At 37.6% G+C, this 72,089-nt stretch overlaps 2 protein-coding genes across 3 annotated transcripts in view; one reads left to right on the forward strand and one right to left on the reverse strand.

Moving 5' to 3' along the window:
- Positions 1-16,303, forward strand: part of paqr6 (progestin and adipoQ receptor family member 6) — a 17,259-nt gene extending 956 nt beyond the window's left edge. The window contains exons 2-8 of the mRNA XM_005801821.3: positions 4,186-4,451; positions 7,279-7,406; positions 7,499-7,704; positions 10,103-10,229; positions 11,355-11,451; positions 11,671-11,815; positions 13,534-16,303. Coding sequence (XP_005801878.1) covers positions 4,186-4,451; positions 7,279-7,406; positions 7,499-7,704; positions 10,103-10,229; positions 11,355-11,451; positions 11,671-11,815; positions 13,534-13,787 — 1,223 coding nt within the window. The 3' untranslated portion in view covers positions 13,788-16,303. The remainder of the gene's footprint in view (positions 1-4,185; positions 4,452-7,278; positions 7,407-7,498; positions 7,705-10,102; positions 10,230-11,354; positions 11,452-11,670; positions 11,816-13,533) is intronic.
- Positions 16,304-18,402: 2,099 nt separating this feature from the next.
- On the reverse strand, positions 18,403-53,877 carry LOC102217423 (high affinity nerve growth factor receptor). Of its 2 annotated transcripts, XM_014469803.2 has the most exons (17): positions 53,542-53,877; positions 48,996-49,070; positions 48,672-48,743; positions 45,283-45,351; positions 43,715-43,869; positions 43,361-43,503; positions 41,533-41,671; positions 37,559-37,891; positions 37,313-37,330; positions 37,173-37,231; positions 36,989-37,091; positions 35,737-35,892; positions 34,033-34,163; positions 31,811-31,983; positions 26,703-26,943; positions 26,448-26,606; positions 18,403-19,935 (listed from the first exon to the last, which is right to left on the reverse strand). In XM_014469803.2, exons 1-17 carry the CDS (start codon positions 53,736-53,738, stop codon positions 19,750-19,752), a joined length of 2,409 nt encoding a protein of 802 aa, XP_014325289.1. In that variant the 5' UTR covers positions 53,739-53,877; the 3' UTR covers positions 18,403-19,749. The 2 variants fall into 2 exon arrangements, with proteins under 2 accessions (XP_014325289.1, XP_023186680.1); XM_023330912.1 differs by having other exon boundaries at positions 26,448-26,943.
- Positions 53,878-72,089: the final 18,212 nt, after the last annotated feature.

The raw sequence follows: 72,089 nt of genomic DNA on the forward strand, positions 1-72,089 counted from the left end.
TGTGAACATATCCAACAGCATGTCAAAAAAAAGTCGCCTCACTCAGTCAGGGTTCAGCGGTTTACTCGTGTTTTATTTTTCCTCATTAGGATATCTGTTCAGATTCAGATGTGTGGCCTTTTCTATTCTATTCTATTCTATTCTATTCTATTCTATTCTATTCTATTCTATTCTTTCAATGCTGGTAGTTTTAGTGTAAAATGACTTTGTCAGGGCTATGAGCTGTTGGTGTTATAAATGGAATACTGTACTTAAGAAAATTTCTGATTTTTTTTTTTCCTCTGTTATTTTGGAGGTTTATGTGGAGAAGTTCTGAATAGTCACCATCTGACCAGGTGTAAATACGCCTCTTTTATTCTTCAGGTTGCATAAAACTCGTAATACACTGATCGTCCAAACTACACCAAAAATTCCAACTTTTTCTGGTCTGTAAAAGCATCAGCAGACACCTTATTCTCTAATAATGTTTGTGTTGAGTTTAGAGAAAAGCAGTGGAAGGGTAGTAATGTGTTGAATTCAAAACTAATGTCCATTAATAATCTGCCCATGTTTTTCTGCATTATGTCCACATAAAATGAAAACAAAATTACATATTTTTTATCTATTTGACAAATTAATCACCTTTTAATAATCATACATTTTGCTTTCCATTTTTTAAAATTCAAAGTAAGTAGAAAACTACTCATCCAGTTGTTCTGCATTAAATTGATTTACTAAACTTTGTTAAATTTAAACGTTTTTTAAAGAGATTTACTCAGATCGTATTTTTGTTCTATAGGCAGTCTTTGTTTTCTGGCTAAAAATGGAAGAAAATAAAAATGGGTTGTCTCCTCATAAAGCAATATTTAGTTAATTAAACTAACCATTCTTTGCATTTTAATATGAAACAACTATTTTTGTGTCACACAGAAGCTTTATATGACATGATTTGGTGCAAAATGTTTGAAACACATTAGCTCTGTCCTTCTTAGGACTTGTGTCTTTCTACCTGACTGCAATAATTGGCATTTATTTCTAAATAAATAAAGTAAATAAATCACCTGCTGCTAATCACCTGAGAAGACAGTTTAACCTTCTGAAATATTAGTGTGTGTGACCTTTATTTTTTGTAGTTCAAAAATTGGAAGTTTTGTTTTTGTGTTCAAAGTAAAACAGAAATGAAAGTAACTTTTGTTTTTCTTGAAAACGGCCCTCTGAGGCAGAGTTCCTATGAGAGATCGTGATCATTTTGTCTTTAGGAAACCATTTTACAAGTTTGTTTTCAGACAATACATAAATAAATAAAAAATCCAACATGGAAACTTTGTGCCCGGCTTTTGTTGCTGTTTAGAGTCCGTTTTTTTCCGTTGATTTCCTCTACTCACCTGCTGGGAAAAAGCAGGTTGGCGTGTATAACCTGACAGGTGACTGCAGCATGTGGAAACACGCTCCCGAGGGTGTTAATTTAACGGGGTGAGGTTACTGAGATCCACACGCAGTAATCGTTCTGCTCCAGACTGGACGTGTTCCAGCAGAACGGTGGAATTTTCCAAACTTCCACCCACGGATCGAGACGAGGGAGTTGTCCTGGCAGAGCCAGTGTGTGTGTGTGTGTGTGTGTGTGAGTGTGTGTGTGTGTGGTCAGCATGCTCTCTGCAGACCCATCTCTTTGCCAGAATCAGACCCATAAAGACGTTCATTGAAGGAGGTCACATGATGAGATCATGAGCAGGGGAGGCGGCGGGTCTCAGATGGAGGAGAGACGAACAAAAGAAAATGTATTGTTGTTTTACTCAAAATGTGCAACTTTGAGATGCACAGGATGGATTATCTGAGTTCATTTAACCTCTTTAGCATGAAATATCACCTGTTTTGACAGAAAACTACATTTATTTTGATGTTTTTTGCATAGAATTCAGTTTATTTTAGAGATGAGAAATTTTAAATCAAATTTTCTCGCAGACTGGTTAGAACCCCTTTTTGTGGGTTATGTGAAGGTTTGAAAAAGGTTTAAAAATTATTAGAATAATTTAGTTCTGGTTTAACTAGGGCTGGACAGTGAATCATTGACAATATACATTGTGATAGACACTTGATCAATATCAATAGGTAATGCATCTGATAGAACATTTAAGAATATTCACTGAAGTTGATTCAGAACCGCACAGCACTCTGGGAAATGTAGACAGAGGAGAAACCTTAGCTGCTCAACCTCTCACAGCTAGCTTAGCAAGGTTGGTAGCATCAACTCACTCTTTGGTTACCTAGCAACAACATGTTGAGTAACTTGTGTTTCAGGTTTCTCCATCGTTCCTCATAACCGCTTAAAAACAAACAGAAAACTGGGTAGAACAGGAAAGATCAGGCCACCAGTTTTGCAGTATTTCAGATTTTTAACACTAATAAACAATTATTTATATTGACTGATCTAAAACGTTTATATCATGAAAGGTTTTTTAGCCATCTCGCCCAGCCCTAAGTTTAACTGCATTGTTCTATTTTTTTCTCGATCAGTGGTGTCAAAGTGTTTTCTGATAGAATAAGGGTTTAGTTTTTTACTTCTAAGCCTCTAGATGTCCTAAAATTATCTTCCGATATTTAAATATAATCAAAAACAAAGACAGTTTCTTTAAACTTAGCAGTATAAATCTGTCAGACTCCTTCCTTTAATTATTACCTCAGGATCTAATGGCTTCTATGAAGAACTCAGGATTTGTGCCAGAGTGTGTGTGCATCTCTTGAAGATGTTTTGTGTTGGCGGAGTGTGTGTGTGAGTGTGTGAGTTGCCTCATTTCCATCCCGTTCAGAGTGTTGCAGCCATAGTCTGGCCTCTGAAGGCTTCAGGCCACAAAGCTCACTTTGTCCCTGTTAGTAGGCCAGATCCTGCAGCTGGGGTTCTGCAGACGGCGAGGGGCTCCGAGGTCCAGGGGACCCCAGTGAGGCGGGAACTTCACAGTTTAAGGAAATGTTTTATCCTGTCTGTCTGAGGACACACATTCTGACGGGTCAGCAGGTTTATCCAGCGTGGGTTCTGGTCAGCATCAACCAGTGTTCCCATTTAAATATTTTACTTTTGGTTTTGCTGTCGGCTTTAATTGTGAATAATTTGAAATGTCTCATAGTTTTGCTACATCAGTGTTTCTGCAGTTACAAGAAATAATAAAAAGCAGCTGATCTGATTTGGATGTAAAGTTTTATCCCAATATTTTACCACTGGCACAGTAAAAGTGACAATAAGAGCCATTTATTGCATCTTTTTTAGGTAACTGTGACTGTGACTGTGTGTCACAGCAATTATATACCCCCAAACACAAATGATGCTCTTTAATAACATTCCTATTTGTAATGCGCTTCTTTAGGACACAAGTGACAAGAAGAAGTGTGATTTATATCACTAAAACTGCGCAATTTAATTATATTTTCAGATTTATTGGTATTTATTTTTATTGAACAAACAGTGGAGAAAAGAGTAAAACTGTCAACAATAAGGACAATTTTAGAGATTTTTAAACATCATTATTTGGAATTTATCATAATGGATTCCAATTAATTCAATGGAATTTATTCATCGTTTAATTAATATTAAATGATGATGATTTTTTATTTACTATAATAAATATTACTATAATCAGAAGCTTTTTTACTGGTAGATAAAGTCCTGCATAGATTTGTACATTTTGGAGACCATTTTATTGGGCACATAGTAATAATAATAATAATAATAATTAATTTTTTAGTGTAAAAACCAATCAAAAACAGCGTGCTGCTGTTTTTTTTGATAAATCTGTTAGGGAAGCTTTGTGCAGCAGTCAGACAGTGAAGGCCGTCTGAGATCCAAGTTCATCTCCTGCTGCTGTGGTTCTGTAGACGTTTCAGGAATGCTCCTCGTAAACATGTTTCTGGACGCTCTGCGTCTGATCACCGGCGAATCCTGTTCGACAGAGCCCCTCATTCTTCCCATCGGCGTGTGGGAGGGTCTGAAGAGCAGCCACAATAAGAGATTGTTCTGCTGCAGTCAACAAACATGTCTCTCTGAAGGACTCCGTCACATGAACTTGAATGCTGGAGATAAGCTGTGCAGCTTGGAGAATAAGGAAGATTTGTTTCTGTTGGCTCCCGTTCACCACAGGGAGGATCAAAACCAACCTGACTGTGTTTGGGGAGGAAACCTGGCTTTGATTCTTACTGTGTTCATTGTGTCCTCAGTGTTTCCTGTGTGGAGGGGGATCGGGGCCAGCAGCGCCGTCGGGTGGAGCCAGGGCTGGGGCCGCTGCTTGAGATGGGAGCCCGGTAGCCAGGAGCGGAGCAGCAGAATCCCGGTGTTTGACTACCCAGTCTGGTTGGTGTTCTGCCGCCGGGGGCGTGCCAGGCTCAGGGAGGTGTGTCAGCGGGGCAGGGGAGCAATCAGACTGCCAACAGACCTGCTGAGCTTAAAACTCCCCCAACTCTTCGACATCCATCAGGTTCCCAAGGTAAGAGTCAGGAGTCTTTCTTATCCTGCACCAGAAAAAGTCTCCTGGTACCTCCTGACTGTCTGGAAATGTCATGCAACTCAAGCACAATACTGAATCAATCACATAAACCAAAGTAAGTCAAACAATGACACCACAGTTATCGCCAAAAACTCTGAAACAACTATTAATCATGTTTCTGTGGTGAACTAGGGAATCGGGCTCATATTTAAGAGGCATATTATGCAAACTTCACTTTTAAAAAAAACATTTTCTAGTTCCATTTTGTTTCTACCATTTCCAAAAACAGCACTAGCACTTAAAAAAAACACCAAGACTGTTTTTGGCAGCAAAAACCGTCTTGCTGCGGTTTTTGCCTCAGGACGGTTTGTCTGGAATATGAGCCGTTTCAAAAACCTCCAATATGTAAAGTCACAGTCAGCATCTGTGCTTCACCTAGCAACCCCAGTGAAGTCTAGCCCGTTACCTAGCAACCCCAGCGAAGTCTAGCCCGTTACCTAGCAACCCCAGTGGAACTCCTGCATGTTTGGTCAGCTGGTTTTACCACTGTACAATGGCTGCTGGCAAAGACATGCAGCCATTGCTTGTCTTTGCCAAGTGTTTTGTTGTCTTACCATCCAGAAACCACTTGCTGCATTCTTGTTTGTGCAGGAGGCTCTACTAATGTTTTTCAAAGATATATGGTTGCATAGTTGCAAATCTGTTTGCAGCCATTTTCAAATGTGAGTGTAAACGTTGGGATCAATTCAGTATTTTTTCTTTGGTCATTGGGTCCAATAAAATATTTTTGAATTTTAATTGAACTGAAGAATATTCTTATTGGTGCAAGAAGAACGACTTCCAGATTAAAAACCAGTTTCTGAAGCGCTGCTTCACATAAAGTTGTTTGTTCCCAGAACTTTTAGAGAAAACCGAGAACTGTTTGGTCCGAAGGTGGTTTTCCTCATACATTGTCACTTTAATTCTGATACGACTACGACTCAGCTGAGAACTTCTGTTGACATCGTCATCGTCGTTCAGACGGTTTTTCATCGGGGTTGGCGCTCCAGTTTCAGGTCTAGTGTCTACACTGGCCACAGCGCCGCTGCACGGACCTTATCTTTGAAACCCAAATAGAGTTTGGAGGAGTTTTTGCATTAGAGATTCCAGTAATGCAAAGCCATGAATGTCAACAAACGAGTTTCTCTTTGACATTTTAGCTGCTTTTAATCTGCAGGATAAGCTCAGCATCATTAGCAATGAGAAACTGACATTGATATAAAAAGTTATTCTCCAGGTCAAATAAATTTTCTTCACAATAAGCAGATTATCACAAAGTGTTGCTGCTGCTTCCGGAAGCAGAATTACCTTCACTGCAAACCCAGCTAAGATAGTGATGGTTTAAGATAAAAAGGAAAATAATAAGTCCTGTTTTTATTTGATAAAACTGAGTCCTTTTGTAACTGAAACATTGATAACTCATCACCACTGCTAAATATTTACAGAACTCCCATCTGTGTTTATGTTCACATCTTCTCTCTGAGTACAGTTTGATCCAGTTAGACATTTTAAACCAAACAGACGATTTCAGCACTTTGTCAGAGGATACTGTATCGCTGAGATGTTTTTATAAAGCATGCTGCATCTAATCTGCAGTGACTAGCTGGGGCATTTTACTTTTACTCTTAATAACCTGACAACAGCTCGCTTTTCTTTCTGGATATATTTCTCAACTGGAGAGTCTATAATTATGAACACTTGTGTGAAGAAAGTGGCTGAAACAATTTACCTGTTGGTATAAAACACATGTATTTTTTAGGAGAAAGTAGTTGCTGAGCAGACCTGAAAGAAAAAATTACTTATAGGTTTGAGTTTGAAAAGCTGTCTGGGTAACAGTTTTTTTTTTTTACTTATTTGTGCACAGTTCTGTCCAAAAGTTCTGACTTATCTTTCCTGTGTTGCTGGGAAGCTGATTAGTTTTTGTAATCTCCCAAAGTTGTTTTGATTGAAATTGCACCGATTAGGTTGATACAATTTGCTTTTCTTCTGCATTTGTTTGGTGGCACGCATGCACACACACCCGTCCACCCCCAAACACACACGCACACCCCTCCACCCTCACACACACACGCACACACACCCACATTCACACAAACACACACGCACACCCCTCCACCCTCACACACACACGCACACACACCCACATTCACACAAACACACACACACACGCACCCAGCCCCACACACACACGCACTTTGCCGTTGTAGAAGGACTGGACTGAAAATGAGGAGCAGCTGAAGACAAAAGAAATCCTAAAAAAATCCTTCAGAAATTAGAAATCGGTCCAGATATTGAAAAAAAGAACGGATATCAATGTGCCCAATTCATAAGGACAGATCTATTGAGTCTAATTCTATGCTTTTTGTTCTGAGCAACGTCATGCTTTATTATTTCTTTTACATTATATGTAGAATTACTAATTGCACTTTCTGAACCATTTGAAAGAAAGTTTGTTGCTGCGTATTTTCAATTTCTTTATTATTTATTTTACATTCTGTGTTAAACTCCCAACTGCAGTGACTGAACAAATTAAAGTTATTGTGTTTTTACATGTTTGACCAAGCTTGTGAAGCTATTGGTGTATTTAAGTGTGCTGTACTGGTGCCGCATGATCAAATACATTTTTAATTCAGTAAATTTATTTCTGTGTCTTTAAAAACAAAACGTTTTTCTGTATCGATAATAAACCTCAGGTGTCAGTATTGAAAGTGGATCGGTGCATCCCTGTCAGAAATCATAAAGAAGTGATGATGAAAAGTTGGATCTGAGGCGATGCGTCTGTGTTCAGGTGTTCAGGGAGGACAGCATCATCTCCGGTTATCGCCACCCTCAGAGCTCCGCCATGGACTGCGTCCTCAGCAGCTTCCAGATGAACAACGAAACCGTCAACATATGGACCCACTTCCTGCCCACATGGTGGGTGGAAACGCTTCAAACCAAGTTTATGTCCACCATCGTTTTTATTTATATTTTTCATATAGTGATGTTTATGAAACCCTTCGCTGCAGGTACTTCGTGTGGCGTTTCTTGGCTCTGTGCTCCGCCATGAACTTCCTGAACGACAGCTACACCTGGCCGCTGCTGGTCTACATGCTGCTCATCTGTGTTTACCCGTTCACCTCCAGCTGTGCTCACACCTTCAGCTCCATGTCCGCAGAGTCCCGCCACATCTGCTACTTCTTTGACTACGGAGCCCTCAGCCTCTACAGTCTGGGTAAGACGCCTGAGATGCTGCTTGATGGACAGCTAACAGAAATAACTCTCTACTGTTTTTATTTTACATCTTACACCTCTGTAATTTGAAGGTAAAATGTCATAGTTGATATATACTAATATTATTTTTTTCTGTTAAGATTTTAGACGCAAACATTAAAATGTTAGCACTTTACCACATACAGAACTGTCAGAGGATTAAGTATAGTAAAAAAACAACAACTATTAGTTTCACATTTCTAATTCAGTTCAAACATACTTTAGTTATCCCAGGGGAAAACTAAATCTAACTCATATCATAAAAACATATTTTCAAAGAGTTGTTGATGGTAATGCTGCAGGCAGAAAAACATGTTTGGTAGCAGTCAGTCTTGCATCGAATCTTAAGAGGCCTCTGACTGAAGATTGTTGCTGTACGACTCACCACTGTCATGACGTGCTAATGGCTCGGTATCTGAGTGACTTTTCACAACATACCCTGAAACCAGGAAGCACTTCTATCCACTCTTTAATTTTTTCTGTTCCTGCTTGTACAATAGTCACATACTGTAGTTTCACCCATTTCTGAAAACAAAATATAAAAATTATCATTTTATCTGCAGATTTTTAATCATAGCAAACCGTTGGATTATTTTAATCATTCATGTGACTGAGTTAAATATAAAAACTTCAACAAATCTTTGGAAGCATCTTCAAAAAGTCTCTTCAACCGATGAACCTATGTTTAATCTTCATGTAAATCAGTGATCATTCATGAAACCCACTTAAATTGATAAATAAAATCCTGGAAACTGAATTTAACGTCTCCTCGTGTTTACTGTTGAGACTAGAGGTTCTTTTTGATCAGATAAAAACTCAGAACATGATGAGCACATTATGAAAACATTCCTGATGCCGAGCTTTTCCTCACACAGGAACCCTGAAGCACTTTGAATTATTGAGAAGTCGAGCATATAAGGAATGTTTTATATGAATCTCTTCAGCTTCTTGAACCTCTTTATAGGACAAATTTCACCTTGTTTGAGCTGAACCAGGCTGGACAAGTTTAACAGATAAATATATGTTTTTGACTTGCAAATTTTCAACAGTAACATTCAAATCCTTTTCTTTCCCTTTGTGTTGGAGCTGCAGCTGCTCTGATTTACATGTCTGACTTTACTTGATAGCATTCAGCGTTCGGCTGATTTTTCTCTGCTCGGTTGAACTCATGCAGACCCAGATCCTGTTCATGCTCCCAGTAGCAGATCATATTTTCTGCCTTTAGGGGTTCAGCACTGCACCATTTGAATATATTAACATTATGCCTGGAGTCTTGTAGGTGCAGAGATTTCCTTATAGAAAAACTCTAGTGCATAAACTTTCTTTTGTTTATATAAAGTGCAGGACAGAAAAATTAACCCAAAAGATAAACATAGAAACAATATATTGTTACAAAAAACATTTTGAAGTTTTAGTCATGAAATTTAATCTGCATGGAACCAAAATAATCCTTCTCCATCTAAACTATGGCGTGCTCTAAAGTTACAGTCACAAATTAACAGCAATAATTTGGGTCATAAGAGGAACAAAATGGGGGTTCATTTTTCAAAGTTATATTTTCATCGTGTTATTCATTCATTTAAAAATGTCACAGTTTTAACTAAATGTTTAATTAGCAAACTAAAATTTTCACTTGCTAGATAGTTAGCAAGCTATTCGGTGAGCTTGCTAGCTAAATATTGTGCTCCTAAATATTAGCTAAGTAAATATTTAGCTTTGAACTAAATATGTTGCTTGCTAACAAAATATGTAGCTTGCAAACTAAATATTTAGTTATCAAGTAAAACATTTAGCTTTCTAACTGTTTTAACTGTTCAGCCAACTAAATATTAATAAGCCAAACATTTAGTTGTTGACTGCATGGTGTCTTTTATGACTTCGTATTTTTCTTATGTAAAGCACTTATTAGCAAGTTAAATATTTAGCTCCAAATTAAATAAGTTGGAGCTAAATATTTAGCATGCAGACTTAGATTGTTGGGAAATATTTAGTTTGTAACAAATATTTAGCTTGCCAATTGAATATTTAGTTTTTTTACTGAAACTGTACAAATGGCCCCCGGTGCTAATTACAATTTAAATGGTACTTTTACTCAGAATAAATAACATCAAGTTGGTATTAAATGTTTTGTACTATGGGGGGCTCTAGTGGTTTAATCAGGAACAACAATGAACAGAAATGTTTAATGTTACATCTACAACATTAAACAAACAGATGATGTGTATAAATTCAGCCAAATGCAAATATTGAAACTCAACATGTTTAGTACCAACAGCTGAATAAAAATCAGCAAAGACAAACATTAAGGTGATTCTCTGAAAACTTTGTGACTCTGTTAACATTCCTGTGTTTGTCTGCAGGTTGTGCCATCAGCTACGGTCACTATGTGATGCCAGACTGCTGGGTGAACAGTTGGCTTCATCAACATTTCATTCTCATCGCCATCGGGAACTCGCTGTTCTGCACCAGCATGTCCTGTTATTCCAGGTAACAATCTCCCAGCTCTTCTGGATTGCTGCATCTGAAATTACAGTTCAGCACCTGGAGGAATTTTGATGCTTAATTATCTGAAAGGTAATTAAAGAGGCGGGGATGTGTTTTTGTTTCTTATCTGGGGTTCACCTAGTAGATCCTCCAGGTCATCAGACTCTCTCAGAACTAAATCAGGAGATTTAGTTCACTGCAAAAACACAAACTCTTACCAGGTATTTTTTTAATCTAATTTCTAGTGCAAATATCTCAGTACAACTTAAATAAGACAAAACTAACATAGAAGTAACTTTTACTTGTTCACTTACAACAAAACATTTTAAGTGAAATAATCTCGGTGCATTTTTTAAAATCAAATTTTTAAGTTAGAAGTTAGAAACTTAAAACAAGCTCTGACATCTTGCTGAAACATTAAACGTGAGTTAACATATTTTAAGTGTAATAAAATATTTGTACTATTAAACTAGATTAAAATACTTTATTTTGTGTTTTGCAGCGTATCTGTACTCCTTAGCTTTCAAACAAATTCCCTGAAAATTGACGAAAGCTCATCTTTTCTTTTTTTCAGACATTGGCTGTTAATCTGTTTTAAATGTCTGTATTTCTGCTTTTTTGCACACATGCAACATGTAAATATGAATATGGCCCTTTTAGCTTTTATTAGTTTTGGTATGAATAGTCCACCGTTACTTTTGTCCCCTGATACACGTTGTAGACGTCTGCATTCGCCTTTGCAAATCAGATTATTGTCACCACAGCAGCCAGACCTCATGTGGCCCAAATTACACTGGGGTGTATTTTATGTTTGTGTTTAAAATGTTGTAGATTGTGCAAAGCTGTGCTGGTGGAACAGGGTTTGAATTTGAAAAGCATGACTCCAGTTTGCTTGAGCAGTTCTCTAGTGTGTTTCTCTTGGTGTGTGTGTTTGCATTCTGCCTGTAACTGGAAGCACCTGGAACAGCATTAAGGTTGTCATGTGGCCCTTAAACTCCCCATAGAAACCCAAATAAACTGATTTTTTTTAGTTCCAGCAGCCCTGAAACCAGATTATAAACGCTGCTGCTGAACAACCCGAGCTGCTGTTGAAAAGTAAAAAATTTTCTGTTTTTTTTTTTTTTCCAGATTTGTGGAGCTGCAGTTCCCAAAGAGAAGTAAAGCGTTACGAACCGGAGCGTTTGTTGTGCCGTTTATTTTCGACACTGTTCCTCTGTTTTACAGGGTGAGTCCCTCAGTTTGAACACACATATTTGATTATGTAATCTCTCATTAGTTTAATAGGACTTTGGCCCACTGACCCAGGATCTGACTTCCTTTTTTTAACTCGATACAAGCAAATTCATGCTAGTAATAATTCTACTAATCCTATCGATGATTAGTCTGTTATGTAATCTGAAATGCTGTAACAATCTAAATAACAATGGAGTTCTTTGATTCTCAGGCACTGATCTGCTTTTGGGGCGGCGGCACCCCGAGCGATGCCCTTTCCAGTCACTGTTACCACCTCCTCTTCGCCTTCCTCACCTGTTTCCTGTTTACCGCCCACCTCCCAGAGAGGCTGGCCCCGGGGCGCTTCGACTACATCGGTACGTCCAGATCCTCCGTCGGCCTCGTGAACTGTCTGACTCGCGGTAATGCTGGGGGAGCTGCAGAAATCTGATCCAAAAATGTACTTTTATGGAGGATTTGCTCAAAGAAAGCCAGAGGAAGTTCAGTTTCTTTTCCCCACAAGTTCAAGAAAAAAAAATCAACAAGTGGAGTCAATTTAATAATAAAAAAAACATATATACTTCCAAAATTAAGAAATTTTGCAGATTTACTGTATTGAAAGAAAGGCGTCTTGTTTTCAGTTTTTTAGGGGGGCCCAAATGAACAAATTTACTTTTGGTAATAAAAACAGGATTTGGGTCAGTTTCTCTCAAAACAACTACTACATTTAGCCTAGTTTAATAAATTCAATAAAAGCTGATTTGGGTCCAGCAAAGTTGGCTTTTCAGTAAAATTTCTGGATTATTGTGGCTCTTCTTGGTGTAGAAGCTTGGTTATAAAAAGACAAATACTTTGTATATTATTTAACATTTTCCATTGTTGGAAAATTATGTCAGTAAAAATTTTAGCCTGATTACAAATTTTAAGTCTCTTCATCAGTCACCTGTGCTGGACAGATCAAATTTGTATTATTTTTGAATTGTAGTGGGCCACGAAATATCAGTCCAAGGGCCACAAATGGCCCCCGAGCCACACTTTGGAGAAAGATACAAACTTTGTATCAATTCCTCATAAAATAAACTGATGTTTGTGATTAAAGCAAAAAAAGGTCAAAGGGTATGAATTGTTCTTCTGGGCATTTTCTCCTAAATTGGGGTGTAACTATTAAATAATAATCTTTCATCTCAGCCTGAACAATACTGGATCAACATCAGAGGCTTTTGATTGGACGCCATGGAAACTCCTCCCATTGTTTCCTTGCTCTCCTGTTTGTGTTTCATTGTTAGAAATGATAAAGACAAGAAAGCAGAGTCTGTTTACAAGTTGTACCAAATATTAAAATAAGCATCAGGAGAGATTTTATAACTCAAACTAGTTTTTTATTATTTAAACCTTCAAGTCCAAAAGTGAAAATTTTTACTTAACTTTGTATTAATACAGAATCTGGGTGTAAATATTATTTCAGAAGATTTAGTTTTAGGATTTTCTTAAGTATTTTTGATCCTGTTTTTAGTGTAAATATCGTAGTAAACTTGAAATAAGACAAAACTAACTGATGGGCAACTTTTCAGGAGGAAAGAGAAGCTTGATAAGGGCCAATAATTCCTCTATTTTGATTAAAGTGCTAGTTCTAACTCCAGATTATTTCACTTATCATAGGATATTTTTTTATTTTAAGTGAAATAATCTGCCAGTAGAACTATCACTTTTAATAAATATTCAAAAAGTATTGCCTTAAATAAAACTCCCATATCTTGCTGAAAAGTTATTTATAAGTTATTGTTTCAAGTGTAATAAGATATTTGAACTAGAAACTACTGTAGGTATAGTTTGTAAGATTTTGTCATTTCTGCTGTGAGCTTCCAGTCGTAAACTTAATTAGTGCAGAATGTTTTTTCTGTAACATGATGCCTTTTTGGGAAAAATTAAAAAATTAATAGTTTTGGTTTAATCCATAGAAACGTTGCAGCTTCAGGGATTTGATTAGAGATTTTACTTTGCAAAATGGGCCAAAATGTAGTTTCCTGTGAGCAGGAACATCAGCCGCCGGGTGTCGCCACGCTTCACTAACGGACTCCTCCGCTCGCCCGTTTAGGCCACAGCCACCAGTTGTTCCACATCAGCGCTGTGGTGGGAACCCACTTCCAGATGGAGGGCGTGGTCGCGGACATGACGTCCCGGAGGGCGTGGCTCCAGCTCCACGGGGCGACGCCATCCTTCCTGGGGACCATCGGGGCGCTCGCCGTCAGCGTCGCCCTCAACCTGGCCATCATCGGCATCTTCAGCGCGCCGCTGCTGTGGAAAACCCGGCCTGGCTCCGCCCAGCAGCACGCCTGCAGGGAGCAGTGAGGAGGCGTTCCTGCGGCGGACTCATTGGCTTTCCAAAGGAAAGGTTTCCCAGTAGTGCTGGTTTAACAGTTCCCTCTGTTGTTTTAAGTGTTTGTGTGTCGGCGCAGCGGCTGAAGACCCAGGTTTGGTTTCTGAAGCCTCGTCCTGATGTTCGGGTCGAGGAAGGCTCTGGGTTGAAGGACGCCTGCTGCAAGTTTTTAAACCTCAAACTGGAAACATTCTTTTCAAATTGAAAGAAATTCTGAGATTTCACCCAAAGTATTCCTCCTAACTGGACATATCAGTTGGCTCTGTAAAATAATGCAGATTGGATCGGCAGCTCTTAAACGTCCACCGATTGATTCAACTCCTCGCTGACTGGAATTGATTTTCAGAGCCGTGCGGTTTCCTTTCCTTTTTCTTTTTTCTTTCTCCTGATTGCCCGCCTCGTTATGAGCCGCACAATCTGCCCTGGAAGAGGGCTGCTGGGGGGCAGAAAGTGTGGCGGTGATTAAAAGATAGGTACCACTTTCAGAACGTTCCGTTCCCATGGCAGCGGCGGAGCGGCCTCTCGTTCCCGTCTCGGTTTCCCTCAGGAAACTGATGCTAATTAGATTCTGACCTTATTGGCGTTCAGAGAACTTTAACATTTGTTTCACACACGTTGGTGGGATTCAGAGAAACAGACAAAGTGGAGTTAATTTAGAATCATGATGATTTCTGTAGAAGTGCATTTAAGCAAAAACATTAACGGCTCATTTATGCTTCATAAATGTCAAACCCAGTGATTCTTGTTTACATTAACCACTGAAATAATTTCTTTTAAGAAATTTTAATCGAAGTGCAAAACGTGGTAAAGAGGCAAGATTTTCTCCTATTAATTGCATTTATCTTTAAGGGATCATGTTCTGTTTGCTCATTTTTATAACCTTAACGATCCTAAAACAAGTGGAAAAAAATCAAGATCATAAAACTACTTTTCATTTCAACATTTTTACACATTTTTTATCTAAAAATAGTTTGCTTGATACAGGATTCCTGATCTGTGTGGAAAGCTGTGCATTTAATATTTCTGTCTGGATGATGCTGCAGTAATGGGTTAAAAGTGATGGGAAATATGGATTTGCAGAAATCAAAAACTTTTAAATAATTTTTTTTAAAACTGTTGCGAATTTTCTATATTTATTTTATCAAAGAAAATAAATCTAATCTAATATGGTCATTATGTGTGCAGAGATCACACTAAGCAATTTTACTGCTTGAATAAAATAAAACATGATACATATTTGCTAGAACTAATGACAATTCACAGTAGCTGCTCAAATGAGCCATTTTTTGCATATCATCTGAATTCTGGTGTAAAGCTGCTATTTTTGTTCAATTGTGGCTGAAAAATCTGGAAAAGAATATGCGAGAAAGATTCTATCATCAAAAAAAGAGCTGATTTCAGAATTTTGAATTGTTTTCCCACTTGTTTTAGGAAAAGTTATTTACCTAAATGAGCAAAAATAATTGAATAGCCTGTAGATCCGGCAGTAGGACTAACAGAAGAGGACGGTTAATTGGAAGCTGGATGTTGCAGATGGTTCATTCTGCAGATGAAGGTTTTCCCTGTTCCTCATTTTAACTGAAATCCGTATAAAACAGTTTTCTTCTCCGGTAGAAAAGCCACGCTGCTAACACGCGCTCACTCTCACACATTCACACACTCGTCATGTTTAGTGGGACGACTCGGTCAGCGGGATAACCGTAGGTGATTTAAAGCGAATGAGGTGCAGTCCAGGTCCGTGTCGGACGCTGAGGTGGAAACGTTGGATGTAAATTGTGAGTAGAAAACACAAAGTGCACACACACTTTTATTTTTTTATATAAATATTACCAGGGTTACTGTTCTGGGTTTGAGTGGCAGCCTCAGATTAAAGAGCACTCTTTACCCTAAATGTATTTTTGTTTTATTTTATTTTTTTATTATTTTACCTCAGATTTTCCTCGTCTCAGCATTCATCGTGTTGCAACATTCCCCAGTTTGAGCCTGTTGATTTCAGGGATTTTCTGTGGCATTCCTCTCATTGTTCTTCCTCAGACACTTAAGGGTCAAAACTTCAACATCATGTATATCTATACATATATATCTGTATAAATACAGATATATATGTATATTTACTTCTTCCAAACTGCATTATTTTGATGAGAAAATCCAACCTGACCGGATCACTGTAACGTCTTTCCGTTGAGTCTCTGTGGACGGAGTGATGCAGGTTTTTCTTTTCTTTTTTTTTACATAATGTGTATTGAAGGATTTTTTGGGGACCATATAATGTTAGCAGGAAGATTATGATGATGTTAGAGGTTAGTGGAGGGAAAAACTATTGGTGCCTTTTTTAAAAAAAAATGTGTTTTACCCAATTTTTATTTCTATTTTAAATTCAGAGAGCTCTTAAACGGTATAAATACTTATTTACATTTTGTGTACCATATGTAATTTGCTGCTTTGTTTTATTAGACATAAATAATAAATTAAGGCTTTTATAAAAGTAGCTGTTGTCACTGGAATCATTTTATGTACCTGAAAACAAACTGGTTTCATAGTTTTTATAAATTCAGCTGACAGGAGTTGAAAAATTTTGTTGCCACCAGTGCAGAGCTACAGTGTGTGTAGGTGTGTGTGTGTATGTATGTGCGGGGGTGTACATGTGTGTATTTGTATCATGGGGTGAACAAGAAGGACAGAAATAGATGTTACTTCTGAAATTCAGAGCAAAGAAAAACATCCAGGACAGACTGAGTGTCTGCAGGGATGGAGCCTCCTGATTGGTCAGAACACCTGCAGAAGAAAAGGTGAGAACTATCTCTGAGTTCTGTTACAAACAGCGAAGCATGCTGATAAAATCCATGCCTCTCATCCAAGCAACCGGAAATGAGCCTGAGCAGTTCGTGTTTGTGACCACCAGAGGGCAGTGCAGAACAAGAAGCTCGACTCCAGCAGAGCAGCGACGAGTAAGGAGAGGGCGAAGATTATTCTGCAGGTAAATCAGGTTTTGGAGCAAAAATATTTAGTGTTAAAACCGGGTTTTTGTCTGACAAAAGCAGCACTGGAGTCGCTTTTTTAAAAAAAATTAAAATCATTCAGTGAGCTTTTTTATTTAAGCTTTTTATGTTTTACAACATAAAATTTTATCTTTTTGGTAAATTTTATCAATTTACCTGAATGCATTTAACTCAAAATTCAGATTTTTTTGTAATTGAACATCTTTCAAATATTGAACCCTAGAAACGAATTAAAGGGCTGCAGGATAAAATACTGGACGGTTTTTAAAAGCTTGTGGATTTCTTGATCAAGTTGTGCAGTTTTGTCGGCCATGCTTTTGATTCATTAGCTTCCTTTCTTTTCCTACTGTGAGACCTCACAAGGTGGTCTGCAAAGCACACAGAGTGGTTTATTATTAGCTGTGCACACAGGCCACAATGAATTGGCTCTGCCATTATCCTAAAAGAAATAATTATTATGAGGAATCAATATTCTGTGTGCGTACATTATGAGATGAGGTGAAGGACTGAAAAGGAAAGTTTCCTGCTGCAAAGCTCTAATAGGACTTCCATTTTAAAAATGGCCTCATTTCCAGCTCTTATTATCCTCCATATTCCACATCCAACCAGGGTGGAGCCTCGAGTGCTTATTAAAAAAGCTTCATTCTGAAACCACAAAGGGGGCCCTTAAGGATCCCAGGGACAAACACTACACTCTGTTCTAATCCTATCTGGCCTGAATCTGCTTGTAAGACTCTACAAGAAACAATATGCCAGACACGAGTCCTCCAAGTGTTTTTTTTTTTTCACCAGATGCCCCCCATCTCTCCATCCTCCCCCCGGTACACCAGGGAGGAGGGGAGAAAGGGATGATGGCATTACTCACAATCCATTACCCCTCCCCAGAGACGCTCTGCATACAGAGTGATGGAGGCGAGATTTTATTTTTTTTTTGGAGGGTGTTTGTTTGCTGAGGGGGTGACGGTAAGGCAATATGAAACATGATTATTCCTTTTCAATAACTGTCTGCTGAGCATCCCATGGAGACGTCGCAGGTTGCTGATTAGTTCGTCAAAATAAGAGAAGGCTCCTGAATAGCTTGTTAGGATGCTAAACTTTAAGTACAGACAAGAGCACAGATCATTATTCACTGTGAAGAGTATCTTAATGATGGATTGACTGATGCACAGGGACTCTGAGGCTCTTTTTTTCCAAACAACTTTATTTTTAAGGCCAGACAATATACAAAGTGCTGGAGGAACAATGAAGATACAGTATGAGTCAGAAGTTTACGTACACTCAACATGAGCATCGACGTCATTATTACGTCTAAACGAAATAATTTGTTTATTTTTTAAACCGTGAAGAGATAGTAGAACATGCAACTATCCTGATTTAAATGGAGTTAATTTTATTTGGCTTGGTTTTGTTTTCCAAGCATATTCAGCAGGGTTGGGGATTTGGGAAGCCATTAACAATTTTGGATGTGTGTGTGTGTGTGTGTGATATGTGTCTGCATTTCTACACTGCAAAAACACAAAATCTTACTAAGTCATTGTCTACTTTTTGTTTTTGCACAAATATCTCAGTACACGTGAAATAAAACAAAGCTAATTCCAAAGAAACTTTTAGGCAAGAAATATGAGCTTGTTTAAAGCCAATAATTTCTTATTATTGGGAATATTCCACTGGAAAATGATTTTACTTGCTAGACACTTTTCCTGTGTTGTGACATAATCTGCCAATGGAACTAGTACTTTTTAAAATCAATATTAAGGAATTATTGATTCTAAACAAGCTGAAAAGTCACTTGTAAGTTGTTTTCTTACTTCAAGTGCACTTAGATATTTGCTCTAAAAACCAGACTAAAATATTTGGTAATATTTTGTGTTTTTGAATGTTGGCTTTGCTAAAAGATTAGGGTGAATTTCTGAGCTTGATTACAGTTGAAAAAACACAAATTCAAACATGTGCAACTAAATGTTTTATCTGAGCCAGGGACTGATAAAAAAAAAAAAGCTGGTTGGTTATAATAAATCAACAGCCCAATATTAATAATGCAAAAAGTGTATGTAAACTTCTGATCTCTTCTGTACATAAATGAGACACTAATGCAGCGTATATACATGTAGTATTTACATGAAGCGCTGCAGTGGTTTGTTCACCTGATCTTGTTTTTTTTCTCCAGTTTCACTTTCAGCGCCATCTGTCCCTCCTGGAGTCGCTCTTTAATCCATCTGTTGCCTCTCAAACCATCTCAGGCTTTCACCCCCCCACCATCCTGCCCTCTTACCAGATTTCACTGCAGTGCTTTGATTTTTCCCCCCCTTTCTCAGTCGCATGTTAAAATGTTGCTAATTTTGAAGAAAAAGCCAGTGTGGAGTGTGTGTCGCAGGTCAAACCGCCGCTGACTGGAAACGCATTTCTGTCCACATTAAATGTAAACATGGAGATTATTCTCTCCACTTCATATTCAACAAATCTTTTTGTTTCTTTTTTTTTTTTGAAAAATAAGTATATGATACAGACAATTTGACACATGAAAAACATTCTTCCATTGGGTTTTTCTTATTTACATTGACATGAACCCCCCACTCAGATAAGTTACACAAACACTTTGCTGCTGCATCCAAATCCAGAAAACACTTTTTTTTTACGCTGCAAAATCTTACGAAATCCTCATCTTCAAGTTACACTTTCCATGCACATCCCATCCCATCCCACTGATCCCACAGCAGATAAACTTTTTAACACTTTGGTAAACATTTGACATTTTTCCAGAGCAGCTCAGGGGAGAAAGCAGGACTCTGAGTCGAGTAGAAATGGGGCAAAAAGCTCATCTCCAAAATAGAAATAAAGCCTTAAATGAAGCAACATAAGCCGTTTACAGTGAATAACGTAAATCCCAACGCTTTGAGTCTTTGATTTCTGCTCCCTGGCTGCGTCTCGACCCACTTCAGCCCAGGATGTCCAGGTAAACGGGCGGGTTCTTGACCAGCTCCAGCAGGCGGCTGTGGATGTCCTTGATGACCATCCTCTGCTGGGGCTCCCTCTGCCAGCAGCCGTGCATCAGCAGGTACACCTCCTTGGGGCAGGTCCGGGGCCGCTCCAGCTCCCGCCCCTGCGTGATGCATTCAATGGCCTGTTGGGATGGAAATAACATCGACTGATTCGATTAAGCATGAAAAGGACAGTTTATCTGTAAAATAAATGTAATGAAAGCTTTTTATAATTTCTTTATTTTTGCTTTAAATGAGTAATTGTTTTTCACAAACTTGGGACAGACTCATAAAATTAAAAGCAAAAGTTAAAACATATTCATAGGAAGTTTAGTGGAAGGAAGAAGTGTGTTAGGGAAACTGCAACTTTGAGACGATTTTCAAGAAACCTTTTTACTTTCTGAAATGAGTGAAGTATTTTTCTCTGTATTCTAACTAAAGCTGGTACAGTAACAAAAAATATTAGTTTTTTAAATAATCATATAATCAATTTTAATTTCTATATTTAGGTTTTAAAATACAAACGAATGTAAAATTTTGACAGAAAAACTGATGAATATATTTTTCTTCTAAGTGGAAAAAAGGCACATTGTTTCCAATTTTACATAAAAACATACATTCTTGGTAGTTAATGCAGTTATTCAATGAAAAACTGAAAACTGCTAAAGCCTGAATTTGTTATGTTTATATTTTAAAAAACATTCTTCAGCAGGCGAGGTCGATTCTGTTTCAAAGAAGGCCGTGCATTTCCTCAGTGTTTTAAAGAGAAACGGGTCAACAAACCTCCCCTGGACTGTTTGTTGGTGAAAATCTGGATTTTAAAGCACAAAGTTCCAACAGACTTCACTAAACTTCACATGTTTACATTTGTGATGGTAGAACTTAAAAAGGTTTTTTTCCTGCCTCAAAAAAACAGATTACATGGTGTCTGGGGGTTGCTATGGAGACACTTTGCTGCAGCTGTCTGATAGTAAACCATCGTCCTGTGTAAAATGGGCCTTTGTGTCACGTTATATTTACACCTCAGGGAAACAAGAAGTCGTGGGTTACTGATTAAAGGTTCCTAGATACTGATCAGTTTAAGAAAATTAATAAATTAGAGAAATGGAATCTTATAGGAATTATTAGGGGTAAAAACTAACAGCAGCACCAGAGTCATTTACTGACTAAATGTGATCAAAGTAAAGGTTAGATCATTCCAGTGATATATTTTTTATTATTCTAGATATTTTTTAAGGTCGTAAAAGCTTTAAAAACTGGGGTGTTTTCTGTATTTACAGCGTTTTAACCAGGCTGGCTGATCCCTAATGTTTCCTTGTAAGCCCAGCAGGAATAAATCAGCAGCGCTCTTATGTATGGATCCAGTGAATGTATTGATTTACCCGCCTTTGTGGCAAGAAATTGAGACCACAAAGCTCGATGTCAAAAAGGTGTCTAACTAAGCTCAGTGTTCAGGAGCCGAGCCCCACAGGCAGCTGAATATTCAGGCCAGAACCTCAGCTTCGCTGGTAAAAGCACTTTATAAGAGCTAAAATAAATAATTTCCAATGTTCACATTTAAAAGAACAAATCAAACACATTCAATAATCTTCTTCACTGCTAATGTCACAGCTCCACTCTGCCTACAGCAAATGATCAAATCTAATTATGTTTTCCAATCGGAAGAATGGAGTGAGGAAAACACCCATGATCATTTTGGACCATAATCAGATTTGTTTTTTTCGAAGAGCCGACAGCTTTTGTGCATCAATCTACAGAATCAAGGACTGCGTGGGCAAATCTGTAAGAAAGATAACACTTCCACTGCAGAGAAACTTACATCAACTCTAACTTTGACTGGAAGAAAGTTCAGCAACATCTTTACTTTTCAATGACTGAGGAGAGGAAACCTCTGCATTCAGCTACAAAGATTTTAGATAATTTAGTCTCATGACAAATAAAAAAAAAAATCCTCTTTCAGTACTAAAATTTACAAAAAGAGATACAAACATCAGCAGAACAAAAACACAACACATCACACTACATTATTTAACAAAAAACTCAAATCCAGCAGCTTCAGTTTGCATGTTAAAGGTCAAAGTTCATGCATTTAACTTATTCTACCAGTTAGAAACAGGCAGAATAAGTGAAACTTATGTATTAGATTTAGGTTTAAGTTTGCAAAGGTCCATCTGCATGAAGCTCAAGACTTCTGAGATCCCTGGACATAAAACACAGCAACATGTTTGGAGAAAACCGAACAGCCCCAGGCTAAAGGAAAACACGGAGGAGGAGGGCTGATGATCTGGGCTTCCGCCTGGCAGTCCTCAGTTACATTAACACAGCAGGGATCTTTTGCTGAAATCCTTTATTTTAATTTAGTTTTTTACATGGTTGTTCATGCTAATAATTAAACGCAACTGCAATCAGACTTCTCTGTGAGCGGCTTATGTCCACATTTACTGAGTCTGTCGCTCTCTGGTGCACAATTATGATGAACGTCTCACAGTCTCAAAGTCGGCTGAGAATCTACAAGATCATTCAAGAATCAGACGCTTTGAAATCCATCACATACATGTACAATTTAGCTTTTTTGTCTTATTGGTGCATTTGGCAACAACTGAAGGCACTTTTAACTTTGTTGTCCATGTGACAATGAAAAAGTTTCTATTGTGTTTTATTCTGTTCTAATACCACATATGGAAGAGGCACAAATCAGGGGAAAAGGTTGGAATTGAGTTGTTCAGACTGCTGTGGAAAAGTCAGACATGGGCAAAAGGAATCGGTCGAATTTCCTGGACCATGAACTACTCTATAAACCAAAGAAACTTGGACTCAAATATGCCACATCTGTCCGACACAGCAACAAATCTACAACGGATGAAAAAGAATAGAATGAAGTTGTTGCAACGGCCCAGTCAAAGTCCAGCCTCCGAGTGATTGAAATGATTGGACAGAGCTGTGCAGAAAGTGAAAACTCAATGAACTGAAGCAATGTTGTTATGAGAAGTGAGCCAAAATTCCTCCACAACTAGAGAGACAAATATTCTGATTTATTCCCCCAGCTTATAAAAACACACATCCTGTTTGATCTCACTCACTTCCTGCCAACTGGAAACTTGGAAAAGTAGAAGAACCTCAACAACCAGAAAACTGTTCATTTCTTTAGGCTGCCTGACTCCAAACTCAGAGCAGAACACACAAACAGTCCCAGCCAGTTCAGGATCGATCTTTCCTTCATTATGAAGTGTTCATGTTTTCTTATATGTAATGTTTTGAACAATGTAGGTTTTGGAACAGCACACTGCATCCTCCTCCTGCTTTCAGCAATGTCCTATTTATCAGCTTTTCATGGCCCGGCGTCGCTTTGTGCTGCGTAGCTTCACTCCAGCAGACAAAGCTGCATGCTGCAGAACCAACATAAACATATCTTTATGTGTAGCAGGTAGCCTTCAGTTTACGAAGTGCCAGTCCGTTTCTGGATCCTGTTCAGTACAATAGAGGGAAAAAACTGAATTGTCTATTTACAGTGCAGACAATTACATTTAAAAGCTGTGAAGTTTTGGAGCTGATTTGTTCTGTAGGACCTGTGACGATGTTTGTTGAGAGGTTTATTCAGACAGAATAAAAGAATCAGCTTTTTCAAAACCGTCAAGGTTTCTGTTTGTCTTAGTGAGGAATGGTACAAAACATCAACAACACACACAAGCCAGTAACCAGCAAACATCCCATAAACAGCTGTGGAACCGACAGTTTTCTGAGCTCATTAAAGGCATCATTGCTTCTAATTAGCCAATCAAAATCCACAAACAGATCTCCTATGAAATAGATTTGCTGACAGTCATGTGACACAAGCCAAGGTTCACATCAATCAATGTGTGTGTCTTTCTCACATCACAATCTTCCAGATTAAAGATTGTTTGCTAATTAGCATTTAGCTAAAAATGAAGCTGAAAAATCGCAGATTTTTTCAAGACAGTTTCAGCTAAAAATGTTTGCACTGCTCTAACATGTCCTGCCATACGCTTTCTCTAAATCTAGAAGGTTTTGATTATTAAGTAATGAAGAATATTGTTTAATTTTGAGACTATTGAACAGCAGTGTCTGCTAATGTCTCTTTAGCATATAATGAGTGTCCAGCACCATGGACAGCAGCACCTCTGATTCAAATCCCTAGTTTTATATTTTGTTTCCACTCAGGTTAAAATTAAGACTTTTCAACATCTGGAGTAAATTGTTTTTCCTCAGAGAATTAGCAACTTACTAATGCTACCTTAAACTTTGCTTCCTTTTAAGGTTTTTTTCTCTCCAAAAGTGTCTTTTCTGGTTGAAATCATTGACTGATCTTCTGTATTCACATATGTGCAGTCTCTGTGCTTCTACTTGGAAGAGAAAACACTCACAGCTTAGTGCTTTGTTCGTCTCCCTGTTCCCTGGTTGGAGACATCGATAGAGTAGTTGAGGCCATTAACTCGATGAAGTTAGCATTTCTACATCTAAGTTTGTATCTATCCGGACTGAGCTGATAGCAATAATAATTATGTCATTCTTTCTGATGGAAACTACTCTCAGGCTAGAGGTTCCTGGTTCAACCCATTAATGGAGATATTGCTTCAGTAACTCTGTGTACATTTTTTTCCCCTCACAGAAAGTTGTTCATTTCTACTTTTGCAACATTCTTACATTAAAGGGTGAGTTGCTGCAGTGATTTAAGATAATGTGTTGTGAAATTGTGCCATAAAAATAAACTAGTGAATTAAAATTTTAAATCAAAACATGCAATCGACAGTGGACAAAATAAATAACATTTTTCAATTCAAAAACACTTTTTGCTGCTAAATTATAGAATAAATAGACATATGAGGTCAATAACAAAGATATTAATTATTGTAACCATCAGATTAATGAAAAATGCTTTTATATCCATTCAAAGTTCACATGTTGCTGCTGCTACATGTTTAGCATTGAGATGCTATTTTAGGCTTGAATAGCTTTGCTAATAGGCTACTTCCTGTTAGCACAACTTGAACACAACAATAGTATTTTACAGCATCCCATCAGATCATTTTTCTGAATTAAAAATTTAGCCTTAGTGGGCCAAAAGAAGCTGCTCTTTGTCCCATCGCTGCTGTTGGTTGTGCATCAAATTCACGGGTGTACCAGAAACATGCAACAAAGGTTCCAGCTCTGAATTTTGTAACAAAAAAACAAACAAAAAAAGCAATTAATTCTGCTAAAATTCTTTAATACATAAATCAAAATTTATGTACTAAAGTCCCTAAAATAAACTGAATTGTGCTGAATAGCAAATTTAAATACAGTCAATCCTCTGTTTTGTAATAAGTGCTGAGAAAACCAACTGTGAAACTTAACTGTAATCCTCTAAAGCAAACACACTAAACTTTCTGAATCCAGACATCCTGCCTCACCAGTTTTCATCTTTAAAAGCAGCATTACTCTATACAGATCTGTGTCCATTAGCAGCGACTCTGGGACAATTGAAAGCAGCCAGTAATGTCTGCAGAGACTGGTACAGTTCACAGCTTTGCTCCGCTCAGTGCATAAAGCACTGTGGAGGATCTCCACCTGACTCTTTTTACTGCCGTTAACCTTTGCCTGATTAAGTGAGCAGAAGATGCCCAGTCACCAGAGCCACTTCACACCAAAATGAGCCGTCAGACAGTCGACTCCTAACGAGCCACTGAAATGCCTGCTGCCGCCACGTCGGGTTGGGGTGATTTATCTCCGCCGCTCAGTATTTAGGCAACATGATAATTTCACCTGTCCCTCACCAGGCGAGACAGATTAGGATAATGAGGTTACACCTTATTGGCATAGGGCAAAAATGAAGCCAATGAGATTAAAATTGAGTGCAGAGGAAAAGTGATCCACCCTTCTCTGGAAAGAAGAGCGGCTCCTGGCCTGTAATAGCACCGCTGCGGTCACAGTGGAGACCCACTTCTTGGTGCTTAAGCTAAAAAGGCCAGACTGGACCGCCCTTAATTACTATGAACTTATTGATTAGCTCAAGAGTGCAGAATATGTAAGGCTGCAATAGGCTGACAGGTAAAACGATGAGAGAGAAACAATCCAGACTCGGGTATCTGTGCCAATATGAGTTGAAAAGTTCATTTAAAGGATAACAATTTGATTAATTCAAATCAAAACATGTACAGTAGAGATTAGTCACCATCACAGTTGAAATTTACATGGCATAATTACAGGCACTAAGAATGCTTCTTCCAGTTAAAACTGTTTTTTCTTTCCACCATCACCATATACTTGTTAAGGAGGAGGAATTGCTGCAAAGTGAATAAATACCTTTTTGGCAATACATTGGACCCCTGCCTATTTGTGGATTTTTTTGTGCAACTTAACTCCAAATCATTCATAGAAAACTCAATTATTTCAATATTTTTTTCTTAAATATATATTTTAAAGTATGTATGCATATATATATACTTATGTATTTTTTTTTCACTTTCTCATTTTCTGTTTTTATCAAAACCAGAACAACACACTCAGGCCACCTTAAACTCATATCAAATCATACATTAATTTTACTTTAACTTCAATTTTAAAATTGTCAGTAAGGACTGAAAATAAGTTATATTAAATATATTCCACCAAACTGAACAAGAAAAGTAAAATGTTCCAATAAAAAGCATTTATTTACCTCACTGTTGGACAGCTGGTACCAGGGTTGTTTGCCGTAGGTGAAGATTTCCCAAAGAACGACTCCGAAGCTCCAGATGTCGCTCTCCGTTGTAAACTTCCTGTACATGATGCTCTCCGGCGGCATCCAGCGGATTGGAAGCATCGTACGTCCACCAACCTGAGGATGAGGGCGTCCATCCAGCAAAACACTTAACCGCACAGAATAAATATCAAAGGAAACAGCTAAAATGTTGGTGGACCTCCAGATACGTACCCGGTAGTAGTCTGTGCTGTAGATGTCTCTGGACATACCAAAGTCTCCGATTTTCACCACCAGGCCTTCTCCCACCAGACAGTTGCGTGTGGCCAGGTCGCGGTGGACAAAGTGCAGCGATGCCAGGTAAACCATGCCTGAGGCGATCTGGGCGGCGATCTGCAGCATCTGGGGCAGAGTCAGCTGGCCCAACGGGGGCAACTTGGACTCCTCCAGGATACGAGCGTCCGGGCCGTGAGCTCTGTGGGGGAAACGCAGAAGACAGGTGCCGGTTATTATTGGTATGTTAGTTGTTTAAATCGGCAGTATTATGTGTTTTTCAGTATATTCGAGTAACTATGTTAACTTCAGTTACTATATAAATGCTACTTATATCAAATATGACTTAAAAGAAATTTGACTTTGTAATTTAGCGCCTTGAAATTGGGTCTGAAACTCCTCCTTCTGGAAGTCATCACAGCATCACTCCTCTATTAACGCTTAAAAAAACAATTTTTTATCAGAGTTTTACTGATTAGTAGCTCATATAATGCCACCAGGTGCTTGCTAATTGCTGTCGGCTAGTCTGAAGGAGCTGAATGGGGGAGTCGCTGCTACATTTCATTTGAAAAAGGTGAGGGGAACAACTTCACTCAGCTACATGGATGAGTAATAAGTGAACCGTTTTATTTAAAAGATTTACAATAATTTAGAAAAAGTGAAACATTTTAGATTATTCACACAAAGAATGAAGTTTTAAACTCTTTATTGCCATTAATTATAATGATTTTCTGCTTACAGATCAAGAAAACACGACGTTTAAGAAAATCATAAGAAATATTGCTTGAAGGTTGTTCCTTTCAAAATCTGACAAACGAACCTCAGCTGATCTTCAAAGCACGTTGGGAACCTGTATATTAAAACACATAATAGCTGCTGTTATATGTTTGTATTTTAAAAGCGGAACATGAGAGCCGTAATAAATGCAGACAAGGTCATGTGGGCCCACATGGCTGAAGAACCTGCAGGTCTTTGTAATGATTCATCTACTATTGGCTGTTTATGATTATGAAAACACTCAGGTTGGCCTCTCAGCGTGTTTGTAATTACGGCACCAACCTTGGGTCACCTGAGGTACAATGACCTCAGCGAGCAATCTGCAGATTGAACACTTTCAGTCCCATCCAGTCCAGGCCGTGGTCAGCACCACCGCGCCACAATAAAGCCATTTAAAGCCGACGCTTAATAGAAAACACGAGGCTTGTAATACGCCCACAATTGATTTGCAATAATGTAATCCAGAGATGCAGAGCACATTAACGCGCTGTTGTTTCTGCGGATCATGAACACCCACTCTGACATCCAACTGGCTAAATGAGCAAATCACAGCTGATGTGTCTCCATGTGTCATCCATCCATCCTAATCTCTCTCCTCTCCATATTACAAAGGAAGTTGTCTATACAATCACTATTAGTTTAAAAGGCAGGTGGCAGGGTGGGAAAGCAGCTGCAACGTGGGGGCTCTCAAAGAACTCACCCACTCTGTTTTCTGGAAATGTGATTTCGAACCGTCCCTGAACATATATCTCAGGAAAAGCCTGTGTGAATGCACACACGTGTGTTTCTTTCTTTTTTCTTTTTTTTTGGATGGAGGGGTGGCGTGTGTTTTCATTTCCAGTCTGTCTCCTGCGCAGGACACACCGGCAATCTGTTTTAACTCCGTCTACTCCGGTACTTTCTCAGATTGTTTCCAAGGTGCCAACTGAGCTCTGATTGGTTCGCTTCCCTTCAAGTCCTTCTGCTGCTTTCTGAATGATTTATCAAAATTTAAAAATGTAAGCTTTGTAAGTGTAAATGTAAGCTTTTCTTACATTTCTTACAAGCTTTTCTGTCAGTATGTTAAACAGCAAACAGTCATTTTGTATATGACCCCTTAGATAATAAATCAGTTCAACGACAGCAGACTTTTCTGCTTTTGCTCAAATGTTTTTCTTTTTTTTATCAGTTTCTTAATGCAGAAAAATCTTCTGAAGATTAAAGTCTATCATTTTTATTAATACCATCTTGCTAATAATGAAGCTGCCCTCGGCCTTGACTCGTTCTGAATCGCATCCTGGAGCTTCAGGTTTATTTAGCTCACACATTATCCAACCTAACATGAGCCGAGCAGATAAAATGATATTCCATCACTGTATCCTTGAAGTATAAACTGAGTCTAATTATTGCAAAAGATGCAGAGGAGTTGAGATCTTTCTGGGCTTTGACTGACCTTCTTTCCATCCAGAACTTGTACAGTTGTTGGGTCGAGAAAAAGGCAGATAACATTTCTGCAGATCTCACACATCCTGGACACAGTCTGTTTAGACGTTTAGCTTCAGGTGGCACTACAGATAAACTCCCATAAACACAATAAAAACTAAAAAAGACCTAACAGCCTGTGAAGTCATCAATTCTTTTGGGAAACTAAAAAAAAACAAAAAAAACTTTTGCACAATCACAACAATTCTTCTCTATTTCTTTTTTTTATACAAAAATAATGTCTGAAAATACATACACATATTGTCCCTTAAGCCTAATTTTTATTTTGATTAAAGTTTTATATTTACGCTTTATGGATGCACACTGAGTGCTTGATAACTGATACATTTCTTTTGTTGTGTAAAAAAATCTTAACCAGTAAAGCTGATTCTGATTCATCAAACACAACATTTGCATTCATCTATAAATAATCAATCATCTTTCATTCCTTTAGTTTCTCCTAAATTCAAAACTTTTCTATCTGGAGCAGTTTTTTTTCTTTCATGTTACACATTACAAAGAAAAGATTTAAATTTGTTAAAAACAAAATCAGCAGGTTAGAAAAAAACTCAGATATTACAGTTTTCTAACTTTGTTTTATTGAAATGTGGCCTTTAAGCAGTAAAGTGAATTTTCTTTGAAAACAAACGAAGCAAATAAAACCGATTTGCACAAAGATAGGTGGGAAAGTTTTTTCCACAAATGTGCCAAACAAAAGCTTTGTTTTCCCAAAAACATTTCCGAAATTCATAAAGATTAAGCTTCAGAAGAATCACAAATCTGATGGAAACGAAAGAAAAAAATGTACTTGGATTTTTTTCCTTTCAGAGAATTTTATTTAACAAAACCATTCTGGGTCATATGAAAAAAAATCAGCCAGAATTTGGCATATCTTCATTGCTAAAACACACAATTGACACAAATTCAGGTTCAGACACAAATTAGCCTGATTATATGTTATATATTTGTTAGATTTTCAGTTTATGTATAAGATCATTGCACCTGTTTACTCAGGACATTCAGATTTAACTAAAAAAAAATAATAGGATGACAAAATGTCCAGATTTTCCTCAAACCAATCCAGATTTCAAGAATAAAATAACAGTAAATAGAAGCTGCTGTTCAAGGACTTAAAAATAAGACGGAGGTTGTGTCTACTGTTTAAGAAAAATCTGAATATTACAAAAAAAATATGGAAAAACCTTCATCACATATTTCTCAACATTTCTGAATGGCTTTTTGGCAACTTTTAAAGCAGCTATTTGTGTTGAGAATAAGATGGAACAGAGAGAATTTAATTTCAAAGACGCGGTCAGAGGGAACCTGAGTGGATCCACGCCAGCGTGTGGCCTGCCATTACCTGCAGGAGAGTCTCAATGCATGAATCACATACATTAGAGCCATGAAGGCTTGATATGTTGATGGAGCCGGTGCGTGATATAGTGATAAGTTAACAAGGGAAAAATAAGAAAAATAAGAGCTAGAAACCAGGGAGCTTCAACTTTTGAAACGGCAACAAGAGCACAGAAAATACAATTTATATCAAACTCCTTTTGCAATTGTGCCTAAATGAACCTTCTGTAGTAATTAACAAGAAATGAACAGCCTTTGAAAAGTTGCAAAAATTAGACCTCTATTCAGACAAACCTACTTTTAATTTAGAAGTGTTATTTACAGACAAAGCAAATCAGCCGTTTGACCGTTTGCAGAGAAGAAAAGAATCAGTTTGAAAAACAGAAACAGCCTTCAGTAAAATTTTAAACTATCTCCTCATTTCCTCTAAAATTAAAGTTGTGCATTTATCTTTTTTTACCTGGAAATTTTGAGCAAATATCAAGTGGATTCAAAATAAAAGAAATTAGCTAATATTTCACTTTATGATTATAGTATATCAACATGGTTCCCCATCTAGTGTAACAATTTACAGACACTGATGATATTTTAGAATTAGTTTTATTTTAATTTAAAGGTAAATTTAAATAAATTTTGTTTTATTGTTTTTTTAAACAATAAAACAAATATCTTAATTTTCCATGTAAATATAGATTAAAATGGACAAAACAGGGTTTATTGTCTGCTTCCACTCATTTGGTCTTAATTCATTAATCAATTTTAATCTGTATAATTATGCAATGTTTGATTTTTACTATTTTGCATGCAGAAAATAATCCTAATTAAAGTGAAATTAGAAACCACTGAACCATTTTGTAGATCACTAAGGAAGGACTTCAAAAGCCTGTATTTTATTGAGAAGTGTAGAAACACCTGTATGTCAAAGCTAATGCATAAAATGCAATATTTAAAACAGCAGAAAAAAGTAACTTTACTGTTAAAACTAATTTATTCTGTTTCTTCTCTGCTTCAACGCTTCAAAATGTTAGGACCAGATGATCCACTGAGTCTATTAGTTATGTTTTGTGTGAAAAAGTCCATTGATCAGATAGAAAACATTCAACCTCACAGCTACAGAAGATTCTTTTGAACTTTTCCCCCCCAAAGATTACAGTTAGGGGACTAATTTCTTCATTCATTTAGCAACATTATTATTCCACCAATCCGCTCAGCCTTACTGTACATGATGAAAGGCATGACGGCTGTGCTCCACTTAGCTGCTTCAGATTCAGGCTCCTGTATTGTGAGAGCAGACTTACTGCTGGGAAACGTTCCTACTGTGCTTTTCCTACTCTGACACATTTGCCATGAAGGCGTTGCTGCTGCCTTTCATCCAACACTTTTAGGGGTCTAACATTAAGCAGCATGAGGACCAACAGCTTGGGCGGCGGAGACTCGGCGGCCCACTGCAGAGGCGGGATGTGTGGTCTTGTACGTACCGAAGGAAGCGGTTGAGGTCTCCATGTCTCATGTACTCGAACACCATGGCCAGCGGCTCGCCGTCTGTGCACACGCCGTAGAAACGCACGATGTGTTGATGCTGGAGGACCGTCAGCAGCTCGGCCTCCCGCTGGAAGTCCTGCCGCGTCGACTCGTTGGCATCCTTCAGAGTCTGTGAACAAACAACAATTGCACCAAAATAAGACACTTTCTGTTACATCATAGTGTTACTTGACCTTTTGCACTTATAGGATCATTTTTTTGAGGGTGGTTTTTCAAATATGATTAAATGACACGAGCCTGTGAATGTGTTAATCTTTAATATCATTTTGAAGGTCAGTTTAAACATTTTTCCTTTGTGTTTTTGAGAAATATCTGAATGAATAGTCACAGATAAAAAAAATACACTTACAAGGTCATTGGAAGAGAAGCTGACTTTTGTGAATTCAGTTATGAGAAAGATATTATAGACAAATGAATGCACGGCTTCTATCACATTTAGTATGAATAATACCTATTTTAGGATTATACTATGTATTTAAAATGCTGCAAGGCAACTTGAAAATTATAATTTTTCAGTAAAATTATAACAGAAATGTGTAAGGACATGCCACAAATCAGTGAAGGGGTTTTTAGGCATCATACCAAAGGAAGTCTAAAGAAAAAATAAAATAAATTAGAAACAAAATGTCAAGTGTTTGTTGTAGCGCCTTAATTTCTTATGATTTACATAAATGTGAGCCGTGTTGCTTTTATTTGAAAGCTCAGGTGGGGCACACAGTTCTGGAGAATGTTTACTGTTTTGATTTGTTTTACTTTGGGATTCCTCAGGGCTTTATTACTGGAACACTTTCACTTTATTATCTGGTCATGAGCAAAACGGTTTGGGAATTAATAAAAGAAACTAACAAAGTAGAAATTCTGCTGAAAATCTGTGATCTACGGTCAGAACTGGGTCCATAGTGGGAGACTAACATATTTCAATTTCACCACTGCTTGACTTATTTTGATGTGATTTGTTGAAAATACGTTTTAACTTCTCTAAATTTAATTACCTTCTGTCCTTTGTACTGTTTTTCACCACAACTTGTCCTGTTTCTGAGTCAAGAAAGCTTTTAATAAAATAATTAAAATATTTTTAAAAAGTAGTTAAAAGATTTGTCTCTGAACTCTGTCTGAACGTTAAGGGAATGTTCCCGGAATGACGCCTTTCAACGCCTTGGCGAAGATGAGTAGCGATGTATTGTAAAAGCTTACATGTGTGATTAATGCACTGATAAATGTGAGCAGATGCATATTCCATCATCTCCTTGTATACATTTTTCCCTCTGTGGTTTTCATTAACCTGGTGTAACATGAGGTGGGTATAAAACCACCTGACAGCCTTTTAACAACAATGGCTCACTCTAAAACCACAAAGTATTATTTCAACAATGCACTGGAGGAGGAAACAGCTTTAAAAGAAGAAGTTAAAGTCGACTTTTATTGGGTATTATTTTATTTATTTGTCAGTGCCTAGAGAAGAAAAAGTTCTGTACACATCTACATATATAAAAAGATATAAATAAAGCAAAATAAGACTAATTTATGAATTTATTATTGTAAAGTTATCCTGTTTCAACTGGAATTGGGAACTTTTGTTCAAAATGCATGATGACTCTTTTTAATAAAGTTTGCTCAAAATTCACGTGACAACTGAATGGAAACATATGACAGTATGAACTTCTTAACTAATGCCCTGACTGTAAACATGAAGATGTTCAGATGAGGAGCTTTTATCGTGTGGCTATTTCAGAGAAGCTAACAGAAATGAGCCTTTACGTAGCGTCACATTTATACTCCAGGAAAACTGGAAAAGACGGATTACTGTTAAGAAATTTCTAGACATTTTGATCAATTTATTAAAAAAATAAAAAAAAGCTTCCATGTATTTTCTTTTAGATCTGGAAGAAAACAACTGCACTTTAGTTTCAATAATGCTCTGAACCAGGGATGCCATTTAGAGAAAACTCAGGACTTCTGAACACCAACTGTAACTTTGTTGCAGCAGGAATAGAAACTTTCTGTTTTTATTACCACAAACGGCCTCTTTACCGGCGACTCCTCTGCTCGGACCACATACTAACAGCTGACATTTTCACTGCTGCTGCAGATGTTTAGAGCACATTAGGTGTTAAATTGCCTCTGAAGCGGCGTAGGGGACGATGTAAGATTTCCTCACCTTAATGGCAACCAGCATCTTGTCGCTGTCGGGGCTGAGGTTCGCACACTCTGCCAGGTAGACTTTGCCGAACGCTCCTTCACCTAGCTCCCACTTCAACACAATGTCCTGCCGCTTAATGTGCTGCACACCTGCAACAACAAGAAAGAGACGCAGCTGTGAGGGAGCCGTTGCTGAGATCTGATCCAAGCCAAAGCAAGTTTTCATGAGCTACACTTTTGCTAAAGCCTGGAGCTGATCTGTCTGAATATTTTCAAACTTGCTTATCCTCACGGGGAAAAAGTACCAATGTGTCCCCTAATTGTTCTTATATGTTTATCATCTTTAAATGTTTCAGATTATGAAATTAATTTTAATATTAGATGAAGATAAGTAAATTTGTTTACATTTGATAATTTTATCTCTAAGTGGATAAAAACTGATCCAAACCAACCAAGTCCTGGGTGAATAACTTGAATGTTTGTGCCACCTTACCAGCAACAACTTCAAGCATTTCTGAGATCTGAAAATTATGGATTTTTTTTATCTACTCTTCTTTGCAAAATTGTTTAAAGTCAATAACACTGTAGGGTTTTTGAGCAGGGTTGAGCAGTTTAGGGAATTGCCACATTGGATTTTCTATCCGATCCTGGGGAAGCCAAATGTTACCACTGAAGCAGACAGGTCCGGTTCTTCGCACCCAGTCCAAGTTAAAACATGTTAAAACATACCACATGCAACTAACATATCTAAATACTGGAACAATAATTAATAACATAGCAAGCTAGCAAGCTAAATATCTAGGTTAAGTATTTAGTTAGCAAACTAAATATTTAACCTCAAAATAAATATGTTTCAAACTAAATATGTATTTGGTAAGCTAAATATTTAGTTGATATGCAAAAATTACTTGCCAATAACCAGAAGTGGACTACCAAAGTAAAAGCTGGATCTTGCGAATCTTTAATTAAACTCCTGCTACGGTGACTGATACACTTCATCATTGTTTCTTTTCCTCTCAACAACAATTACAACATTTCAATTTAAAACATTGGATGAGCCACTTAAATGGCAATACAGACGTTCACCAATGGATTTAGAGCAACAGAAGTTTATTTAGAGGTTCACAAACCCAGCTTTTATTTTGATAGTACAATTCTGGTTATTGGTGTGTGAATTTGCATATTTGTTAAATATATACCAAATATGCTAGCAGTTAAATATTTTGTTTGGAGGTAAATATTTAGTTTGTGAACTAAATATGAATATATTAGTAGTACTGAATAGGCAGCAGTCTAAGCATAGAGGTCCAGTCACTTGGGCTAGCTCTCCAGTTCTTGAGTTGATCAAATTTATGTCCACTTCATTATTTCACTCACATATGGCTACTAATCACCACCCTAAACACATTCTACAACTGACAACTAACTTGGACAAACTGCAACAAAATGCTAACAAAGGACATCATGAGTAAAAGGGATCAGGGTGTTTTTTCTTTTCGAGTCTAAGAAGGATTTTTTTTTTAACATTTTGACTCATTATTTCTTCTGAATTATAAGCAGATTGCATTAAGAGGGCTCACACAGTGAGACAAAAACACACCTTGAGAATTCATCTAAAAACCTTCTAAATATCTCAGAAACTATTTACTAATGAATTAAACATTACTGTAATAAGAGCAGATGTATATAATAGTTATGGAGCATAAATTGCACCGGCACTTACACATGTCTTTGTCCTTGATGATGCCACAGAAGTACTGCGGGTTCTCCACAAAACTTGATAAACCAGAGTCTTCGTCAGAGGAAGGCGGGCTGGTCCCAAAATTCATGAAGCGGAGTGAGACGGCCAGGTCATCCTCCTTACCGAGAACTGATGAGCCTAATGAAACACAAGAGACAAGCATGGCTGACGGATACATGACACCTAATCAGTCTCCAACCTCTTTTGATTGCAGCAGCCAACAAAAGAAGCAATTCTGGCCCAATTTTTCCCTTCTGAAGGACAAACATACTCCACTACCAACGTGGCGGCCCAGTCATTGGTACCATGGTGACAGATGATGACAAGCTCTAATAATCACCATCATCAACCATGCAGCAATCAGGCCACATTGAACTGGGGGAAAAATGACCATACAGGAAGCCTGGATGGTTAGCAACACCTGACTATGGCAAAGTATTAAAAGCCAAACAAGTGGGACCCAAATTGTGAAATCCACTCAGCAAAGCAAACCACAGAACCCCCAGAGTCCAAAACAGAAGAAAATGGAACAACAACGAGGGAGCCCAGAGGAGATGGAGGGAAGGAAAGAGGGAGCACGGTCCACTTAGGCAATCAGGCACACTTAGGAGCTCTGAGTGAGGAGAGAAAAGGGTGGGGCGTCCACACGGACCTAGCTTTTCCTCCATCCATCCATCCATCCATCCATCAATCCGTCCATCCGTCGTTTTTAATGGCTCTCACCACGTGGCGGTGGGCAGCGGAGGTCTACGCTGTAATTAAGGCACTTTGCCCAACAAACAAACAGCAGCTGCCTGTGTGCAAAGTTACATCACAGTGCAAGGCTGTATTAGTCCATTACATCCCAAAAAACACAACCATCTCTGATTCCAAACTGTAGTTTTGTGGAAACTGTGAGAAAAAACCTGAGGAAAAATTTTTAACTTTGAAGAACAAGGACAATTTTAATGGCAAGAGAATGAGATATTTTCTTATGTCAAACAAAATTTCATAAATCTGGTCACTGATCAAAAATTAAACATTGAATTTATGAATTTTGGGAAATTATAATGTTGACTTATTGTAAATATATATATATATATAAAATGGTTGTGTATTTTTATGTGTTTTGGGCTGTTTTTAGAAGCAGTAGAGAAACAAATAGAAGTACATAATGTGAATTTAGCATAACAGATCCCCTTTAAGGTGTCAACATGTGGTTTTACTGTCATGCAATTTTAAAGAACCCACTTACGGTGAATACCAAACTTGGTTTGGTGACCACACTTGTTAATGATCAAAACTGTGATGAGCAGAAAGATGCAGGTGAACACAGCGAGGCCCACAGCAACAGAGACCTGCCAAACACACAAGTTAAATAAAATAAACGGGCCTGGTCTAAATCTAAAAAGACTCTTAGATTCTCAGCAAACACATACCACAAACACCCGACTCTCTGAATTCTCTGTAACGTCCACGACCGGTTTGTTAGACGGACCTGAGAGATAAAATACACAGGAAGTTAGTACTGAGAAGATATACAGAAATTATAAGGAGTCATAGTCAGTTGAGAACTTACTTGGATCCCCATTAGAGACTAGCATGAGGGATGCAAGAGAATATAAAACATATTTAATGCAAAACAAACTTAGATTGGTAGACCAAAAAAAAAAAAACTCAATAAATGGTGTTTTAGTTGGAGGCACAAGATTAAAGCAAATCTATGAAGATGTGTGATGCTGATTATCTAGTTTTTGCTTGACTCTAATACAGCTGTTAGTTCAGATTGATCATCAATCACTTTTTTTTTTTTACAGGAACTCACCTATCATGATCCCCTCAGGATCACCTTTATCAAAAGGATTTTCCATAAACATCCCGACAGCCGTGGCATTTTCCCCTCCGAGCTCGTTCACCGCAACCAGAGTGTAGTTTCCGTTGTTCATGTGGGTCGGCTTGTTTAAGGTTAGGCAGCCATGCTTCACTGACCCGTCGTTCAAGTCCGGGATGAAATGTATGAAGATGAATTTGCTTTTTCTGTACGGTTCTCCATTGAAGAACCAGGAGATGAACGTGTCAGGATTCCCGTCCACAGCGAACGGGAAGCACCAGTGGTGGTGTTTCACGGCGTCCTTGAAGAAGATGATTTTGGCTGGAACTGCATGTTTGGGGGTTCAGATGAGGTAGGAGACAGAAATACATTTTACAATTACTTTTATCCACTCTTATTTCTTTATATTTTAAGTCATTTTGAAAGAATTTGATCAATACTTTTCCAGATTTTCTGATGACGTTTCATGGTTTTATTTGGACTTAGAATGTTCTGGTTCTTTAGTTGGTGCAGGATTATTTTTAGATTTTCAGTTTCCCGTTTGTTAAGCAAAGACAAGCTCTCTAAACCCCATATTCTAATAGTTCAACCTCCATTTATATGCTAAGCTCTAAGCCAGCTAAGCTAATGTACAGTCTTCTTGATATTTATTGGCAGTTGTCAAAAAACGTGAAGTAGCACTACCGCCACCTACAGGTATGAACAGCATGTAGTCTTCATTATAGGATACAGCCAATCAAAGCTAATAGGGGGAGCTGGAGCCATTCTGGATTGGCTGCTTGGCAGGTTGACTGGCATTTTGACTTCTAACATCTCCTTCATAAGTTAAATTATCTATTGAATATTTTAAATATGTTTATAAAAAAAAGACAGAAAAATATTGAACCATGAATTGGGTGGAAAGTGAACTGTATAGCTAAATTAACAGTAGAGAACAACACATTAAATGTATTAAAATTCAACATGAGTGTCCTTTCAAATGCTTGAAATCAAATAGTTTACTGAGCTTAATATCAATCCCGGATGTCAGTTTGTTTATGACAAATTTACACAAAATTTGAATTTCATCTTGAGGCAGATTGTTGCAAAAAATGTCACAAATACATAATTTTTTTTTAATATACCAATTATTACTCAATTTTAAAGTTAAAAAACACAGCTGAAATCTTGCTGAGTTCCTCAGGTCCTGATTCAGGTTTCCAGATGTAGCTGGAAACCTGAATTTTCATCTGCTGTAAATTTAGTCACTGATACAAACAGCTGTAAATGTTGCCATTACTTCATCATCCAGAATACAGTTGCATGCTGTATGTTCCCTCTGAGTTTCCGTGAATCAATGCTCTCCATCTGAACTGCAAACCTTTGACGACCTGCCATGAATAATAAATCCTGGTCGTCGTCGTGCTCTCAACCACAAAAACTACCTGGAAGCTCTATGTCTATGTCTCCTGGACATGAAGTTACAGGAAATGGCCCCATTTAGATCGAACGCAACCCTGAAGTGCAGAGACCCTTCACTCCGCCCTGGAGATTGTGCTGCTCTTAACCTACAACTCTGACCCGGAAAGTGCTGTTAAAAGGGGGATACCGGCCCATGTGCCCCTTTACTTTACTGCACTGCAGTGGAAATTACTGCTATTTATCATATTTGACTAATCATTCACTGGCAGTCTCTTCTGATCTTAAGCTACAGGGGATAAAATAAAGGCTATTATTATATTTAATTTAACTTGTCACACCTCATTTGATATTTAGACAATGAGCTAATTTAGATGTGCCACAATTAATTCTGGAAAAAATCCTGTCACAGTTAGCACGACTGACTCACTTCTATCTTTGCTCATGTTAACTTTTCATTATCGTTTTCTTTTTTCCTTTTGGCATTTACAATATTTCAGCTTAAAACATACAGCAACAGTGACTACACGACTTTATATAGAGGTTTGTAAGACTCAGCTTTATTTTGAGAAGACACTTCCATTTATCAGCAAGTGAATTTTTAAACACAAGCTAAATATTTAATTTGAAGCTAAACATGTAGCTTAACAACACATATTTAGATAAATATATAGGTAAATATTCAGTTTGGACCTAAATCTTTAGATTGCTAGCTAAATATTTAGTTTGTAGTTTAAATATGTAGCCTGGGCTGCTAAGTAAACAAGTAGTTTGTAGCTAAGTATTTGCTTTGCAAATAAAACATTTAACATACTCAATAAATATTTAACTTTAAACTTGCTAGTTGAATGAATAGCGTGGTGAAAATATTCCCCTGTCCATTTTTTCCTCTTATGGCAGGCCAAATAACCCAAATTATTGCTCTGAACTTCTTAATGTGAACAATTTCAACAGACTCATATTTTTACACCAATTAGTTTCCTGCCACATGATTTACACATTCTGTATAGTTGACGTCATTTCTTTAGGAATGACATTCCAGAATCAAAATTTTACCCTTCTTTATGCATTCTTCCCCTTTGTGAAACCTGGACCAGCACCGAGAACCAGAGAAACGGACCCACAGCTGCTAAACTGACATCTTAGGTCTGAAGGCCTCACTTTGCTTTCTTATTATTGCTGCCAAACAGTTCAATCTTTGTCTCTTCTAACCATAAACCTTTTGCCCAGAGGGCAGTTAACATGTCCATGAGGGCAGATCTTTGTTGGTGGGCAACCACTCAGACTGAATATCCAACCAGAGTAGCATCAGAAAGTCTTTGAGTGCTGCAAAAGGCATGCATTTCTGGTGAGATTTGCTGTGGGATATTTGTGTGACTTGTGGATATATATTTGTGCATATATTTGATCCTGTAAGCATAAATTTAACTCTCTCTATACATTATAACTAAATCAAACTTGTTTTTTAAAAATCATGAAAGTTGGATGCTGCATAATCCTTCCAAACTGATAAGATGTAGAATAAATATTTATAACACTGAAATTATTATATTTGTGTCTGTAGTAAGTTCGTGTTAATCCATGCTTTGAAAGTGACGCTGCAACTTGGCTGATTCAGAGCAGGGATGCTATGAAAAGAAAGTCACTTGTGTAGCATGAATCAATGGCACGAGGAGCCACTCAGCAATAAACTCCCACTGTTCTGGGAGGTAATTAGAAGTAATTAAAGGGCCAGCGGTTAACGAGTGTCTGTCCACCATTGGGGCTGATGTTGATGGATTAGCAGCACTAACGCATTTACAGACTGCCAATCACTGTGGAAGAAGCGGCTTTCCGGAGTTGGGAGGGAAAAGTCCATTAGCACCAGCTTAAATCAGATCTGAGGGCGTGTTATCCGCCCCATTTTCCTGATGTTCATTATCTGTCCCTTGATGCTCATACAGCTGATTGGCGCCCCCGTCGTTTTGGCTTTATTTTATAATGAGTGTCATTGAGTTGGAGATGTACGATATTGTTTGGGTAGTATTTGCAGTAATGTATTGCTAATGCACCTACTGCCTTCTGTGGGACTACTGGCTGCTGTCGCTCCTTGGTGTTGCTCACCGTCCAGATGCACTAATGCATCTGAAAGCGGAAAGCAGCAGCAGACCCTCAGAGTCAAGCTCCATCTGTAATTTAAAAGTGCAGAATAGATAAGGTGGTAGAGTTCTTAAAGGGCAAGATGAGGTAAGTTCACCTTCCTTTGTCTTCTTATTGGATCCCTACATTAAACGCCAAGCTGTACCTGCAGCCCTTCACTCATATTATTTTACCACTTCTCACCAGTCGCCGGTTTGAGTGGCAGAGGACAGAGAGCTCCATTAGAAGCATGGTGCATACGTACCCATATTTGTAGAGGGGGCATTTAGAAGAAATCAGCGCAGTGCATTTTTCTTTTCTACAACCGTCCTCCCTGCCTGCACAACAAAATGATCCCAGTGTGCTCTCGCCCTCGCCTCCATTAAGGCTGGCGACTTGCATTGAGCTCGTGAGCTTTCAGGAGTGCGGCGCTTTATTTCGCAGGCACTTACACTCAATGTCCAATTGCACCATCCCCTCGTTGGGCCCAGCTTGGTTCTCTGCCTCACACGTCAGGTTGTGCATGTTGTCCTTGAAGGAGACGTTGGTGAGATGAAGCACCAGGCTTAACGTGGAGCCTGTCATTTTCTCCTGCAGTAATCAAATGACACAGAGTCATAAAGACATGTAGGTCACTTTTAGAGAAATGAACGTTGTTCAAGAGAAATATTCATATGGAAGTGGTATGAAGAAATATGCATATTTAGTTACTGTGAAATTAATTTTGTTATGACAGCAGCAGCAGAAAGAAGTTATGATAAAAATCTTCTGTAACTGAATTACAAAATACAAATGTTGCTTTTTGGGTCATACCATGTTTTAATATGATTGATTTTAATTATAATTATCTTGAACTTTTAAACTGCACCCTCTGCGATTTAAGCCCCCAAACACAACTTCAAGCAATGTTGGTTTTTTTTAATAATTATTAAAATTTGTACATTTCTATGACTGTAAGTTTAAGTTATTTTCTACACAACAATTTGTTTCAAAATGTGGATCTACTGCCCATTTGAAGTCTGTTTTCTTTTGCACATTAATGTTGTCTACCAGTGTGCTTCTTTGCATAAAATTTTAAATATGTTTATTCAATTATTTGTGATAGTTGTATGTATTTATTGTTCCTGACTTTAAGTATTGTTTTGTCTTTGTTGTACTGCATGCAGCCTTGTTCACTTTTCTAAGTCAAATTTTTCCCATGAATGACCAATTACCTTATCTTATTAGAAACAGCTTTAGCAACTAATCCTAAATTCACCATTCCTCATTTGCTCTAAAATTCCCAAATACAAGGTCAAGATTTTGTGCAAATTTCTGGAACCAGCTTCACTGAGGGAACATATTTTCTGCACCTTGTATTAACTACATCCATTCTGACTAGATTAGGACTGTTCTGGATGGTCTAGAGTCCTGATGAGTCTCATAGCACGTACGAGTTCTCTGAATCTTACTTCTGCAGAGACATTGGGGAAATCTGTTAGCATAGTTTCTGTGCATCGGGGTTCACAGTGATGCACAGAAGAAGAGCGGTTGCAGCTGATCCACTGGGCCTCTTTGAGGGCACATGCAAATCTGTGTGGCTTAGTCATCAGAGAGCATAAAACTGGACTGGCCACATTGGCCTCATGCCAGGGCTACAACCTCATGAGATCCACAATGGGTTGGCAGCGCCCCAAGTACGTGATTTTACTGCTCTTGGCACCAGAGATGACAAAAGCAACATGACTGGTCAATACTCTGACTTCCCCCGATAAAGAATTTTATCATGCAGTTGCAATAAAAAAGCTTGGTGATAAATTATGCACCTTGCTCTTTGAACGTGGAGTCCAGCATATGCTGAAGTCCCTTCTACAGTAGAGCAAAAGAGAGCACGACCCGACAAGTTGCTCCCAGAATTGGATATGCTGGTTGTTGGGAGACTGAAGCTAAGTTTTCAGGCTAGATATACTGTACATGCTACCTGTAGCAGCCAAGCTGAAAGTTGGTAGAGGACCAGAAATGCACTCCACAGATTGCTACAAATTAAACATTGTTTCTCTTAGAAGCAGCATTATTGTGGTAGGGCTTGGAAATCAGCACTGAAAAATCTTCTTTTGACTAACATGAAAGCAGCTGCATCATAATTGGTTAAAATGACATTTTCAAGTATTTATCCACATTAAATGGAAGTGAACTTTTCACTTCCAGGTATTCTCTTCAATATTTCACTCCAAAACTGAATTCAACAAAACTAGCAGTATTTTGCATAAATACAGACAATGTCCTAAAAATCCTTCCTACCTGGACAGTAAAGTTAGATGCAAGTTCTTTCGTTTGCCACATCACTTTGGGGGTGGGACTTCCTGTCACCTGGCATTCAACCATGAGGTTTCCTCCCTCTCTGGTCTTCAATTGTGATGCGTAAATGGTCACCTCAGGCAAACCTGGGATCAGCACAGAAAGCAGGATGAGCATGGGTTAGCACTGTCGTGGTAAACTGGCAAATGTTTTGAAATACGAATAGTTAATATTCTCAAGTGTACTGGATTAGGGCTTGTGATTTTAAGCGATGGATGATCAAACCCATCATCAAAGGTTAAATAGCTTCATTCCCACAAAAGAAATGTGAAGCATCATAACAAAAATACAACTCACTGCAATTATCGATCTCCAAAGAACTGAGGGATAATTCCTCATCGTTGGACAAGCAAAACAGCATCTGGCTGTCGATGTCGCCACGATCCTCGTTCTGCCACTGCTGCAGCCAGAAGAGGTCACATGAGCAGACGAGAGGGTTGTCCCTTAAAATCCTGAAAGATAAAAGCACATGAACAGGTGGTGGCTTCAGATTTGACAAATAACTCTTCAGGATTTAAATTATTCAGGGCAGCAAGAGCTCAAACAACTAAATGTTTTCCAGTAACCTCATCCATCCACTCACCCAGATATCCAGCTTCTCCTGGGGAATACCAAGGTATTCACTGATCAGAAGCTCTTTTGAGCAAGGAAGACTTGAGTCTCTACCAGAGTTTACATATCCGCACCCAAAATCAGGCATTCAGGTAGCATCCTAATCAGAACCTCAAACCTCTGTCTATGGAAAGGATGGCTCTAATCTAAGCTCCCATTGAATGATCATTCATTTGGGTTGAATCTCATGTTGAAGTCTTCCATTCTTTGAGCCATGACCCATAACGTATGACCACATATACTGTAATGGTTATACGTTGAGCATGTTGAGAACTTTGGCTTTTTGCACAACTTTCTTGCTTACTAAAAACCAAGCTGACAAAAAACCTGATCAACACTTTGATTACCAGAGATGAGGCTCCAATCCAACTCACCATTTATATAACCAAGAACTGTTCCTCCGCTTGAGGTAGAGACTCATGTCTAACTAATAAGGAGCATTCTGCCTTTATAAGCAGAAGGAAAGATGGACAATAGACTGTAATCCATTGATCAAGAACACATTTTCTCTTTGGACTTGTTTGATCAAAGGTGTTTAAAAGAATTCTCCAAGTGACAGGTGAACCTCAGATCCAGCAGAAGCAACTATTATCCAATAGTTCAGATCTTTATGTTGCCTTTTTTCATGGCAGTTTGCTCATCCAGTAAAAAGAGAGTTTGTGGACTGGTCCTGTGAGTCGGGTTCCAGGTTTGATTTTACAGGTCAACTATTTTTTTGACCAAAGCAAGAGCTCTGACTTCTTGGTGGGGTTGGATTCTTTTAGGATTCCCCTTCATCACCAAGCCTTTTGTGGTGTTGATGGACAGGACCTGAAGTTGTAGCTGGTTTGGGAAGTTCTATGTCTCACTTAGTCTTTTTGCAGATGACATAGTTCTGTTAGTTATTTAAGCCATGACCTTCAATATGCACTAGACTAATCTGAAGTGAGATGCCTTTTTATCACTTAATGATTCAAATATCTGTGATGAAAAGCTACTGGAAACAGGCACCAGCTCCCCAGTAATGCTGCACGGATAAAGAAGGTATGAACAATGAACGGATGAAAGAAAGTCTAAAGAAACAACATCTTTGGAAATGCCTCATCAACCAGTAATCCCTTAAAAATGACAAGAATGTCTCACTGTTTGGAGGGAAATTAAAAAAAGAGGCATGAATAGTATGGTTGAGTCAAATTTTCATTCGCAAGTAATAAATGTTCTGACACCTTTAATCGGGTTCAGTTTAACTTTTGCAGAAGTTGAAGATGACTCACAGGTTGAGCAGAGGCAGAAAATGAAACACTCTCCAGCTGATGTGCTCCAGAAAGTTCGACGCCAGGTTCCTGCAAAACAAAACGAAAAAACGCAGAAGCTTTTACAGTTCAATAAACAAAACTGCTGCAAGTTCTGATTCTGCCTGCACATATCAGCCATTTCAAAGCGGAACGAGAAAGAAAAAGATCAACTGAAAGATCCTTAGTTTTGTCTTTTTAATTTTTTTTACATTTGCTTCCTTGTGGGTTTCACAAGAAATATAAATTTTTCCCAGAAGACAAACTGAAAGGAGCGAGCTCTCTCATATTTTTTCAACCCTGGTACTGTGTAGGAGTCAAGTCAAGCTGGGAGCTGATTGCTTACCTTCAGAACAATATGTACCTGCTTTGAATTACACACAGTGGAAAACGTTAATGCATCCAAATTGGTTCTTATCAATTACCCCGGCAAGTATTTCACAACGACTGGGACCAGCGTTCATGAGCCCACCGCAGCAGACCTCTGTTCACTGCTCAGTGCATTAGGTAATTAGCCCTCAGTCACAAACAGTTCTTGGTACAGAAATGCTGTTCTGCTGCAGAACTGCATTTGGAAAAAAGTCCATCTCAAACTTTCATCATGACTCAAATATGTCAGCAATAACGCAATGAACTGAGTGCAGTTGATCGTTCTGAGTTTGAACATAAAAATTCAAACTTATGAACACAAATGAAATGCACCAGCAATGTTTAAACCTAATATGAATCAATAATGCTGACACTAAAGCATTTCTTGCTACTTTACTTGTCAATTTGTTTTGTTAAATCAATAAAGATAAAAAAGTATCTGACATAAAATAGTAATTTAGCTCAAACTTTTTCAGAATAGGTGATTCCCATGGAGTTACAAACTAAAGACTTGTAGTAAGTAGAGGATCGACTGAAGGTTGATAGGATTCTGTTCATCCTTCAAAACATGTATCAGTTTTTGTAGGATTTATTTAATACCCATTTCTGAATTTTTAAGCTAGAATCATATAAAAGTACCCAAGTGTTACTACATTTTAGCATTGAAACATATACTAATTAAGGCCAAAACATTTGCTTCAAGGCTCTTTTTCATATTACAAATGTAAAAAAGGATAAAATCAGACTTTTTTATATATATATATATATAAATTGCTTTAAAGCTAATTAGGTTAGTTGTCTTCATTACTAACATAAACACATTTGTCACTGTTTTTGTGATAAAAAAAAAAAGATCAACATTTGTCAAGATGGTCAGTGCTTTAAGTCGATAAAAATAAATGCTGGAACTCCTCTTAATGTCAGACAAATATGGGACAGAAACATGGGTAATATTTTTATGTCGATAAAGCTGCTATAAACATCAAAGGAGCTTAACATCAAATGTTCTTTAGAAAAAATATGACGAAACTGTTTTTGAGATCTCTTAGTGCCTCAATATAATGTTAGAAGTTCAAGTTCTGAATTTCTCTGATTAATTTCATTATTAAATTTGTCTTCACAAAACAAGCTTAGGGTCAGAACATATTATTAAAATTTAAATGTTTAAAAAGTTAATTTCTCCATGTAATATATCTAGTATATAAAGCATTCATAAAAATAAACTTTCAAAAAGATTTTTTAAAAAACACCATGAACTCATTCACTGGTTACGTGCACTAACCTTTCAGTTTAACAGTTTAGCCATTATTTTTGAATTTCCTGCTTAAGAAATCCGAAATACCTTTAGGGTTACTGAATCTTCATTCTTGCAGTATAAAATATAATACAACACTTTATCCTTAGTTTGCACCTTCAAGTGCTTTAATGGCCCAAAGATTGCAGTGTGAGCTTTTGGAAACATCATATTTGAGTCTGAAAACTTTAAAAAGGAAAGTTTGAAGGACTCCTGCAAGTGGAAATAATCCAAAAGAAAGAAAAACACAGAAAAATCATCAGAAAACCTGAAATGTATAAAAAGAAAATCCAACTGCTTGGAATAAAATTTCTGCACTAAAGTAATTGGTATGTTTTTGTCTTGCATATAGATAATTTGTTAATGTGAAGAAAACATTTATTATTGTGCCTCCCTTGTGTTATTACTGACACTATGCCACATATTTTTTGGTCAATCCTCTCAGGCCACTTAAATATCATCACAGCAGAGCTCAAATGATCCTCAGACTTTGAGAGGCTGTAAATAAACCTCCCTCAGAAGATGACAGAAAGCCACACTGGGGAGCGCGCATGGAAACCAATACATAATCACTGTGACAGGGCCAAGGGTTCAATTATTTGTTTTCCTTGCTCCCAAAAGTTCATGTCAGATGGGTTAGCCGTTGGGGCTTATCCATTACCGGCTCGATTCCTCCTCCAATCCACAGGGGGAGAGCGGAGCCGGGAATAGCAGCTCGATCTCTTTCAGCCACATAACAGCAGAAATGTTATCAAATCTGGGAGGTTTGAGTGTAGATCAGCGCACAAGGAGAAACTGGCTTAACCAGCTCTATGTTTTTAGCTTGCGTTCAGACCTTCCTAATCTTAGAAATACATCCATATCAGAAACCCCCACACTCCAGCCAAGCCTAGCTGGCCCCTCTCCCACAGTGAAATATTGATTAAGTGATAATGGACCCTTAGTGGAGTGTATTTATTATGCATCAGTTGTCGATAATCCGCCAAAGTGAGCGAGTAAAAGGTGACTGGTGGATGTCTTCTCCAATTTCTTGAGCATCCCAACCCCCCCACTACACCTCTTCAACCATCATCTGAAAACCCGCTTGTCTTTCAGAGAAACAGCACTGGACATGTTGCACACGCTCAGTAAAACGATGAGGACAAGATGGTGCCGATAAGCATCAGCTGTTCATGAATACACCGACCTGATGGTTTCATCTGATATGTTTCAGTGAAGCTGGGAGGCCAGACGGCTCAGAAGGAAAACAAAAGAAGACAATAATAATGTAGGTTAAAATAAACTGTTTGCTACAGGGTTTCCAGATTATCAGACAGCAACTTAATAACCTGTTTTTTATATAATGATGAGTAGTGTCCTGTAGATTTATAACCCTTCAGTTTTTTGTGTTTATCAAGTTGAAAGATCTGAGCTACATAAGAACAAAGTGAAGTGAAAGAAAACTGATGCATGAAAAACATGTTTTCCCATTTAGCTCCCTTAACTTCGATAATCCTGGATGAAAACATCAAACCTCTGAAAGAAAAATTTCTGAGAAACTCAAATATCAAGAAACCATTTTTTAATTAAAGAATTTAAGTTCATAATTTTAGAAGAGCAGACAGACTTAAGAAAATTAATATTTAAGAGGTGACCAGCAGGGATGAACAAGGAGAGCAGCAAACCGAACAAAACCACGTCATTTCTCATCATCAGTGAGGACACTTACACGTACTGCAGCTTCAGGTTGTTTTGGAAAGCATTTGCAGAAATGAACCTCAGTTTACATGATGTGACGGTTCTGAGAAGGAAAAAAAGAGAAAAATAAATATGAAAAGACAATACATGAACTTCAACAATCAGCATTTTGGTTTGACCTCATCCAACTTTTCTGGCATTTTAATGCAAATATAAGTGAGTAAATTCTGAGTAAAAATAAAAAAGGTGAGTTTTAATAAGAAACATAGATGGTTTCTCCGAGCTGAAAGGGTTGAATATTACTCAGAATTTGACCCTCATTGTTAGTTTGGAGGATAAAACATTAACTACTTACAGATTTTTCAGCTCTCTGTAGTTGGCAAGGTTGACCTCTGTTATGTTCTCCAGACCTGCTTGGTTTTCAATGTAGCTAATTAAATGGAAAAAACACAGGAAGATAGAAAACATGGAGATAAGACACAATTTCTCATGGCCTTGAGCTTTTGTTGTTGTTTGGCTAAATCGTTTGCAAATGGGGAAAAAAGAAAATAAGTACAAGACTTAAAAAGTGCAATTATTAAATTTTCTTGAGAAGGACAAAGTACTGTACACACTCAACACAAGAGGCTTTTTTGAGTTCAATGTCTAGTTCGGACAAACAACTGAAAAGGTTCAGATTTTCTTCTACTCTGAAGAAAATGGGTCAGAGTATAAAAGAACAGGCAGAAAAATAATACATCACTCTTCTTGGAGCAAGAAAACATGCATCAAAACTTTAAAGTAAGAGGTTGTTATAAATTACTTCGGTAACACTTTATTTGACGGGTTGTGAATAAGACTGTCATGACATCGTCATAAACATGACATAACATGAGTAAGTCTTCATGAATATTTATGACTGTTGTCATAAAGTGTCATTTGGTAAATCATTACACTTTTAATACAAAGTTGACATTATTCAAAATGTCTTCGTTATGACAACTTGACATTAACCAAGAAATCATGATTTGACATAAATTTGTTATAAAAGTGTTACCCTGCCAAGCTGCTTTTCTGGTCATTAATTTGTTTTGTAAGGCAATTTTCTTTCTTGTGCCAACATGTCTATCTATCAATGCTGATATGCAACAGTGTGATGGAGTTTGTTCTTGTTGTTCTAGTTTGGCTTTTCTAAAAACCAAAAGACTAACTTCTGACTTTTTTATGTTTCCCGCTAAAGAGATTCTCTTTTCTCTTTCTCTTTTCGACTGTATTCAGTCTAAAAGAGTAGACTGAATACAGGACACAATAACTGACAAAAACCAACAACCTCAAAGAATCAAAACCCAGAAACACAAAGGTGTACAGATTATCGGATTATAATTTTAACCTTAAAACTGTCAGATTTTAATAATTTGGGTTCGATCGTAATCGCAATCTAATTTTTCTGTAATCCATTAAAATATTTCATACCAATGAAATTTAAATTCATTAAATGGTTTCAAAAAATTATTTGCTCACAGATGGGAAGCATCTGTGAGCTACAGGGTTTCCAGATTATCAGACAGCAACTTAATAACCTGTTTTTTATATAATGATGAGTAGTGTCCTGTAGATTTATAACTCTTCAGTTTTTTGTATTTATCAAGTTGAAAGGATCATGTTTGGCTATAAGATATGAGTACAAATTGGCAAAGAGCTGAAGAAAACAAGACTACTGACTCCTCAGTTGCAATCAAAGAGCCCAGATATGAAGCAAATCTGCAGTTTTTCATCCCACAGAAACTGTGGCGATTGTGCAGTAGAGAAACTACAGAATGTTTCAATAAAGCTCATAGTGAGAAAGACGACAGAGAGTTAAACAACACAGACTGAATCTTTACCAGAGCTCCTGTCAAGGACACCGACACAACTACTGAGAGGAAAGCAGAGAGTTTGAGATGTAAAGTGGTTTTATTCCAGATAACAAAGCTAAACATGCAGCAGATCAGGAGGAGGGTAAAACTCTAACCGGTCTTTGGAAACAGGGCGTGGTTTGAGTCTGACCTCCTGACCTGGAGTGGGACGAGAACTTGAAGCGAACCAATCAAAACTGAACATAATTTGAAATTATCCTTCAAATTTAAACAGTAAATAAAGAATGTAGAAAATATTAAAAAATAGAAGCAACAACCCAAAACCTGTTCAAATCAGTAGCTTTAGTTTCAATTTCAGCATTTAGTTTCCTTTCTTCCAAATAAGTACAAGTCATCAGAAGTTTTATTTTTGGGGGGTTTATAAAGATGCAACTTTAGACTCTGAACAATACTGTCCTATCATGAACTTGAATATTTATCTTGCTAAATTAGGTCTGCAAAGCCTCAGATAGTTTGGAAATGTCCTTGAAAGAGTATTGAAGTGCAAAAAAATTGGCTTTCAAATCTCATTGCTGATGTCTTCCCGCCATGCCATTGTGCTCACACACACTTCACTTCAAACACACCTGTTTTTATGTTGATGGTAATCTGCTAATCAAAAGCAATTGATCAGTTAGATTTTCTTCTTAAATCCCATGAAAGCAGCTTGGTTTTTCACTAAATTCACATGCAGAAGCCTCTTTTTTGCATTAAGTTACTGATAACCAAAATTTGTTGTGCATTTGTTTACATCTGAGGGCAGATTTGTTCATTTTTCTTCTGTCTTTAGTCTAGCTTTTGCTGCCAATTTGTTGTTAATATTTCATTGCTACACTTAAATGTTGGGTTGTTTTTTAGATATTCGTTTTATTTTTTTGCCTGTATTCTTCTGGAACTGTTTTTTTGGGATGTGTCCCTGCTTGAAATGAGCTATAACTAAAGTTGACTGAAGGTGCAGCCTGCATTTCTCCCCCTCTGAAGTGTGAAGAGCGGAAGGCAGATATAAAGGGATTACATGAATGCAGATATTTTCTGTAGTGTGCTTGCTATACTTTCAACATGTGGCATTGTTTCAAGTTTCCACTTCCCTGATCGTCAGCTAACACACAAAACGTTTATGTTCATGTTTGATTGACCTGCGCTGCAGTAATGTGATTACAGGGCAGGTGGGCCCAGGATCGCCCATCGGCCTTACTTATTGGATTGAGGCAAGTGGGTTGTATATCATCTATTGTTCCTGGGTGGGGGCATTGACTGGCAATTCACAAAATTGAATTTACAACTCTGCGTATGATAAATTTCGGCCTCTGTTTTGCAGCTAATGGGCCCTTGTTTGTTCCACGCATCGCCTTTATTTCCCTGCACTGCCAGTACGCAGAATTGTTGTTGTTCGCTGGCATGTTGGAGCAGCTCGGTAAACAGAAGCCCGCTCTCTTATTGATTGAACATCTGAGAGAGACTGTCGAGTCTGAGCTCTGCGAAACAGGCTGCAGATACAAGGAAATGCCTCCGAGGCAGGAGAGAGAGGAGGAAAGAAGGAAGGAAAGAGGAAGAAAGTGGCATATAGGTGAAAGAAATTGGCAGCAAATTGACTTGCTCTGCCGAAAAAAGCGTTTCACAAATGTAGTTCCTTCTTAACAAGTGCTAATTGCTCCAATCCGGGTCCAGGAACAAAGAGAGAACAGCGTGTCGGTGCAGAGAGTGACATTTAGTTTTCCATGCTGGAGCTGATGGTGGGTTGCTTAATAATACAGCAGCTCTCTCTAAATCACAGGTGGTCACTTTCTGCTGCTTTTTCTGAGCAAAGTTTTAAAAAGCAGACGTTAAATAACAGTCTTCTGCCTGCAGACGTGCTGCTGCTGCTGCTGAGCGAGAATTCTCCAACCTTAGCCGGATTTGATTCAAACACCTTCCCACTGCGGTTAATCTGTCCATCAGGCAGGTAATTATACAAACACTGGCATGTTTGATTGCAAAGATGCACCGACATCAACGTAAACCAGCCTTTACAATGAGAGATCATCCTTTTTCTGCTTAGAAACTTAAAAGATAAAATTCACATTGAAACAATAGAAATATTAAATATCCTCTTCAATTTTGGCAAATCGCATATTTTAAGATGCAGATAGTTGTGGTTTGTTAATTTGAGAAACGTAATAGCCTTTAAATACAAAGATGTTGTCTATGAAAGCAAATGAAGTGCATTATTTTGTCTTAATTCCTGTTAAAAGTCCAAATTTTTACACGTTTACACTTGATAATAGCTACGCATTGCTAACATAAAAAGAAAAGTCTATCCTGAAATACTAAGATCAATCCGACAGAGTTGAGCTGAAACCTCATTAATATCTAAAAGCAACACTTTGAAAAACCTTAAGGCGAATCATCAGTTACTACAGGTTTGTCCCAACAGCAGAGAGACTAAAGTCCTTCAGGTCAGGACTGAAAACAGAACCGTTTTCCTGCAGAGGTCTGGGTTGTTTTCATCATGTCTCAAACTGTTTATGTGTTAAATTTGCAGTTTATAATGTCTTTCTTCTTAATTATGCTTAACTTTAATGTTTATTGTTCTGTTTAAATTCTTAAGTGTAATTATTTTAATCCCATTCCCTTTTTATTTTAATGTTAATCACATTAATTTGCCTATAAATGGGTCTATGCAACCAAACTTTCCTTACCTAAACGTCACAGTCTTGGGTAACAAGGAGTTTATGTTACATTGAGGAAACACAGCAATGCTGGTTTTAAATATGCAGATTAACCTTCAGTCAGATATAAAGAAGCGCTGTTCTAAATGCAAGTTGATTTTGGAATAATAATGAGGGTTTTCTACTATAAAAAGTTACTGGTTAGTGAGAAAACTACACAAAGTAAATCCAAATCACAGCTAAAAGTTGCAAAGACAACTAACTAAGACAATCTGAGCAACTTCATCACTAACTAGAAGTCAGAGAGAGGAGAATTCAACTTCAAGCTAACTTTAAATCATGTGGTTGCATGCTCACTCAGGTAGGAGTCCATACTCACATTTCCGTCACGTTCTCACTCTCTTGAAGCGCCAGTGGCGGGATACTGCTTATCCCATTGGGCTCCAGGCACTGCAGCATGGCAGAAGAGCACCGGCAAGCAGACGGGCATCCTCCCAAGGTGGGCGCAGGCGACAGGCTGAGCAGGACGAGCACCAGAGGCGAGAGGAGCGCCAGGGCCCTGGGAGCCACATCCATCTCTTTGTGGGAAGTATCGCCTGAGAGGGGAGCAGGAGTTGGTGTCTGAGGGCTTCACCTAATGAAGAGTTAATGAAGAGTGGTGGAGAGCTTCCCCACACTGCTCTCCAGCTGGTCAGGGTTTGATGGGGAGCCACAGCTGTACTGAGCAGCAGGAGGGGCAGGCACATGAGCAGGCTGAAGGCCCCTGGGGACATGCTGGTGGTGGGCTGGAGCTTCTCCTCTTTACCTCCCTCTCTTCTCGTCTCCTTCGCCATTCAGGGAGGAGCAACATATTAACATGGGCCAAAGTCACCAGACACCTCGGTGAGCGTGATAGGAGGTGGGAGGGGCTGGAGGTGAGGGTGTGTGAGCAGACCCAAGAAATCAGGGCTCTTCCTCCTGCAGCAGCAGCAGCAGCAGCAGCAGCATCGCTCTGCACTGATGATCACTGATTGTTTTAGAGTTCACCGCCAGAGATTACAGACAGATCTAATGCATGTTAAAATGGAAATGCTGCTTTAACGACAAGAAACACATTTAGACCTAAAGAGAAACGATCAAGAGTCACCATGCAGCTTCTGTTATTGCAGCTCAAAACTAGAAACCAGGCCTGAAACCTGGATGTAGTGATGGACCCTGACCTGAACATTCAGAGTCACATAAAGACAGTTGCAAAGTTGGCCTTCTATCACTTGAAGAACATTTCTAGAATTAGACGACTAATGTCTCAACAAAATCTAGAGAAATGCATCCAGTTGCATTGATTATTGCAAAAGTTACTGCCTAAAAAAAATAAAAATCAATCCTCTACCTGCAGCTGATCCCAAACACTAGAGACGTATCAACCCTCCTGATCTATCAGGTCTTCTGGTTCTGGCTCTGCTCTGCATCCCCAGAACCAGAACCAAACACGGAGAAACAACATTCAGCTTCTATGCACCACAAACCTGTAAAAATCTTCCAGAAAACTGCAAAACTGCCAAAACACTGAGTTCCTTCAAATCTAGACTAAAACTCACCTGTTTAGAGTTGCTTTTGAACCCTAATAAAAGAAACATTGATCAACACATTTGATGTGTATTAATGATTTCAACAATAGCACTTGACAAAATGCCATTTCCGTTCACATGTTTTCATGATGTAAAGCACTTTGCACTTCCTTGCTGCTGAAATGTGCCATACAAATAAACTTAAAAAGAAAAGGGAAACACTTCTGTCTTTATCATCATCAGCAATCACTGAAACGCAAACAATCCATGATCACCAAACTTCATTTGCTGGAAGCCCTGAGGCCTGATATACGAGCGCCTTACTACTAGTTATAAGAAAGCAATCCAACCTGAGAAGAGCTCAACCTGTCAGTGAATGTGGCCCAGTGAAGGTGGAGAACTCCAACACAGAGTTGATTGAAAAGGCAGATTTAAAAAAAAATACTTGCAGCAGTGTAGTGAATCAATAAAACAGAAAGAAACTGAAAACAAAGAAGAAGATAGACGTAAGGAGCCAATACCGAGACAAAAGAAGAGACACAGCAATTCAAGAGCAAACAGAGAAAACATGACGTATCATGTGAGCAGAATTCAGGTGTGAGGAACCAAGACATGGAGACGGAAAGACTAAAACTCCTGAACTGGACTTCAGTGAAACAGGAAGGACCAGACTACAAGTCACACTTTTTTTCAGTGTGGCTGGTTCCGCTACTTATGTTTTTCCGTCTCCGTAAGGCATTTTTTGGGTAGAGCGCCCAAAATTTTACTCAAGACAGAGTAGCACCACTTTAACATGTCTTTACACAAGTAACAGTAAAAAGTATCCATCCAAGAATTTACTCAATAAGAGTAAAAAAGTATTCCGTAATACTACTCAATCATTTAATATTTAAAAATGCGCAATTGAACTCTAATACAGACCAAAACAGTCCTGCAAACCTCGGTCTCGGTTTGGTTGAAGTTAACTCTGGTGCGGTTCGACTGCATATGTGCATGCTAAGCGGGTCGAAGTGGTTTAGTGGTTCTTGGTGCAGCGCCACCACAGGCGAGGAGGGGAACCGTTTGCTCAAAAGATTTGGTTCGTTTGACTCAGTGCAGCATGAAAGCAGCTGAAAAGGGAACAAATGTTACAATTATGGTTCCCAATATCTTACTACATAAAGAAATCTTAACAGTTGTTAAAACGTCAACACCAATGTCAAACTTAATTCAACTGAAAGTTTGCAAAATTTCCAAGTAAATTAACACTTTAGAATTTATTTTTTAGACATTTCAATTCAGGGAATTCTAAGTGTGCTAAACATTTTTAAAATGAGTAAAAACGCTGACGTGTTAACCCGAAAGTTAGCTCCATTATTAGCACTTTAGTGTATCAGCACAAGTGTGCCCAACACTGGATATTACTAACGAGACACCAATGGACACCATTAAAAGCAGAGTAACTGAGATAATTACTGGATTACTTATGTGAAACTCTGAGGTAACCCATGGAGTCCTTATTAAATCCCCAGGAATGAACTTATTTAGTTCCTATGGGGTCTTTACTGTGAGCTGGCACTTTAACTAAAACAAGCTGAGATGAGTCCATTTGGAAACTTCTTCTAAATTACGCTTTCATTCTATATTTTATTTGATTTCAATAAATCTCCTTTCCACATTGATATTTGAACTCTGCATGCCTTCACTGACCATCTGTCAACTGCAACTATCAATGTGGTGCAGAGACACGCCACTGTCCATCTCACATATGCTCTCTGTATGATCAGGGCTGGTTTCCTCCCCCGGGACACACACTGCGCCCCGCCCTCACCCCTCTTAGTCACTCTGCACATGAGCAGGGGTCAAAGTGTCCCGACCACAATTACTGACCATAAGCCAAATCCTCGGTTTTGCTGCTGTCATCAAAATTATCTGCAGGCTTAATTATGTTTCCTTTTACGCCTCCTTTTTCCTCGGCCTTAGCTCAGCAGATATGATGGAGAGACAAGGCACTCATTCACAGGGAAAGTGTGTGAGAGCTGATTGAAGCAGGAAAAAACAGCATGGGAAGGAACATACCATGCAAAACAAGCACATGCTAACAACATGCAATAAAAGCAGGATGCATCACCTGAGGATACTCATGTTCCTCCCATGTGTTCCAGGCTACATTAGGTAATTTACTGCACTTATTTACTTGTAACACATGTTAGCTGATTTATACATACTGTATGTCTTAAGGTTTTACAAAGCCAGAGAAATGTGTTATCCAGTGTGTGGGATTTCAGAGAAGGCCCTAAGTGGTTCAAGAGACAATAATAATAATATCTAACAACTTAATCAAATGACTAAAATATTAGTAATGTATGAAAATTATATAAAGCTTCTCCATAATACAACAGTGAAAAATTGGCCTGATTCTAGGTTTTCTTTCCTGTTCCTGGACAATGAAACGTCATAATTTATAGGTGTTTGGACTTTTAGTTTGATTTGTGTTTCTGTGTTTATTTCTTACCATTTTGTGTCAATTAATTTAGTCTCATTGTTTGTACTTTTGATTTGTTTCTTTAGATTATTTTGTTTTTCTTTCACCTCACCTTCGGCCTCCTACTCTGCGTATCTCTCCCAGCTGTTCATCATCTCCTCATTTGGCCCAGGCTGCTCCTCCCCAGCTGCATCCACTCACCTGTAATTAGCTCTTCTGGTTCCTTTGTCATTTCCATTCCCTTCTCAGTATATTTAAACCTTCTATTGTTTGCTGACTCCTTATGCTACACTTTGTTTTGAATCCATGACATCCTGCTACGCTTCTGTTTAATCTGTTTGTAAGATTTTATTTACACTTCTCTTCCCTTTTACTGTCTGCATTTTGGTCGAGCCATAAACTTATCCAACATAATAAACAGGTTTTATTTACGACAGTATGAATGTGTAAACAGGAACAAATCGGCTTCTTGTGGGTGGCTTTTTTTCTTTTTTTTTTTTCCTTTTTTTTTTCTCCAAAGAGTTTTTCTGTTGAGACTAAACGAGACAGAATGGTGAGTGACTGGCAGTACAGTCAGGAAGGAATGTAACAGGAAGTAGTGGTTTTCCTGGCAGAGGTGGTTTCTTCAGGGAATCAGACCTTGAGCGACTGGAATTCTTATAGTTTAAACAAAGGAAGAGAGAAACGTGTCTGTTTTCTGGGGTTTGTTTCAACAGAATAGGACAATCAATCGATCAACTTCATTTTCACATCACATTTCACCAACAATGTGTTTTACATCATAAAACCATGATATAGTCAACAGTTGTGAAAATCAGGAACAGACATTAAAATCATCACTTCACATACCTATACGCTGCAGACCAAGAGTGATGATGTCATGGAAACTTTGGTAGCTGGTTCACACTCACCGCCACAATGATCTGGTTTCACCAGGAGGAAATCAGATCATCATCCCGAGTTCAGTGGAACCGATCCAAAATCTGTGACAGTGATTCCAGGTACATGAAAGACCAAGCAGTCAAATCCATATTTCATGTTTTGTTTCATTGTTTTATATGCATGATTGTGCATATGTTGCATCACATTAAATGATTATTTCACGTTTGATTCGTTTTTAGATGTAGTGTTTAAAAAGCTCATCTTGGAACAAGTGCTGTGAATAAGTTTTTGCTAATGCTGTATTGTTCAGTTTATCTATGTCGATGTGTCTCTGTCCCCATCAAATAAACTTAAATTAATTAAAGCAGTCAGGGAGTATGCAAAGACGAAAACAGAAAACAGGTCAGGCACACCATCAGGATGTCAGACATGAATGCTAAAAGGCTGCAGCAGGAGTTGACTAGGAGTTGATGTAGGCGGTGGCAGCAATCAGTAGTCAGCAGAGAGCGGTGCAGCAACATGAGAGTTGGCAAAAACAGTGAAGACCTTTACATCTAAGCTATCAATCACAATGAAACTTTGTAGCCATATGGATGGTTTATTTTTAAAAAAAACATTTATTTTATTTATTTCAGCCCAGGCTCTTTGTTCAGTAACACAGAAAGATTTTCAAACAAACAAAAATGTTTATGATTATGACTTTTTATTTCACACCTTTTCTTTTGGTCTGTTCTGCAGACATGATGGCAGTAGTGTGTTGGTGGGAAATTTGTTTAAAGTAGAGAAGGTTTGACAGTTGGTGTTTTTATTACTTTATGTCTGACCAAAACTTTATTGCTTAACATTAATATACTGATCAGTTTTTAAAATGTTACAGTACTACAATCTGGAGGCTATCAACATGCTCTTGATTAATAGGTAGGATTAACTGTAGCAGTATTATTCTGCAGCACCTTTGAATAATTATTTGTCCGATCCTAACAGGGTTACGTTGAGCGTCCAGCACCGTGGACAGCAGCAACTCCACAGAGGTCAGCTTAAACTGGAAGTCTGTCGGTGGACATCAGCTCTGAATAAACTCAAAGTTTGGAAGAGTTACTTTATGTTTGACACGAGAAAGAACCCAGCAGATCGCATTAAAAGTTTTGTCTCATGTATTATCACTTTTTTAGGTTGTCAATTCAGAAGAGATGTTGGCATCAGGCCTAAATGGGAGGAGAGTCATTTAAACTGTTTTTCCTTTCTGAAGAAAATCATAATTAGAACTTTTTTTTATTATTATTTCAGGAAGAAAAAATCTGGTTGATTTGAAACCTTTCAGTTGGAAAAAAAAGCAAAAACTGAAGAAAACTCTGGGATGTAAATAGTTTGAGAGAGTAAATACTTTTTCATAATACTATATATCAGTGACTGATGCTACTGGGATGACTTCAAGAATTTATTTTAAAAACAGCTGTGATAACTTTAGAAACATTTCTGAGGAACTGCTACTTTGTTTGTCTTGCTAAAAGTTTTCTTAATTATCAGATTAAAAAGCGTAAAAAAAATCTGGTGAATTTACATCTTATGTCTCCCTTATAAAAGAACAAAAGACAATAATGAACACTAACAAAACTATTGAAGAATGCAGAAAGCTTAAATTGTAAAGCTGATGGCAATATAATTTATCTGAAAGTACTTCTTTTCCGTCTCTTGTTGCTGCCATTATCCTGAGTTTGAACCTTTTTCACCTCTGGCCTTCCAGAAACAGATTCAGCAAAATGAGAGGGGGATTAATTTAGTCTCACTGCATTCAGGTGGGAGACAGAGTAAGTCTTGATAAAACAATAACCAATCAGAGAAATGATGTTTACTGCCCACACAAAGTCTTTGTTTCCTTGTCCACAGACATAAAGGAACATATTGCAGCACATGTGGTGAAGAAAGCTCTTAACTTCTTGCTTTTAGTATTTGGTTTGTGATTTTCATTAAGCCACAATCCATAACATAATCCATACCATTAATTTAACAACAATCTAATTTCCTTCAGGCTGTAACATTCATCCTGTCTTTATTTGAAAACTGTGGACATTTGACAGATAAGCATGGTCTCGTATGTCTCTGGGTTTTAACTGGATTACTGTTTTTATGATCTGTGTTGATTGATGGACCCAGCAGGGGTTAAATGCAACACTTGGCTGTCAAATCAGCTTCCGCCCCCCTTCATGTCAAAGATAAATACACTGATTATTAATCCACCCAGAGGGATCAGACATCCTGCTGTGCAGACTTCACCATCTTACTATCTGTCTCCTATAGATGCACACTTCCTCAAACGTCAACAAACTCAAACCATTACTTGTTAATACTTAAATTCAGAAGTGGTTTTAGACAGTTTTGAAAACATTTAGATGTTTTTTGTGATTCTTTTTTAATCTGCTGAAGCTGGTAACAGAACCGTTACACACAGTGAAACAAAACATGAGCTGAAAGGCCACTCACACAGGAAGAGGCCATTACTCCAAAAGAAACTTAAAAAAGAACAGAGAACAGTTTGCAAATGCACTTGGAGACAAATACCTTCATTTCTGGAAGCACATCCTGTGGTCTGATTAAACTAAAAATTGAAGTGTTTGTCCATAATGTCCACAGAAAGCTGTTAGGAAGAAAATAGAGGAAGTTTCCAAGCCTGAGAACATTATCCCAAATGTGAAGTAGATGAGTTTCAGCTCCACAGATGAGCCAGGAATTTAAAGCTGAAGTGCAAACAATACAAAGAATAGCATCAAATTAACTACAAAGTATATTAAAGCCAACAAAGACGGTATTTTTAATTTCATTCAATAGATCTTATTTTTTTTTCCCTGAGGGGCCAATAAAAGACTCATTGAAACAACATGAACATAATCACCTAAAATGCAACAATTAACATGCAAAGAACCAACATAAACTAGCAAAGAAAAGCAGACGAGGCTTACCATGTAATGTGCCAATAATTAAAGCTGCACATATCTTCTGTCTCTCGAAACTAATAGTTTGACTCAAATTCAGAGGAGGAGTATTTAAATGTCCAGCTTTGACGTTTTTGTTCTCATTCTGGAATTTATAAAATAGAAATAACTTTGATAATCCTGACTGATTTCTTATAATTACTGCCAGACAATGAGAAAAAGTTGTGATTTTTACAGTTAAAAGCGTAAAAATATTAGTTTTGAGTTTAAAGTAAAGTTTTTTAACTGAACTTATTAAGCCTGGGCTGGAGACTGAAAGAGAAATCTGGAATTGCATTTAATTCCGATTTGAAAACAGCACACCCACTGCAGGACAACAAGTTAGAAGTTAGGAAGGTAAATTTGCATAAACATTTATTTGATTGTACGATTGTGAAATATTTATATCAAGCATGTTGGAGTAAAATTTACTTTGACCTTCGGTGACTTTTAAAAAATCTCCAGAGCACATTGTTTCTGTTATTTATTAATTATTTTATGTTTGATTTGCACTGTTCATATTTCTCCAGCCAGAATGGATCTAAATATGTTTTATTTATTTATTCCACTGCCACAGTCCAGTCTACTTATTAAAACCCTCTTTGTATCCATCCTACTTCTGTATGAACTCATGTTGGAAATAAATCAATAAACTAAACTAAGGGATACTATTCTTAAGTGCTTTCCCCCTGTTTTCTTTTAAATCAACATATATAACATTAGTATCTGCAGAGAGGGGCCGCGTTAAGAGGCTGTACACATGTGGACACGAAGACTATGAGAGGCTGCACTGCTGTCAGATCCTTAAACAATAATCAATCAGGTTCATATTTAAACCCAGCATTGAAGGGAATGAAGGACGAAGGGAAGAGCGGCGGGGGGACAGAGGTGGAGGGAGTCCAAGAAGAGAACAAACGGGTGAGTAAAAGCTCTTTTGGATCAAGTACAAGGAAAGGCTTTTAGACATGAATTGGTAAATGCACATCGCGCAGGTTTTTTTTTTTTTTTTTTTTTTTTTTGTATGTGCCATGTTTTGCTTCTGCCTGCGGTTTGTTAGCTGGGCATTGACGCACTAACAGAACAGCAATGGAATAATGTGCAACAATGTGTAAAAGATAGATTTAACAATAACTATGACAAAAGTAATAAATGTTCCATGACTGATGATTTCTCTTTAATTAAAAGAGCAAAAATGTTCTGAGGAAATTGATTTATTGCCAAATATTCATTAAGCAATAGCTTTAATAAGCAGAACTATAAATATGTTTTGTTTTACAACTGAGAAATTAATCTGCTTACATTATTTTTTTAATATCTTGAGTCATATTTCAGCTTTTCATCATTTGTCTTGTTGTTTTAATGGTAATTAATTTATTTAAAATTGTATTTTAACTCTGTGTGTGTGAATAAAAGAAATCTTATATGCAGAAAACCACAGGAAGCATAACTGACGGAAAGAAAAATTAGCACAACATGAAAAGATTACAAGAAGCGATTACTTTCAATGACTAATAAATACTAAATGTACAGGAAGTCTAAGACATAATATGTGCAGGAGTTGTTTCAGTCTTACCAATTTTTAGGTGCACTAGGCGGACGGACATGTTCTGCTGTGATTCGTCCTAAAGCAGTTGTTTCTGGTTAATGTCGGGACTCCTTGCAAACATTTCAGCTCTTCAACATCAAGCTGATTCATTTGTGTCTTTTTGAAGTTTGCTTTGTGCATCCGGACCAGAAAGAAATGCAACATCTTCAGATGAAGCAAAGCTGTGAGCATAACATGTTCAAATGCTCTTGGTGCGCTGCAGCATCAGGAGTTCCTTTCATATGAAATAAGGAGTAGAGCCAAAACCCCTCACTATGATCCTCCCTCCACCAAACTTTCTAAATGGGTCAATACTGTTAAGCAACAACCAATCTTTTGCTTGTTGCCAATTATTTCACTTTACTACAACATAAATTATAGTCCTCTGTTACATATTTATTGTGAGGAAATTTTCCATCTGGACTTATTATAAAGATATCTTAATGTTAGTCTTCTAAGAAAGAAGCTTTCATGCCAAGCAGCTGGATCTTCAGCGATGGATGTGGTTGGATCACCTGAATCCAATGACTAGGTACCATACGATGTAGGGAAGATACTTTGTTTAACATATTCTGGGATATTTTTTTATTTAAACTGCTCCACATTAGACTCAGCTATTTATTTCTCCAACTTTGATATGAATTTGTGTGAATATGTTTCACAATTAAGCCCAGAATTACACATGACTTTTGTTCAGTTAAGAAGTTTGTTTGTGATTGGACATGATTTACTCTTTTGAAAACAAAACATACTTTTAATGTTATACTAAAACATCTTAATACCGAGTTCCATAAATCTTTTCCTGGAGCTGTCTATCGCCAACCTTGCCATCTCCTGTGGATCTGTAAAGGCGGTTTCATTCATTCATTTCTCCTCCCAAATGTATTCATCTAATTTAGTTTTTAAAGTTTCCAACTTCTACTTTAACAGAATCTGAGAGTAAAACAACAAGAACATCTTTGGAGCTTGTGCTGCTCAACCTAAGCAGCTTTAGTTTTGCTTTTGTTCCTGCAAGATTTCTGTAGTGTTTTATGCATCATTATTGGCCTTAATGTTTGATTTTCAAAAAGTTTTGTGCAGCTACATTAAAGTTTAGAGTGCTGCATGTATACCAATAAGCTGCTTCCCTCATTTAGTTTTAAAGGATGTCCTTTTTTTATTTTTCTGTTTTGGAAAGTGGAAGCCTTGGTCGAGCCGCTGCAAGGTTGAGTGAGCCATTTCTACGAACTCATAATTTCAACTAAATTACCCTGTTTCAGTCGGTCTTGAATTCTTTCTTTTTATCTTATTTTTTAGTGGTACATAAGAGGCATGTGACCCTGCTACATAATGGGCACTTACTGTGTATCATGAAGATGATAGTTTGTCCTCTGCGCTCCTTTGTAAAACCTTTCTATTGAAAAGGCCGAATAATCCGCTCATATTTTAGAAACTACCAGGGTTTTTCTCCTCTCTGGTCTAATTAGTTGTTATTTTTAGATCGTAAACTGGTCGAATCAATTAAATATTGGTTAAAAAGAAATTCCAGACCCTGAATTGGCAGGAATAACAAACCTAACAAATTAGATATTGTTTGAAAGGACAAACTTTTCTGATTTTTTTTTGTTGTAAATCATTTGAATTACCATTTCCAGTCATTATGGTTTCTATTGTCCTACTTAGTGGTGAAGATTACCTATTGTTGAAAGGAGGAGGGAGTTTCCATACACTCTCAGTTTTGAGGTTTTTGTTATTAGGCAAAATAATAAATTACCCAGAAAGTCCAAAATTAAAGTCTGCTCTGAATTAAATGCAGATATAATCACTTTTCACTCATAATAAGACTCTAAAAACATGATATAACAGAGAAGATACTATAAAACTAAGTAAATGAAGAAAAGTGCCTAAGAAAGGTAATTCCTTGATGTGTTTAAATATATATTTTTAATCTATCAAACAATGCAACATTTATAAAGATACTGGTTTTTCTAATACACAAAAACATGAGGGAAAGTACCAACAGCTGAATAAGAGAATACAATATACAGTAGATAAGCATTCAATATGTTGGTTTGATAGATTCAAAGTAAATGTTGAAATTGATCACCTTTAACTCCCCAGGTAAGTTTTTATGACATTACAACATGATGGAAACTCAAAAAAGTACATTTTTAGTAATGCTCATTTTTATTACGTTTTTCTTCAGTTCGACAGACAAAAAGAAAATTACACCTGAAATGTTTCACTTTGTGCAATCTAACTGGGTTGATGTATCTTTATTCTTGTTACAACCCTGTAAAGGTTTGGAGCAAAGAGAGCACCAGTTTCACTTTTTATAAAAGTACTACAAATGCACAGGAACTATTTAAGGACTCCATGTTGCACTACAACCAAATTTTGCACATTTTTCAATATAACAGACATTTATTGGCTATTTGAGTTTCAACAAGTGATATTTCCAACATTTCACTTCACGACGTAAGCAAAATAAAACTTAAATGACAAAAGAAAAAGTGAATTTTTAGCATCAGAATTGATGTTTTATCAGATTTGTACATTCAGATGGAACAAGATACAGAGACTCTGTTTGCCAAACATGTTTTAATGTCTTTATCTACGAATCTGAACACCCGGACTCATACCAGACGCGGTCCTCCCCTCCCTGATCAATACACCACAAAGAAAGAAAAACTGCGACGGGTGCAGCCGTCTCAAATTCTTTATCACTTCTCATATTTATTTACACCCCTCCAGCCCTCACACACACTATTTTCCATGTGTGGCTGGCCCAGTCTGTTCAGCTAATAACAGTCTATGATGGCATCGAATGTTAAACTTAGCTGGAGATGTGTTTGTTGAAGGCAGAGCATCACTATGAGAGTTGTTCCAGTTTTGGTTTGTAATGTGAATGTAACCATGGTTATGTGTGCAGATTGTTGGGCTAAACCGAGAATCGATGGCTGGAGTGGGCAGTAGTAAAAGCTTGATCAGTGTGTGTAACCGGATCGTCCGTCTCTGCCCCTCATTAGCAAGCAGGCTGTGGACACCAGAGGCCTTTGGAGAGGCTCATGCAGATGAGTAGAAACCCGATCAGCCGAGCTGGGAGCTGGGGAGGAGGCCGAGACGGCAGGAGGGAGGAATGGAAGAAAGCTCGTCAACTGCAACTTTTCTGGCCTTTTTCTCACCGTATAAACACAGAAGAAATGCTCACTTCATAAACAACTCTGCTTTTTCTGAAATATTTTCATTCTTAAGTGAGTTAAGATAACAAAAAGTTATTTCACATTTGATTTCATACAGTTCTGCCTGGATTTGATAGCGTGAATTATACAGTTTGAATGTTAGGGCAGGGATTTTTACAAAATCTTTCTCTTTTTTCCAATATTAGCAGAAAATTTACAAAGTTTTAGCCACATTTGCAATGGTAACGCAGCTAGTGTGATGCTCAAAAGGCGGAATGTGCCTTTTTAGACTAAAAACTGTGCCATTCAAACTTTTCTTAAACCATAAACATTGTATTACCTTTATAAATTATTCCTTGTCAGAAAGGCATAACTTCTTTCCATTTTTGTGCAAAATTTGCAACACTATTATATTTTGACTTACCAGAAGAGAAGAAAAGTGCATAACATTATGTATTCATAGTAAACTCAAAGGTTATGTAGGCTTTGTCATATTTACTCATCTTTTTCTCATATAGTCAGTCTTATAAAAGTGCAAAAAGCAAACAGAGATGCAGACTGTCTTGCCTTCTGAAAACAGGGATGTTGCAAACTTAGTCTAAAATTTAAATATGAATTATTTTAATTAGGTTAGATTATTACACAGAATTCTTTATTACAGGATAATAAGAAAAAAAGGTTTTATTTTACAGTTTTATTGTTTAAAAAAGCGACAATGTAAAGAATAAACTGCAGGAGGAAAGATGCACTGTTGCAGGTTGTAGCTGTGGTGGTAATTTCCATCAGAGGGTTAAGAACTGAAGATGTTCGGCCCTCTTCTCTCTGCTGCAGCTGCTGCAGCTCTGCTCATATCCATGCTTAGAAAGAGCTGAGCTCCATTATCCTAATTGAAAAATTAGATCAAAATGCCACTTTAATAACAACATCTGACTATAACTCCTTCAACTTGTCCACTGCTCTACTGGTCACCTAGATATATAAAAGGACAATCAATTTCACACCTAATAAGTTACAAAAAAATTAGTTTGCTTTATTTAAATAACTTTCATTCAAGTCTTGTTCCTATGGAAACTTCCAGAAAACACATGCAGAATGGTGGAAACACGTGTATGACAGAGGGGCAGAAAGTGAAGTCAGAGGATTCATTGTTTTGGCCTCTGAACATAAACTTCTCTGAACCTTTGAAATGGTTGATAATGTTAACACTGGAAGCATTCTGTGATTTATTCAGAGCACAGAACCCCCGATGTCCTAAAGAGCTTTATGAAATACACCTTATGCATGGCCAGAAAAATATGAAGCTGGAACATAATAATTGTGCAGCACTCTCGTTCCCTGAAGTTGTGAGTTATTAGAGGAAAATAAAGTACAGATGCAGCCGAACAACGTGCACAGCAGTTCAACAACAGGAGCACGTTGTGTTAGTAAGGAGTTATTCTTTACATAAAATAAGACTTTATAAATACATGGCTGGGTAAAGATTATAAAATATACCAATTTTCTTAAAGTTTCTGTAGCAGTAGATCAGCTTAAGTCCTCAATGATGTATAAAATTCACCTGGTTGGTAATATTTTCCTCATGAAATAAATGTTTTAAGAAGTTTTTTTTTAATAGTTTTACTGGAATCATCCTAAATAAACAATTCATAGAAACAGCAAAACAACAGATTTCCTGCAAAAGCCAGTTTCTTTCTGAAAATCCTTAATTCATCTCAAAAGTAAACATCTGTGTAAATGAACATGGCGGTGCTATCAGTGTGACAAGTTGTTGTTTCACTGTGTACAGATAAGACAGTCAAAATGATTAGTCATGTCCTGTGGAGGGATGCACTGACGTAAACTGTGCAAAACGTTTTAATGTCAATTGTAATTAAGATCAATGGCAAGAGACACATTCAGTCTATTTCAGAAAACTGATTTAATGTTTCACACATTTACCTACACTGGAGAAAATCAGGTTTCACCTTAGAGCAATTTACCAGTTCAGGACATAGTTACACTGTAAAACATTTGAGCCGCATTTAGTTGAGTTTACTATCTTCTTCTCTTTAAGTCAAATGAATTTAGCAAGTTTTAGATTTTGAACCTAAATGTTTGACTTTGTAAAAGTAGTAAGTTGTGTTAAATTTGTATTCATTTTGTCAAACTTCCAAGAGTTGAATAAACTAGAATTTTTAGGTTAGCACTTAGCACTTTTTCCCAGAATGCTTAGCAGCATGTTTTTGTATCCTGAGATGAAAGTGCGTTACATTGATCTGACTCTTGACCTTTATTAAGGCAAATGTTTATTTTAATGCAGCTGACAGTTTGCAAAGCTTGAAGATAATGTCCTGATCACACTAAATGTTTCTGGGCTGAATTCATTGTGATATTTAATAAAATTCATGATCAGATCAGAAATTTTATTAATGCAATTTGAAACAATAATTTTAATTATTCTAAAGTAAAATAAGCATTTATTTTAACTTGATAATGTGAGTGGAAATAATACAGAAGTGTGTGATCTTTAACTAGATGAGGGCAGTTTTGTTTTCTTGCATATTGTGAAAAATTATTTGGTTTAAATTGCAGCATGAAATTAAAACTCACAGTTCGAGATTAATGAACTTAAAAAACAATGTTTCTTGTTAAATCAACTTCATGAACTTTAATTTCTGAGTTAAAACCAAAACAATTTTCTTGCTGACTGAAACTGAATTTTCAAGGCAGCAGGTGGATTTTCATTTTCAAGTTAAACCAGCTTCAAATGTTTTACAGTGTAGACTTATAAAGCAAACTTACAAACAAATGTTGTGAAGGTTGACATAATTCAGCAGAGATCCATATGTTACATTTTCATCAATATTAGACAATTGTACATAATCCCTTACATGGGCATGAAAAAGTATTTATAACTTGTTCACCAAAATGAGAAACTGCTTTTTTGATGTGTGTGAGTAACAATGATTTTGCGAATTTCAATTCTGCTTTAAGAAATGCATCAAAGAAAAACAGTACTAACTGTAAATGATTATTTTTCTCATGTTGTAAATTTGCTCTTGGTGTGAAGTCTCTTCCTTTGTGTGAACACACACGCTTCCACTTACCTTTAACCTGCTGCTGTGACACCTGAATGGATATTTCTGCTTCACTCCAGTATCTCAGCTTACTAATTCTGCACATTTACTTTGATATTCACAACCATTTCTGGTTTGGTGTGGCTCTCAGCCCAGGGAGCCACACGGTTATTTTTACAACTCGATATTTTAATGAATCTCCAAATGACGCTGGTTCTGATCCATTTCTTCTGTAGCCGTCTCAATTTTAACTTCTTAAAGGACATATTGTTAAAACCCGGATGCCAACAGAGTGAAGCAGAAAGTGTCGGAGGGCTCAAACCTCGGTTCGTAGGAAGTGGAAGAAACGGCAGCATCTTGTTTTGGCTCATCAGTTTGTCTTGTTGAAGGTCTTTACAGTGAAGAAAGGATTGTGTTTTTCATCCTCACAAAAGGTCATAGGGAAGTGGCCACCGGTAGTTTAACACAGCATGAAGTGAGAAAAGTTGTTTAAAGTCTCTGTGATTCCTGGACAAACTGGCAAATTGACTAAAAAGGCGACTTGTGTCAGAGTCAGGTGGAGCTGAAAAATACAAGTTAAGAAAAAAGAGAAGTTGGAAAGAAGTGAAGCCACTCGGTTTCTTATCTCTGCTTGAAGCAAACCGCTCAAAGTTAAAATAAGCACAACTCACAAAAACCTCTGGTAAAGCTTCCACCTTTGTTTTCTTGATGTGGAGCTAACATTTAGTAACTTAATAAGTTGTGGAGACTAAAATTTTAGCTCAAAATAAGAAAGACATTGACTGTTTTGGAACTGCAAAGCTGTTTCTTTCTTTCCTTTCTTTCCAAGTATTTACCTTTTAACCCTAAATAATTAGCCATTAGACTGTGATATTAAACAGAAGAACTCCAACCAATCATCAACATTAAATGGAAATCACATCTTCACTGCATCGAGATTTTACATCAAGAAATACTGTCCTTTATATTCTCATCTATTAGTCTTATTTAATTTTCTTTGGCCATTAATCAATAATAGCATACTGTACTATTTGATGTAATATTGAACTGAAATGCCTTGAGACAACATTTATTGTGAAATATATACAGTAGTTGTGCAGCAGCAGAGTCAGGAAGAATCTTTTCTACATAATCAGAGTGTGTTTTACTTGTGATAGTTAAATGGGAAAAGATGAAGCTGCTGCAGATAATTATTCAGGGTAAACATGACTGAGGAAAGACAATAATTATCGATTTAATTTAGTAACATTTTCTAAAACTAAAAAAGTAAAACCCCAAGCTACAGTTTGTGTTTTTTGCTGTCGCTGTGGCGTTAACTGTGCTGTGATCTGCTCAGACTTGCTTTACAATCCCGACGTAAGAATGATTGAAAAAGAAACAGTTTTGATATGCTAGCGGGAAATTTATTGTTTTAAAATGTTTTACATTTAAATAAAAATCCAGTAAGCAGCCACATATCCATCTGACACATTATCATCATTAATGTAACATTTATTAAAAATATATTTTCTTACCTATTTGTAGAAACTGTCACTGTGTCTTGACAGTTTGGTATGAGACAGATAATCTGCCTTCTCCCAGTGCTAACTAAAACCAACCAATCAGCTGCTAGAGGAGGGTCATAGTGCTGTTAATCATCCTCTGTGTGGTGCTGCTCATCAGTCACTGTTCCTCCTGATAGCAGAGCCTGAACTGAATGCTAAAGTTAGTTAGCATGGCCACAGATGACAGTGGATAAACGGTTGTTTCTCCACCATTAGCACATTGAGCAGCATGTACTTGAGAATGATTTAAAGCACTTAGACCCTCCTCCTAGCTCCGATTGGTTGATTTTGGTCAGAGGTTGTGCATCGTCTCAACTGGCAGGAGATCAATTTGTTCAGAGATTATCTGTCTTATATTCTACTGTCATGGCATGGTGACAGTTTTAACAAATATGATTTGAAAACCCACTTTTTATTTTCCTAAAACATTTCTGCAGCTTTAAATTGTGTCCTTCTGTTTAATTTTCTGGATAATATAAAAAGCCAGATATGATTTTTTTTATTGTTCACATTACAGATAATAAAAATAAGTATAAATTGATATATTTATACATAATAAAATATCAAGTTGATGTTTTTACACAGGGAGTAAGGGTTGGTTGAAGTTCCTCTGAGTGAGTCCCATGCTCAGTACTGCCCCCTCCTGATCAAAAACCTCAGTTATAAAATGATCCAGTATGTCATGTTTTCATAGTTCATATTAACCTCTGACTGCGACTAACCGTCACCCTGACCCGTGTCCCCTTTCCGCCCTCTGTGGACATGAAGACAGCAGTCCCAGAACTTGACCCAGACGGATCGATGAGCGGCTCAGACCGCCATTGATCAGGGAACGAAGGGAGCGTCGCTCATAGAGCACGAGCAGCAACAGATGTTATTTCTGGGAAGATTCTAAATAAGATGGCATGCTTGTCCAAAGCACGATTGCCTCCTTAACATGAACAGAAAACAAAAACAAAAGCCTTGGTTTCTTAATTGATAAGACGTGTATAAGGGGGTTTGTAAGACGCTCGATCAATATCAATGATTCAGAGGCTGCCAAAACCTTCTTTCTCACCTCTGAACAAAAACTCCACACCTACATGCACCATTTTAGCCCGGTCTAGTGAGTTTTTTCTCAAAAGAGCCTGCTGTCTTTAAAAGCAAATCCATTTCTGAACCACAAAGGATTCGAGTGGGGTGAACAACACAAACAGCTGGCTCTCAGGTATTGTGCTATAAGGGTGAGCTAATGGGATTCAGTTCTGCTTGTTTTTCATTGAAGGAAAGTTTAATCAGTTTTTGGCTAACTTGAACATTTTTGCTGGAGTGGGATCTCTCTTTCTCTCTCTCTCTTTTTGTTTTGTGTTTCGGGGCTTTTTCCATCCTTTGATTTCCCCACCGAAGCGACACATGAGGGATAAACATCCCTTTCATCAGATATGTTTCCATCATTTTTGGTTTGTCTCTTTCGATTTTCAGCTCAGTCTCTATCAACAGATGCCTGGCTTTTATTTTTCAATCACCTGAATTGTGTCATTTTCTCTGCTGCTTCAGAGAAAGCCAGCCTTGAGTGACAATAAGTCAAAGCGTTTACATCTGCAGCTTTCACCTTCTCACTCCCTTTTGCTTTATTTCAGCACAGAGTTAAGTTTCTTCATTCAGCAGCTCATGGAGGATCTTCTGCCTTCCTCCCAGCCTTTTCCTCCACCACTGCACTGCATTGCATTCCTGAATTTT

This window comes from Xiphophorus maculatus, chromosome 3 (assembly GCF_002775205.1).
Source record: "Xiphophorus maculatus strain JP 163 A chromosome 3, X_maculatus-5.0-male, whole genome shotgun sequence".
Lineage (NCBI taxonomy): Eukaryota > Metazoa > Chordata > Actinopteri > Cyprinodontiformes > Poeciliidae > Xiphophorus > Xiphophorus maculatus.

Excerpts from the sequence above, each read along its gene's own strand:
- LOC102217423 (XM_023330912.1), bottom strand. The coding sequence starts at position 53,738 with ATGGATGTGGCTCCCAGGGCCCTGGCGCTCCTCTCGCCTCTGGTGCTC. Across the intron at positions 49,071-53,541 it reads AGTGAGAACGTGACGGAAAT|CTACATTGAAAACCAAGCAG; the intron begins GTGAGTATGGAC and ends CCATTTAATTAG. Across the intron at positions 31,984-34,032 it reads AGATGCTGGTTGCCATTAAG|ACTCTGAAGGATGCCAACGA; the intron begins GTGAGGAAATCT and ends GTTTGTTCACAG.